Source organism: Rhamphochromis sp. 'chilingali' (assembly GCF_963969265.1).
Source record: "Rhamphochromis sp. 'chilingali' genome assembly, chromosome: 4".
Lineage (NCBI taxonomy): Eukaryota > Metazoa > Chordata > Actinopteri > Cichliformes > Cichlidae > Rhamphochromis > Rhamphochromis sp. 'chilingali'.
The window spans coordinates 22,929,934-22,990,881 of record NC_137948.1 but is presented as its reverse complement, the minus strand read 5'-3'; the positions used below and the strand labels follow the sequence as shown (position 1 = coordinate 22,990,881).

Genomic DNA, 60,948 nt, shown 5'->3' with positions numbered 1-60,948 from the left:
GTTTCTCAAAAAGAAATCACTGTGAGCAAGCTCCTTTGTATCCAAAGTGCATTTGAAATGTGTTTTTTCAGTGACAGATTTACTCAGTGTGAATCTCGACTGTCATGGCCATTTGGTGTGTGTGTGTATGTGTGTGTGTGTGTGTGTGTGGCCAACCATGCATATGAATTTATGAAAAAGCACTGACAACGTTTCCGACTTTATACAACAACTTTATAATTCCTCTGCTGTTGGAAACTGACAGCAACGTCCTATCTACAAGGACAAAATAACAAAACAGCTCAGCAAATAATGCAATCCAGAACAGCAACAGCAAAAATAGTGGTCGCAAAGCTTGGGCAGCCAGTGCGGAGTATGTGAGGGCAATCAAATGCAATCAAGTACAACACTGTGAATGCCTTTGACCAGAGTCTGTCCAAAATTTGCCACTTGTGTGAGTCATTGATTCTCTAAACGAGCAGGCGTTTTAGTGTGGCCAGTGCCAGCTGTGTGGTACTGTCAGTTCTTCATCTGAAAAAGTGACAGCACCACAGTATGACACAGTTTAACCTTGCTTTACTGTTTGGATCAAATTTGACCCTTTGTGATATTTGACAGCAGTAAAAATAATATAAATGGATGTCAATTAGCTTGGATTTTGATTACTTTTTCTAAAGTTATGCAAAAAGAAAAGAATACATTTGTTACATCCATGTACAGGTACGGCACTTTTTTTTGTACATGGAGGTTGGTCAAATGTAACTTGTAACTATTCCGATTTTAGATCCACTGTTGTGGTTCTAATCAAGGGAGATTTGGGTGTTAGGGAATCTTTTCAAACGGAACTTGCAATATCTGTGTTTACTTTTTTGGCGACGGAGTTCAACGAGGACCTTGACACAGTCCTGCCATACTATCTCTGCTCCCACCGCATTTGCCAAAGCTCCCACAAAGACTGTCACCTGCTCGTCTTTGAAATAATAAAACAGTAATACAGCACATTAGTGATCATATGTGGTGCACATGAGAAATGAAGGTCACACAGAGGTCAGAGGGTGCCTTGACACCGACACGAGATCTGCACTCGAAAGCACAAAAATAACCAAATTTAAATCAATTTATTCTGAGCTGACTGACATTAAACAAACTAAGAGTAAAACACAGATCAAAAGATTATCAAGGCACTTGTCCTGACATTTCAGTGAGTGTGGGAAACACATGTGCAAATTCCACACATGCAATGTTTCGTACCACTGCTTTGACTGAGGTTTTCACATTTAATGTTAATAAGTTTTGAGGCCAAAAATTTAGTGATAATAGTTGTTTTTTTTAAAAAACGGATTAGTAGTTCAGAATTTGATATAAACACTTACTGTATTAGCCTGTCAAAACTGATCTGGACCACACTATCAAGGCATGAATAACCGGAGTAATATTAGGGTTCATCTGAGTTCCTTGTTGCCAACTTACCAATGCAACACCAATATTAACTCCCTTTTGCCTCAGTTTAGAGCTCCACAAACCATTACAGAAACAATGAACAATTTCATTGATATAGTCTTGACTCCGTTAGGTAGCGTTCTCAATCTGCTTCTTGGGAAGCAGCAAAAGGTTTATGAAAACATGTGCCCGCTGGCTTCAAAAATTATTCCGATGAAAGTAGGGAGACTGAACCCAAAGCCGTCTGGAAAAATCAAAACAACAAGATGAAAGACACTATACAGCTTTGTAGAGATGAGGGGAGTTGCTTGATTATTCTCTTTCATACACAAGTACTCATGTCATCCACTGTTGATTTAACAATATTGATTACAACCGCTTGAAATGTGGTGTTGATTTCAAGGCTACTTGTCAGCTGTCTCTGTTATTTTGTACACCCCCCATGGAGTCACACAGAGGTATATTCAGAGTGATTCATACACAAAAAGCCAACACTGCCTATTAAAAATACTGAACTCAAAATGTGTGACACAAGATTAAGGCACACAACAACAACAACAAAAAAAACAACAACAACAGAGTGCACAGACAAGCACACACTTACTCAAGGGCTTTGGATAAAACACATAAATAATAATAAAAAGCCTGGCAGAGGAGCTATGTTTTGAGCCTGCTCTTTAAAAAGATAAGATTTGGGGCACAGGTCATCTGGCACGCCGCTCTGCATTTTCAGGGCAGAGTGACTAAAAGCAGTTTCACCAGATTTCGATTCCATTCTTGGATCAACATAAATTCCCACGCCCATGATCACAGAAGTCTGGTGCTGATAAATCGTAAGCAAGTGAGAAACGCACTGTGGAGTCAGATCATTGTGTGCTTTTTGGACCAGAAGTTCAGTCTTAAAGTAAATTCAGGAGGATTACAGAAAGCATGAAAGCCTAAAGCATACGTGATGTGTTCAGCACTTATGTTGTAGTCTGTGCTGCAGGCTCCTAGTGCACTGGGGGAGACCAGAAAGGATACATACAATTCAGTATGCTCATGATAGACGTCAAATGTAAAAAAAAAAAAAAAAAAAACTAAGTGGGGAAAGTTTTCAGAGCCCCCTGTGCTTACTCCCATCATTGCAGTTAGTGAGCTTTTAAAGTAGATTAACACTATTGTTCCAACTTTATTACACTAGGGAGGAATTTCATATTCAGAGCCCTCAACATTTCATTGACTGCAGCGCGTCATCTTGTGATACACTAACAGTACAAGACTGTACTGTCTTTGGGGAAAGGTAAACTTCACTCTGTAGAATATGTGATCTACATGCCTCATGATTGACCCTGACAGGTGTTCTGTGGTCAATTCTTTGCTGCTACACTCTCAAAAAAAAACCAACTTCAAAAGTTCTTCTCACGCCAAGTTGGCGGAGCAACCCTTGATTGAAGTTGAAGGGTGAAGTAACACTCCCTTCTTTGGGGCTTCGAGGTATTTTTTCCATTCTGTGAGACAGGTAGCCTGGCGAAGGCGACTGATTTCTAAGGTACTGTAGCTATAATTACGTTACTGCCAAAGGAGGCTGTGTGGAGTGGAAGTCGTGCCTGAAGTCTGGTCATTCACTGACAGCTTGTGCCTTACTGTCCAATTCTATTGCTCTCAATTTAAAGTCTGATAATGTGGGCAAATGGAGAAAAAAAAATGAAGCATTTAACACTCTGCTAATCAATATCTATGAATATATATATCAATATCCGCTAATATGTGAAAGAGGTTTCTCCCCCAGTTCTGCAGCTAATGTTTTTCATCCCGTTGTTTTTGTTTTCCTGCCAGCACCTCGATTTTTTTGGTTTAGTCTCTGGGCTCTCATCAGCCTCATTTCCATCTGCAGGACACAGATGTTTGCAGCTAATTGGAAACTACTGTACTACATTCACTCAGTACCAGGAACAACTCTTTAAAGCGCCATTATCAGTGTCTGGTAGATAGGAAGTTCACTAACAAATTTACCACAGTAACATTAAAAGGAGAATTGACACAGTTCTGTGTGGTGTTTACAAGTTATTTAACTCTCTATAAGTGACTATAAGTCAGTGTTTCAGATATCAGTACTTGGATTTTGTGAATAACAACCAATCAAAGCTGGCTTGCTTTCTTCATAGAAATTTCTACAAATGTGTCCTTCAAGTGAGATCCTGGCAATAAAGCGGCATGCATACTTTATGTTTTCTTATAAATTCATTATCGAATAAAGCCTTTGAGAAGCAGATGAAGCCGAAAGCAGTGAATAATAATAATATTCTTCGGGTTACTCAGACGATGGGAGATGCACCTACCTGTGTGACCTGTCACTGCTAAGCCTTTGAGCTTTCCTGTACAGCCTCATTGCATCCTCCTCATCAGAGCATTATCTAATATTGGTCCTTGAGGAGGAGACATCAAACAAATGTGGCTGATAATATTTTTATCTATTACATTCTCTGAATTGGTATTCCTCTGCAGTCACACCTTTTAGTGTCAGTTAAATTTGTAGCAAATACTGGAATTGCCCTCATAATTACATACAGTCAGTCGTGAGCTATTCTTAAGAACCGAAGCTGTGACATAGATTTCAACCAGATAGACACTCACTGTATAAAACCTCCTAAATTAAATGCACCGACTGTCTACATTACCACTACTACTTTGCTTTGTTATTACTCACACCATGCCCCATCGATCCCAAACAACAATAAAAATGATTGAGGAATGAACTGAAACTCAGCACACAAATTTCTTTTTTGTTTGTCATTTGTACATAAAAATAGCAATGGCATACTGATGCTGTCATGGTCCTGGGCCATGTGGGCCCAGTATTCTTAGTTCCTTGTATTTTTGTATTTCGTTCCTTATTTAGGCCATGTTTTCTGAGTTGCCCTGTTGTATTGTTCCCTAAGTGTTTTCCCTTCATGGCTTTTACCCCCTGTGTGCCCCTCTGTGTATCTGTGAGCCCTCGTCTCTCCTTATGTTTTATTCCATGTTTCCCCTGCCCATTATGTCTGTGTTTCCCCGTGCTCTCTCTCCTCCTGTCTGAACCTCTGTGCCTGTACATGTCATGTTCAGTTCACCCCGCCCTGTCTCGTTATGATTATCAGTATCACCTGTGTTCCCCGTGTGTGCCCACTTTCCTCGTTTACCCTCTGTGTATTTCTGTCTGAGTCTCCCTCTGTTCGGCGTCGCGTTCTCCCTCATGTTGTGTGTTATTCTCCCCGTGGTTCGGTTCCTTGTACATCTCATGCTTTAGTTTTCCCAGTTTTAGTTTATTTTGTATTGCTTCTCGTGGCCAGCAATAAAGCTGTGTTTTTGAGTTTATCCCCGTGTCTGTGAATCTGCATCTTGGGTCCTTCTCCTGCCTGCCACACAACGTATCATGACAGATGCAGCAAAAACATCAACACACTGTGGTGTTCTACTTTTTTTTTCCCCTGCTAATATATTCCAAGTTTTTACGAGCATTTAATCTTCATTAACCCCCTGTCTGTGCCCATTCTATGCGTGACTCTCCTGGAATAGTTCCCTCTCTGTCAGACCCGTTAAGCAGTTTCTTCCATAGTTATTTCCTTATAAAACGTTTTCTTGCGCTTTTTAGATGGCTATTGTTTGTTGTCCTTTGGTATTAATTTAAAATAATGGCACTGTGAAGACCTCTGTGGACACTAAAGAGCGGTACTTCAGCTTAATTTCATTTGACTTGACATGCAGCAGACTAAACTAGTGATTAATTTATGATTTGGATCCAGTGCATCCTCTTTCATTTTTTTTTAAAGTTTTTTTTGACCATCGTTTCCTCTTCTCTTCCCCTCTGTTGTTTTGTTTCTCTTGGCCGGCGACAGGGAGCACAGGTCTAAAGGTGAAAATGAACAACAATAGGTAAATATTTTGAAACAGAAAAACAGTCTGTTGTGTGTCCACTCTAAGGTGTTTTGGAACCCTACCACTCTACAGTGTTGAGTACGCATACAAGGTCAAAATGTGGTGCTGAACTTTCTGTGATTCTCACCTAAAAACAACAACAAAACAAAAGACCCCCCCCCCCCCACCCACATTTTAGATTCTATTTTTTTTTAAATTTTGCTGCAAATGTAGAGGGACACATGCAAATATAGTGTGACAGGTCCTTACCTAGGGTGGCCCTGACCGGTCAAATACACTGCAACTTAAGAAAACACCAGCGAACAGAAAAACACTGCAAAAGCACAAAAACCACAATGGAAGTCAAACAAACCACAACAGAAGCAATAAAATAAAAATAAAATCTCACAAAACACAATGGAAGAATTGGAAAACACAATGGAAGACAAAATAACGTGTTTCACTATGGGAATCGCCTTGGCATGACCAACTACAGAAGCTCCAATGACACCACGTCTGTCTATGACAGACCTGTCGAGCCGTGCTCAGGGCTCCGCCCCCTCATTCTACCATGGCCGACCAGCCCTCCTAACTATTTCCAAGCAGATTTCTTTCTGTGCCTAAGCAAGGAGGGAACTGTTGGTGAAACACCTCACTCTGTTATCAAAGAACCAGGGATTACGTTAAGTAACCCAACATTCTTTTTCTAACTTCGCTCGTTGTTTCACTATGGGAGATATGGCCCACTCCTGGATTGCGCTAGCTCCCGAAGCTACGCTCCTGTACTACTCCAGGGTCTCAGGTCGAACTTGAGGCAACAGAATCCAGCACTGCCTGAGCCAGGTGCAACATCAACATATGACTGTGCAACATCCAGCCGATAAAACCGGACAAACGTGTGTGGTATAGCCCAGCTTGCTGCCGCACATATATCCTTAGAGACAAAAGCTGGGTTAGGCCTCAGACGTGCTTTAGTGAGTCCCAGGGCCAGCTGTAGACAAGAAGGGTGAATAGACAGAACCTGTAATTCACTAACTCGCTTGGCTGTGGTTAGAGCCAACAGCAGAGCAGTTTTAAGAGAGAGAAACTTCAACCCCACTGCCCCGATAGGCTCAAAGGGGTGGTGGGAGAGGGCATCTAAAACGACTGACAGATCACATAAAGGGACCAGTGGTCTACAGACTGGGAGCGTTTGACGCGCCCCCCTCATGAAGTGACATAACAGAGGGTGCTGACCGGCAGGTTTATCACCAAACCCCACGTGACAGGCTGAAATAGCTGCTAAATAGACCTTTATGGTGGAAAAAGCTCTCCCTTTGTCTGGCAAGTCCTGAAGAAAACACAACAGCTCCACCAATGAACACTGGAAAGGGATTATCCGCTTTTCATTTACTGCTGTAAATGGAATGAGTGGACGAGGCTTTAGCATTCTGAATGGTTTCAATAAACTTCGAAGGCATGCCTGTAGCCTTCAAATTCCACCTTTCACGGGCCAGTCCAAGACAGCAACCTGGTCTGGATAAGGATGGTATATTTCCCCATGCGCCTGAGACAGAAGGTCCCTGGGGATGGGGAGTGGCCATGGCTCGTCCACCAGAAGCTGGATTATTTCTGCTATCCAGTGTTTGGATGGCCACAGTGGAGCTATTAAAATCAGGCTGAGGGGAGGGAAAGGATACAGTAATGTGTTTGGCCATGGATGGGCCCTCGCATCCACGCCCAGTGGCGCATCTGCGTCTGACAGGGAGAAAAACTGTGGGCAATGTGTGCTTTCTTGCGAGGCAAAGAGATCTACGGCAACCCGGCCGTATCTCTGCCAAATCTGCTCCACCACCTGTGGGTGAAGCCTCCATTCTCCGAACAGTGGAGGTCCACCCCCCTGTTCAGAATTCCTGGCATGTGAGTTGCTTGAAGGGAGATGAGCCGTGTGCTTCTCCACACAATTATTTCCCTGGCTAACCTGTGTAGCTGCCGGGAACAGGTACCGCCCTGGGAGTTGATATAAGCAACTACCATGGAGTTGTCTGTTTTCACTAAAACATGTTGCCCCTGGAGATATGGCAGAAAATGCGGCTAGGAGCACCGCGCGGGGCTATAGCACATTTATGTGATTCAGAGCCTGTCTCTGTTACCAAATGCCATATCCTGCTCTGCCCATCATAATTGCACCCCAACGTGACAGAGATGCATCTGTGGTCAGTGTCACCCTGGGTGATACTGCCCCAAGAGGTACCCCTGCTGTTTTCCAGGTTGATTGTGAAACAGAGCACCGTGAGGTGATTCACTACCACCCCGGAATCTTTGATCGCCTGCTTGCACGATCGTGAGCTTATTAGATAATCGTCTATGTAAGAGAATACTCTGATGCGGCTGTTCCTTAACGGAGACAGCGCTGCCTCCACACATTTGCTGAACACCCTCGGGGCTAAGGATAGCCCGAATGGGATAGTTTGAAACTCGTACGCTACACTCTGATAAGTGAACCTGAGATATTTCCTGTGTGGAGAATAAATGGCGATGTGAAAATATGCGTCTGAGAGGTCGATTGTAATAAACCAATCGCCTGTGTGCAATGAGCGACAAAGTGTTTTGTGTGTGAGGATTCTGAATGTGTACTTTCTCAAATGCTTGTTTAACACATGCAGATCCAGAATAGGACGGAGCGATGTTCCGTCCTTTTTCGGGATGAGGAAATAGCGGGAGTAAAAGCCCTGCTGAGCTTCTTCGCTCGGCACTGCTCTGATCGCCTGTTTGTGTTACAGGGAGGATATTTCGTCCTCCAGCACATTTGCTGAATTGCCACTGGTCACTGAAGTTAACACTCCGCTGAATCTTGGTGGTTTTACCGCAAACTGTAGTCTGTAACCATGGGAAAATGGTTGACAAGACCCAAGGATGAACTGCCCATGTGCGCCACCGCTTCAGTCGTGCTGCGAGAGGGCCCCTGAAGATGCGATAGTGTGATGTCCGGTGTTGGGCAAGTTACTTTGAAAAAGTAATTAATTATAGTTACTAGTTACTTCCTCAAAAAAGTAACTGAGTTAGTAACTGAGTTACAAGATTCTAAAAGTAATTAATTACTTGAAAAGTAACTATTGCATTACTTTAAAAAAATGTTTAACCCTCTGGGGTCCAGAGTGGGGTCAGGTGTTCTGCATTCAATGAGGTGCCACACAAATTATTTATGCCACTCCAAAAAAATAATTTCTGTCCACTATAAAGGAGAACATCACAGACCTGCAGGTCTGACAGCAGCAGGTGTATCACTCCTGTTTTCTACCTGGAGACAGCAGTCGCCTCTTTGTTCTGACACACAACACAAAACTGTCCACAATACTACACACTAACTACACAAGACAACACATTAACTACACACTCCAAACACGCTAAACGTCACAAATCTCTCACATCTCAAAACTCGCTCTCTCTCTTTTTCTGCTGTCTTTCTTTCTCTCTCTCGCCGTCACTCCTAAAACTCCCCCCTCTTCCTAAACAACCAAATGTCATGTTGCCATATCATTTTTGATTGGTTGACATGGTATATTTTTCCACCTACACGAATGGGCTGTTTTTTGTTTTTTTATTCTTTGCTCATAAGCAGAGAGTGCTTGCTAGCGCTGTCCTTAGACAGTAAACGTGACGAAACTATTGAGGAAAAAACACAGCGTAAATAGTGTTTATCATGAATGGTTTTATGTCGCCTGTCGACACAATTTAAAAACTGTTATATATCACCTTGTTACTTTGTCATCTTAAAGTGGTCGTGTGATTACCACGACTACTATATTAATAATGGATTGCATTTATATAGCGCTTTTCAAGGCACCCAAAGCGCTTTACAATTCCACTATTCATTCACTCTCACATTCACACACTGGTGGAGGCAGCTACAGTTGTAGCCACAGCTGACCTGGTGCAGACTGACAGAAGCAAGGCTGCCATATCACGCCATCGGCCACTCTGGCCATCACCGGTAGGCGATAGGTGAAGTGTCTTGCCCAAGGACACAACGACCAGGACAGAGAGCCCAGGGATCGAACCGGCAACCTTCCGGTTACAGATGCGCTTCCCAACCCCCTGAACAATGGTCGCTCAGGGGGTCGCCCAGGCCAGCCAAACAGACGCCTGTCTTCCGGAAGGAGTTTGGGCTGTCCCCCTCGGGAAGAGCGTGAGCTCCCCACGCTGGGGACAAAGACAAATGGCAGTGATTTTCTTTTGTTTTTATTTTCAAACCGGGGGTATATTCTGCCCTTGACAAACTGCCTGGCTGCTGAAATGCATGTTTTATTTCCAGTGTTGGGTAAGTTACTTTAAAATAGTAACTTAGTTACATTACTAGTTCTCTCAAAAGTAACTCAGTTACTTCAAGTTACTCGTTACTTTCAAAGTAACTAGTTACTAGGGAAAGTAACTTAGGTTTTACTCAGAATTCTCTTGTTAATGTGTTTCTTCCATAACTTTGCCAGTCTTCTAGCTTGCTTACTTGCCACAAGTGCACTGTGCCACCTACCAATAGAAAGGAAAAGATAATGTGCATATTTCCACGAGAGAAATCCCACGCCTGGACCGTCATTGACTGCTGCCATGATTCTAGCCTACGTCACAGCGTCATGTGCGCCTTTTACATCCAACACAAAAACTGCAGTCGTGGTGCTTTCGATTGTACTCAGAACTCGGAGGTGACACGGTGCCATTTGTCCACAAGTCCGTCCTCCCTGAACTGGAGGAGGAGACTGAGAGGGTGCTCCTGGTGAACTGGAAACTTCCGGAGACCCTGAACCTTGGAGTGATTTTGTTACCCCTTCTAACACCTTCCTTCTCTTTGGGGGAGAAGAGGAGAAGAGAGGGGTGACACAGAATGACGCAGGTTTGCTAGACTAGATTTACCCTTTTTAATTTTCACATTTATTTCCTATCTTATTCATAGCCTTTTCTTTTTTTCTTTAAGTCACGAGCAGTTGTCTAAGCATTTCACTGCATATCGTACTGTGTACGTGACAAATAAAATTTGAATTTGAATTTGACTGACCACTTCTTTTTTTCCCTCTCCGGGATGTGACAGCTTGTTCTTTGCAGCAGCTGCTGCGAAGGAATGCTTTCCCCAAGGTCTTTGGTTCTCTACCTTGGCCTGGCGGGCAGACTGCAGGCCTCCTGCTCCTCTCTGCATTCTGGCCCCGCTCTGTCTCCCTCTCACAGCTGCTGCTATCCGGTTGTTCAGTGATGACGCGACGAATCCTACTTCCGGGTCTAAAGTAGTCTGCGTTTAATATGGCTTTTGTGTTGTTAACATGTTTAATGTTATGTATTTTCTTCTATTTGATCTCAAAAAGCTCCTAAAACAGTCAGTGATCCCTGTTGACCTCCCTCTGCTTTTATTACCACTAATCATTTATTTAAGCTCAGTTTTTAAAACCTTAGGAAGTAACTACAGCCCAGCCCATGCAGCAGTATATGAATGACTAACCTCGTATTGTGGATGGATTATCTCAGTTGTTCTCCTGGCTGAAGTTTGGTCCTTTTACAGCATCCTGCCATGCGATTACATTTGTTCCTGACCACCGAGAACACTCACGTTAACTTTTATCGAGTGGAAAAAAAGTTATCTTGTTTATATTATGCTAACATAGCTGTGTCGCTAGCGGTCACGTAGCACATCATTATATACCAGCTAGCCCAACTTCAGTAACCCTACAAACATCACTGCTGTTTAGTTTTCTGTCTTCATTTATGCTGGAAGTGATAGCAGAGCTGTACGTTTTAATTTGTTTCCAAAACCCCGCAGTCAGGACATGCTATATTGTATTTAGATAGAAGCTAGCGAGCTAACTCCCTGCTAACTTCTAACTCCGTTAAATGTCATAAATTCCGTTTTCATGGATGCCTGGATGTTAAACTCAATTGTTACACCTGGTAGAGCAGAACGCTGATCATTTTATTAAAGATGAAATACTTTAGACAGTTTTTCAACTCTCAGTAATGCCATAGTGATCGTTTGATATATGGACCTGCAGCGGAGTTTAGACCCAGACACGGCTAGTGACGTCAGACTGAACAATCGGATTGCCACAAAGCCAGCTCTTGGCACCTGCTGGGGCTGAGGGTTAGGTTTTCTGGGTAAGCAGAGGTTGAATGCTTCTCCCTCCTGCTTTCTGCGGGTGCTTGTCTCTCTCATTCTATCCAGTGCTGGGCCAAAGAGACCCTTGGTAGGGTCACAGGCTGCATCCATGACCTCAGCCTTCTGAGCATCACCTAAGCTTGACAGGTTTAGCCACAAGGCTCTCTCACCCGAGACTGCAAGGGACATAACATGGCCACACCCTTGGACTGCTCCCCTGGAGGATCGAAGAATGAGATCATTAACCACACAGATTTAATCCCAGAGGGCTGGGTTTGGGGAACCTGAGTCAAGCTGACAGCCCATGTCTTCCAGAGCAGTGCAGCATATTTGTACATCCTTTGATAAATAGATGCCGTGAGGCGATCCATCTTGCTGGGCAAAGAAATGCTAGAAGAAGCTGAGATTGCCCTGCAGTTAGGGTGAAGGTGATACGCCACTGACAGCTGGGGGTTCGGTCATCCCCAGTTCACCCATCCCCTGGATCTCAAGCTTAGAGCAGCCCTTGGTCAGAATCTTGCTTTTAAAAGGGCTTGACCAATAGTGACTAATTTCTTTCACGAAGGCCGGGACTGCTGGCAGAAGCTGTTTCAATGGTGGCAAGGCTGGTGGGAGCCTCTTGCTGTCATACAGGTCCCGTTCTGCCCCTTTGGCATCCTGGGCGGCTGGCCATGGCATGCCTAGCTTGGTAGCAGCCCGTTTGCAGACCTCGTACAAATTGCTGTCCACCGGGGGTGCAACTTCAGCCCCACTTGGTGGCCTGGACTGCTGGGGAGGAAAGGTAGAGTCATCCTCCTCCTCATCCATGTCCTCTAGGTCGAGGAGGTCAGAGTTGGCATCGCCCTCCGTGTCCTCGCCACCCGGCTCACCCACGTTTTGATCGAGGAGGTCTTTGAACGATGGGGGCATGAGCGGGGACTCTTCTTTCATGTCCGCCCAGCTTGTGGAGGCTCGCGGATGACGGATATCACTTGTAGCAGTAGCGGCCGACAGGCAGATGTCCTGACTGTTCGTTACTGCTACTCTCAGCCTCCTTTCCAGGACTTTCTCTGGCATCAACATGCAGTGTGGGCATCCCTGAGGGTTCGCCAGTGAAGCCTGAGCATGCTTGGCACCCATACAGAAGACGCACTTTGGATGAGGTTCCCTGCCCGAGATGACCGCATGATGTGAGGCACGGGCGGGATACAGCCTCTTTGGCCTTCGGTTCCGACCATTTGGCAGGAGTAGGAGCCAAAGACATGGTTAGAGGAAAGGCGTGAGACTAGGCTACACCAGGCTCGTCGCGACACGTTAGCCTGTACGTAGCTAGGACTAGCAGCGGGGGTTAAATCCGAGCTAGTCACCACGGGAGTCAGCTCGTCGTGACACGTTAGCTGCACTCCACTAGCCAATATTGTTAGCAACTTAATGCTAACTGAACCCTTGGTCGACTACAAGCTAACGAGACACTAAAATGGTTTGTGGCCTGCTAACAAGTTAATGCTAGCCGGACACTGAAAGAACAGCTCGCCATAACGCGTTAGCCCGAGTTACACAACGTCCACCACCTCGATAACTAAAACCAGGAACCGCTGGAACGGCTCGCCTGATGCGATTGCTGTTCCACAATGTAGCTATAAGTACACTTCTTTCGTAGGACTTACTCAGCATGATCCAAACTGGAACCAGAAAAACTGTGTTTGGTGACATACTCCTACACGGGACACCTGAGAACTGTTAAGCAGCTAATCAAGTTAGCCCGGATGCGCTGAGGGAGCTCAAAGTAGTTTCTCACAGGACAAAAGCAAGAATGAGTTAGGAGGGACTGGTCGGCCATGTTAGAATGTGGGGGTGGAGCCCTGAGCGTGGCTCGACAGGTCTGTCATAGACAGACGTGGTGTCATTGGAACTTCCTTAGTTGGTCACGCCGAGGCAATTCCCATAGTGAAACACTGAGCGAAGTTAGAAAAAGAACCAAAACAAGTACTGCACTGAGGCAAAAAGAAAAGAAGCAGAGCATCGATCGGTTTTGTGAGGGGGAAAATATGTAAGGTAATGTGTGTTTTAATCACGATTCATCATTTATAACCCTGTAGATATATGTTAGCTTTGTTGATATTTGCATCAACTCTTTGTTGATGCAAATATCTATTCAGCCTATCACACTGCATATTTCATTTTATTTTCCCCATCATCAAACCAGCTACACTAGTGTTTGCTCTAACTTGTGAAGTTTGACTTTTTTCTCTTGTTTATATCATCATGGGGAGGTAACACATTTGTTTCTTCTCTGTAGGTTATCTCAGTTTGCATTGGTAGGCAGCTCCATTTGTTTGTTATTTTGGCCTTAGCTCACCCCAAGATTATTTCATACTGGTGTGTTTGTAAATCTGTTGAATAATAAATACAACATCCATTCTTTATTGAGAAGTTCTTTCTGTGGCTCTTTGGGACTTCCATCATACCCCAGATGCAACATTGGATGATGCCAGACGGGTTTTCTGAGTATTTCTAAGTATCAGTATCTAAGTATTTACAAAGGGTTTACAAAGAATGGGCTGAAAAATCTAAACTATTGATTGAGTGGCAGTTGCTGCTAGAGGTCAGAGGAGAATGGCCAGACTGCTTTGAGCTGATAAGAAGACAACAGACACTTGAATAACCACTCATTACCAACTAGAGTCTACAGAAGAGCATCTCTGAAGGAACAACACATCAAACCTTGACGGAAGTTGGCTACATCACAAGAATAGTATTGCTGCTTGCTATGTTCATCCCTTCAAGCAGGATAACCCACCATGTCACAAAGCTCAAATGATCTCAAATTGGTTTCTTGAAATTACAAGTTCTCGTTACTCATATGGCCTCTACAGTCACCAGTTCTAGAGCACCTTTGGGATGGTGATAGTAGATTCTCTGCACTGATCCAACAGATTAGCAACAATCATGCTATCATGTTAATATGGACCACAATCTCTGAGGCATGTTTGAAGGTAGTTCTGAGGCAAGGGGTCCAAGGTGGCACAAACAAGGCGCACCTAAAAAACCTGGTATTAACTGCAGTGGAGTTCAGCAAGTGATAAACCACAAATAAGAAAAAATTAGAACTTATTTTCTGCTTTTTAATATGGGACTCAGCATAAGCAGTTATCCCAATGTTCATGGTAACCAGAGCATGACCCTATTATTCTTTTGCTTTAAACGCAAGGGTTAAAGTGGGTTACTGAAGGTGCTGGAACATTGGTAGGTTAATACATGTAATAATAATATTACTAATGAATTGGTTCATTTTTCACATCCTGCAGTCTGGCTTCGCTTCCAGTGATGGTGCAGTCAGTGCTCAGTAATAAGAAAATACAGACATCCAATGACCCACTTAAACCTTTACCAAATCCCTTTTCCTTCTCATCTGTGTGATGTGCTCATGAAGCAAATGTAAATGTTTCAGTTCATGTTGTGTTCATGTTTCATCTACCCAGATAATAAGTAAAAAGAAGTGAGCATAAATTGAGTAGTCTTTTTTTAAAATGGCAAGTAATTTCAAATACTAAACCCCACTTTAACCCATTTTTGTTTTAAATAGTTGTTAGAGGGTTAGGGTCACATATGAAGAGAATTAAACCAAACTTGATACCTGCTGTATGTTTCATTAAATTTAATTCACAGAGAATATTCAGGTGATATAATGACAGTATTAAAACAGTATTAGTATTGGAGACCGTTTTACAATAACACATAATTTAATTTGACACATTTAAAAACATCGCAGCTGTTTAATCACATCAAATAAGTTGCATGAAATCGACTAGCTATGTGGATGGTATATTTATAAGACATTACCTCCAATTTTTTACTTCTGTGGATTTTTTTCAGGTGCATGTGGAACAGTAGTGTTTCCCAGTAATGAGCACATTTATTTCCCCTTTCTCTATTCGCCATAACCACAGAATAACAGATAAACCCTATTTTAAAACTGAAAGAAGGGATTTATCAGTGGTGGTAGTGGGTGGACGGTTGATATAAAAATTAGCAGCATGACTTGTTGTGACAGTAAAATGATTAAAAAGTGAGGAACTCTATTAACAGCTTGCAAAAGGGGTAAAATTATTAATCACAGATTCATAGCTCTAGAGTGCTAAATATATTCTAAACTAATAATAAGAAAATATAATAAATGGAAAAATGCACAGCTTCAGATATTGATTCAGTTGCCTTTGACTTTGGACATGCCTCTGACCTTCATCTTACTTTTGTTAGAGAATAAGAGCTATGTAACAATCACACTATCTTACATGTGCCTGTAACGTATCATAGCATAGGATGGTGCACAGGAGGCAATATCTCCCACTATTCTAGAAATGGCGTTTTTTTCCCCTTCCTCTAGCAATTTATTTTCGCCCTTGTGGTTTGTGATCGCTTTGTTGTGGCTGCCACATGGCACAGCACTAAGTGTAGTAAGAGACTATTTCCATTCATTAAATTGCAAGACAGCATGCACATACAGAGAAGGGAGGCTATGAGACACTGTATGTGTGTGGTGCATTAGTGGTTAAAAGGAAAAAGTAAAAAAATATAGGGAGTGTGGGACACTTAAAGTAATATCACACTGCCCTTTTTAAAGGTTATTGTCAAAAGATAATAGCGTTGTAGCTAAATAATCAATCAGATGAAATGTGTGCAATCTAGAAAACCATTAAATCACAAAAAAATAAAGGTTTGATGAATAAAGCAGGAAAAAAACCCCAAACATTTTGGATTTATTGTCGATATATAAGGCCGATCATGTGGTTTTGTGAATAGAAGCAACTGCATCTTTAATCGAGCCCTTTAGTGGAGTCCCTTCTTGTTTGCAGTGGTGATGGACAGATTAATAGATGAGGTTAAGCACGAGTCTCTGTTAACTATGATGTTTGCAGATGATACTATGATCTGTAGTGAGAGTAGGGAGCGGGTCTAAGATAGCCTGGAGAGGTGGGGGTATGCTTGGGAGAGACGAAGAATGAAATTCAGTAGAAGCAAGACAAAATACGTGTGTGTATGTGAGAGTGAAGCAACTAGACTGGTGAGACAGAGGTAGTTAAGGTGGATGAGTTTAAGTAACTGGCACCAGTGTTGGTCAAGTTACTTGAAAATAGTAATAAGTTACTAATTACTTCTCCAAGAAAGTAATCCAGTTACTTCACTGATTACTTATTTTCAAAAGTAATTAGTTACTTTATAACTTAGTTACTTTTTAAAAACATGATACACAACCTGAATATGTTAATAAAGTAATAGACCTTTCAGCCCAATTCTATTTTTTCTGCATCATCCATCATATAAAACTGAATCTCTTTTTAAAACTTGTTTTATTAATTTCAATCTTTTAATTTTATGCACATTGCATCAAGCAAAAATGAAATTATATGCAACAGACTTTGACTTGAAGTAATTTGTTTAACATTTAAACCTATTTTCTGAATATTCCAGAATATAAACTATAATTATTTTTTGTGTTTACACTCACTCTTTCAAATAGATGAAAGTAAAACACAGCAAAAAATAACTAAAATCAAAGATTTAGCTGCACTAAGTCCTGTCACTCTTAAATCTGTTTTCACCTGTTTAGCAGAAGTGGAGCCGTCGGAGGTTTGCCTGGTGCCAAAGCGTTCATGTCAGTGGGGGGATCCGGGGGTTTCTCTGTGAATTTTACATTCCCGTCCCAGCACTCCATATTATCCATTGTTGATCTACATGCGTCTGTTGCTGTTGCACATGCTTACGTCATTGTCACGAGACACCCTCACAAACCAAATAATGGTTTAGTAATGCAGTAATGCAGCCTGCTTATGGGAAAGTAACAGTAATCTAATTACTATTTTGCAATAGTAAAAAAGTAATCAGATTACAGCAACACAATAGTTTTAATGCGACAAAGAAGACAAAGATATATATCCAGGGAAATGTGCATGCATACAAGAACATGTATAAATTATAGTGTAAAGTTACTGAACTTCAGGATAACTTCTCTCTGTGCAAGTCAGTCCTCGTATGTAAATGATCTGTTCCATATTAATGTGAGACTTTTCTTACCTGAGTCACTTCCTCCCTGCTGCCAGTCTCCTTTGCAATTAATTTAATTCCATTTGTGTTGAAGAAATGTTTGGGTATGGGACTGGAAACACAACAGTAGGGAGAGGCATCTTCTGACAACGACGCCTTTGAAGTTGGCGGTTCCTTTAAAATAATTATGAAAAGAAAGGAATGAAAACACTGCACATGCTGCTACATCTCAAAGACAATGCTCGGTGATCCTTATTCACGCATTTGCTGGAGGGTAATCAGTCTTCCTTTAATGTTTTTTAATGATATTTCAGTCAAGCAAAATCCCTTTGGTTGAATCAGAATCTCAAACTTAATAAATACTATATCTAGCTATTGTACCCTTTAAGACAGATGACTTACTTTATTGCTTTGCAACAGCATATCTTGACTCCCAAACTCCCAGCAGTTAATGTTCAAGTAAAATAAAAGCAGGATTACAGAGGCGTACCTATTATTATGACAGTTGTGGAAATAACAGGAAAAATGTGTAGGCAATAATACAATGCACGTGCATATACACATAAAATATGTTTAGTCAGTGATTACTTCATTGGTTTCAGTTTAAGGTAGTCAAAAGTGTGTTCTTGTGCACTTACAGACACACACTACATCAATAATGTGAGAGTGTAGTGATGCATTTCTCTCTGCCTGTTCACTTTTATATCACTACACGATGAGGGGGAATTAAATTACTATAGTCTCATGCTATTCCAAAATACATATCAATGCACCAACAAAGGCACAGAACATAGATTTGTAGATTATGGTTTCATGAGCCTGTCACTGAAGGGGCTTTTCGGAACACCCACTGCATCATAGATAGGGTAGTGAGTGTTATTAAAGAGAGATGACTGCTTAGCAATGACGCTCTTCTCCCCAGTGTTTCCACTGTGTCCAAGGGGCACACAAGGACAGCGCTGACATTCATAATTAGTTTATTCAGTCTCTTGCTTTTTATCCCTCTCTATGATTATTTCTGCTTCCCAGCAAACTACTGCACAAACACAAATTAAGAACTAATGCCAGCACAGTGATACAAAATGATTTTTAACTGTCTATGGCACCGTCTCCTTGGCAGATAATGGCCACTTTGGCCATTCTTATACATTTTTTCACTAAGGCAGGTTCTTAAGATAAATAAACAGGTACAGTGCTTCTGGAGTCTGCTACAGTCTTATTCTAAAATGGATCACTTCAGAACTCTTCACACAATATGCCAGAATAACAAAAAAATGTTTGGAAAGCTTGCAAATTTCTTAAAATTAAAAACATGTACATAAGTATTCACTACCTTTGTCACACTCAAAAAAATGAAACGTTGACTTTAATTAAAATTATTTTGTCAACAGGTTCCACGAAATTGAATTATGTTAGTTTAAAGCAAAAATCTTTAGTTCATCTAATTTAAAAAAACTACTTAAGATTAACAAGACATATTTAAGACTAACTAAATCAAGTTATGTTGTATGAACATAGATGATATATTTTCAGGTTAGATAGTTTAGATTAGTTACTTCAACACATTTCTTATTTGTGGCAGTAAAATGTTAAATTTAAGTTAGATTAATTCAAATATTATATTTTCAGCCACCTTGTGCTTTATTAATTAGTTTTACATAAATCTATTTTGTCAACAGGTTCCACACAAATGAATTAAGTACATCCAACTTATTTTTTTAAATTTATTTTATTGCCAACACATTCAGTGAGCATTTGTGTAAACCCAGTCCAAAATAAAACACAACAGCTCATTAGGGTTAGTAATTAACAGTATGTAGACAGATGCAACATCAAGACTTTAAATTAAATGTCTGTATCTACCAGAAATAGAAGGAAAAAAAACGCATTGAAGATCACATAACACATTGATAAGATGACACTTGAGTTATGCACATGTGATGCTAGTAAGGTCTGTGAGTGTTTTTTTTCTTTTAGTGTCTAAAATGGATAGCAAAGTTGCTATTTGCAATGATTTCTTAGGGTCAGTCCAGTAACACAATGCCAATGAAGTGTCCTCATCATCAACAACAACAACAACAACAACAACAACTAGTCCACTGATATTAGCAATCAAAGAAAATTACATCACCATCCCAAATAAAACTTTAACAAAACATGCCAACATTATGGTCTAACAATAAAACAGCTTGTCAGCGTTCAGTTTTTTTGCAACAGCACAGCAGTAACCATTTAACACTCGCCACTGTCAACATTTATTTTACCAGTGTTTGGGCAAAAAACTTCAGATGGAAACATTTTAACATGGAAACAATTGTTCGTCTTTAAAAGTCCACAAAATATACATTCATCCTGCATTCCCAACTTGGATGATCTGATATCCTCGTGTTGGTGTTGTTCCCAGACCATCATGAAAATGTTGTTCCAGGTTCAACATTGCAAGTGACCAATCACATTGTTGTGACGTTATTCTATTCCAAGCCATTCGTGCATTTATGAAATTCCAATGTTGCAAGGACAATATCAATTCTGCTTACTGTTTATTAAAGGGTTACGGTTAGGGTTAGGGTCAGTTGATCGGCGGACAGAGGCGGTTTCACGCAGCTTAAGTACAGTTTTTTGTTTTACGCCGGTTTTTCCCGAAGTCGCAAAAGTATGACGTCACAACATTCTGATTGGTCACTTGCAATGTTGATCCTGGAACAACATTTAGTATGATGATCTGGGAACAACACCAACACGAGGATATCAGATCAACCTCCTAACTTACCCTTAATTTTAGTATGTATTGCAATTACCTTTACAATGCACACAATGTAACACAAACTGAATATGAACATATTTCCACCTCATAACAATATGCCTTGAACGCTAATATACACACCACCCTTCAACATTTCTGGTGCAGTATCATCTCTCAATTAAATCCTTTAAATCTCAATACTTTTGATTGTCTCTTAGCTTTCAGTCTTGAGGTTAACTGAGATTCAGTGCATATATCCCACTCATTAAGAGTGCACATGCAGAGGCCAGGTCTTCCAGGTCATGCAGGACACACTAGATGGTTATACCCACTGTAGGGTAATTTCCAATAAACCAAGTTCAAAAAAGAAGAGTCTATGGCTGACGCGTGTTCCTGGTTTCCAAAAGAAATGCTTCCAGTTGCATTATGATTTGAAGACTGTTTATTTATTACAAACGGAAGATGTAACAATGAACTCCTTCCTAAAAAGCATGAAAGTTCCAAAAAATAGCAGTTATCCAGAACTAGCTGTGCACACGGTCAGAAAACCGTGAGACTCCTAACCTCTCTGTCCATGCTCCTCCCCTTCCCTCTCACACAGGGTTTCATGCTACTATTGCACTTACATAATTAAAGTGAGAGGTACCCCCTTTTAGGTTCCAATCCCAAAACAGTGACTTAAAATTACTTTATGTAAACACATATATTTTCACATTTATTAATCCTGAAAAGATGACTTATGTAATGAATCTATGAATTATAAAACAAACATGAACTCAATCGTAAATAAAAATATAAAGCAGACGTCTGGCGCTTACACCCACATCGGCTGGAGGAGTGCTGGCATCAGCTCTTTCGATGGTAAAGATAGCAAGGGTAATTTGTTCCAGCTCCCTCTGAACAGCTGTAGCTTAGACACAAAAACATAGAAAAATGGCATCCAGTTTTAAAAAAAGAAAGAAAAAGGGCCAAAGCTACCCTTTAATGACGTAAACACAATATTAGGAACATGCACCCCAGTGCGCCACTATTTTAGACTACAGATTCAACGATAAATATAAATAGTTTGGGTATACAAGAAGATTTCCCAAAACATTTAAACAGGTTCCATGCAAATTACAACAACAACAACATTACAACATGCAACAACATTAGTTATTCAAAATTTGGTTTAATACAGATAAAAAACTAAACTAAAATTACCAACCAATTATTCTTTGAAGAGGATGCTTGGGTCTTCATTCAGGTAAAAAGGTAGTGCCCTGAGGACACACTCCCTCCCCTTTTCAATGGTTTCCTTCTGTAGAGAGTGGCAGAGATACAGGAAGAGAAAACAGATATACTTTAGGATGACAGAAACTCACATTATACGCAAAATGAATGACATATCCACTGCACAGATAGACATGTACACAAGACCAACTAATCATCACATGGACATGAATAGTTAACCTGTTGGGCAGGGTTTCCACCACATTATATATGTCCATAATGGAGGTAAAGACAAACTAATACATCATCTTTTTTGCATTCAAAACATAACATAAAAACATTCACTTCTGGTTTAACCTAAATCAAGGGATCAGATTTTACATATGTTTAGGTAATTTAAATTTTCCAACGTTTTGAGTACCAAACTTTGTCTTGCTTAATATAAATGTAAGTGCACTGTGCAGCTACCATACACTAGCTGTTTAAATTTGAAAATGATCTTATTAGCCATAATATTTTGCTACCAACAGAATAACGCACCTGTGTGGCTGGGGCCAAAGTTTGTCTAATTTTCTTCCCTGCAACGCCTCCTTTTTTCTTGAAGACTTTTATGAGCTGGTCAGTGTATTGGTCAAGTTGTGTAAAAAGCCTTGGAACATGTGCAGCAGTAGTAATCCTCACATATTCTGCTTCCACCTGAAAATATGTCAACAAACACAACATACTGTACTGTAAATATACATACTATATGTACACATATACAAACTAAAACTAATGTAGTAAGACCTCATTAAAGCTATAATTTTAACACAAACATTTACACAAAATGCTAATGGAGCCATTACAGCTTTTATTGTTATTTATCAAGTTCCAAAAAATATTGATCACAGCTGATCTGAAAAGAATTTCATGCCTCAGGCCCTTGAACTGCAACCTTTACCATGGTTCAGATGTGGAGACGAAATAACAGGGACATGGGATGGGTCACAAAAGAAAACTTAACTTATAAAACAGTTTTGTTTTTAAAAGTATAACAGTTCACATACCACATACAAGCTCAGCAATACCACATACACCACATCAGTATAGGAGGGAGCAGGTAAAGGCAGGATCTGAGATTTATAAAGAAAAAAAATAATTAATTCCTTAATTTCAAGAAGCAAATTATTGTTTGAATTACAACTAAATAAAATACTACTCAGAAGAAAAGCAAGAGATTGACACTGCCATGTGCTAACTTTCTATAGAAGCAATTATCACCAGGTCTGTCGACCTCCATTGTCTGTCCACTCATATGTCTTGAATAATTTTATTAAAAAAATTAAGTGTGTACTTTCACAAACTGTAATTTATAACTACATTGATATGTATAACTCCGCTAGGAAACATGCTGTATTTACAGACCATTTTTACATAATACAGATTACTGATAGAGCAGAACAATGGTGTCACAGTGGCTTTCGCCCTTGACTTTTTGGATTTTAAATGTCACTTTATGCTATCCTTGCTATCCTATTCGATATTTCCGACTCTCGGATTACAGAAAAGGAATCCCAAGAAAGCAAATGGAAAAATAACCCCTTGAAAGAATAACCCCATGAACCCCTGTAGCTAATCCCTTAATAAAACAAAAAACAATAAAAATGTTTCTTACACAGTCCACAAAATAAGCATGTCCAGGACCCAGTAAAACTAATGTAAAACAAGCACACGCAAACGATATAACATGTCTTGTAAGACAAACGCAAAATATAACCATGCTGGACATATAGATACTACACAACATAGTCAAAGAAAAAAGTGGTCTTACCTCTCAAAGAAACAGCAGCTTGGCGCCAAAACAGCCTTTTTCAGTTAAATTTGAAGTCTTGCGCATGAGCAGGCACAAGCCGTGAAACCTTCTTGTTCTGCGCGGTTTCATTACAACTGTTTTTGCATTACTGCCACCTTGTGGATATACAAGGTATATCGATCCTAATTGACTTAACTTAAATGTTATGCGATCAAGTAACACATTAGTATTATGTACGTTGAATAATAGACACAATTACGTAGACTTGATTAGAAAAACATATGTTAACTTAACAAAAACATATATTTTAAGTAAAATGAAAATAAATAATTAATATACACTGAACAATCCACCTCATTCATTTTTTTGAGTGCATGATACCCAAAACTGGGCTCAAGTGCATCATATTGATCACTGATCATCTGTCAGATGTTCATATGAGTCTACATAAGGCCCCATAGTTACAGGTCATGTTAGAGAGCAATCCAAGCCAAAAGTTCCAAGGAATTGCAGACTTCCAAGACAGGATTGTATAGAGGCAAATATCTACAGAAAGGTACAGAAAAACGTTTGCAACACTGCAGGTCCCAATGACCACAGTGGCTTCCATCATTTTTAAATGTAAGACATTTGGAACCACCAGGACTCTTCCTAGAGTTGGGTGCCCAGCTAATCTATGTGAATAGAGTGAAAGGGCCTGAGTGAGGGAGGTGACCAAGCTCATTCTGACAGAGCTCCAGCATTGCCCTGTGGAGAGAGCAGAACGTTCCAGAAAGACAACCATTTCTGCAGCACTCCACCAATCAGGCCTGTTTAGTAGAGTGGCCAGACTGAAGCCACTCCTCATTAAGAAGCCCATGACAGCCCATCTGGAGTTTGCCAAAATGCACCTGAAGGACTCATAGACCGTTACAAACAAAATTCTCTGGTCTAATGAAAGATTGAACTCTTTGCCCTGAATGCAAAGTGTCATGTCTGGAGAAAAGGCACTGCTCATTACCTGGCCAGTACCACCTATACAGTGAAGCATGGTGGTGGCAGCATCATGCTCGGGGGATCTTTTTTGGCAGCAGCAGCACTAGGATACTAGTCAGAGTCGAGGGAAAGATGAATGCAGCAATGTACAAAGACATACTTGATGATAACTTACTCCAGACCTTTCTAGATCTCAGACTGGGGTGAAAGGAGTAGTTTTAAGACCAATCTGTGATGTTCCTGAGTGGACTGAATATCTCTGGAGAGATCTGAAAACGACTCTGCACCAATGTTCCCTATCCAACCTAATGGAAGTCAAGAGGTTCTACAAAAAAGAATGGGGGAAATTGCCCCAAAATAGTTCCAAGCTTGCAGCATCATATTCGAGACTTGAGGCTGTAATAGTAAAAGGTGTTTCAACAAAGTATTGAGCACAGGCTATGAATACTTATGTATATTTTATAATGTTTTTTATTGTGTAAAAAAATAGCAAGAATTTAAAGAAAATATTTTTGTATCATGTGTAGAATTTTGATGTCATAAATGAATTCAATCAATTTTTTAAATAAGGCTGGAAGCTTGACAAAATGGGGAACAAGTGAAACTTTGTGAATACTTTCCAGATGCACTGTATTTGTATGTCCCAGCAATCCAAATGTCCATTCCATAAAAGTATTAGATTACCAGTGAATGGGCTTGTTTCCTGTGAAAGTTCATTACACTCCTCTTAAGCTTGTTCACATTACATCAGTTCTGTTTTTAGCATTTGGTGAAATCCTGGGATAGTGGTTTCATCACCACAGATTTTCTGAAAGTGCCAGTTGCTGCTATTTTGTACATCTAACAGTAACAAAGTAATCATTATGACAAACTCTAAAAAATATACAGAAAAAAACACAGTCATGCAATGCAACAAAATAGTGTCTGTTTCATCCGCATCCACCATCTCAGTCTTTCCTGTATGCAAGCCTGGCAGTGTAGAGTAAAAAGCATGGAAAACAACTTTTTCATATTGTTCTTCAAGATGATACAGGGAACTGCACACTAGGTATATGATGGCGAACTGCACAGAGGAGCTCACCCAGAGTATGATGTGACCGAGGAAAACCTCTCTAGAGTCTTCATTAGGTTTCATGTAAGAGCTTCTACTCTGTAATGGTTAGGATCTCGCATAAAAAGAAGAGAAACTCTCAGAAAATATGAAGCACCACCTCAGGCAGCTAGTATTCAAAGACCTTAAGAACTCTGGAGAAGACAGGAGATAAACAATGGACAATTGTAAATACTTAAAAAACTAAAAGTAATTTGAGGGGAGGAAAATGCTCTCAGGTTTGCTGAATGCAAAAATAAAGATGTGCATACATTGTTTTGGTAAGAAATACTCAAAGGTTACCAAAAATGCTTCTTGTGGCACATTCATTTGACTCTTTAGTAGAGGTGGGAATCACCATACACCCCACGATACGATATTATCACAATACTTAACTCACGATACGATATTATTGCGATTTTTTTTAATATATATATATATATATTTGCAATATTCTGGGTATTGCAATACGATATTTTGTGATTTATCACATATTTTTTCTACTGCAGATTTTGTCCATAAAGGTAAACTTTATCAATATTCATTTGATCTAATAATAAAGTCTCACACTCAGTCTTTCTCTCATGTCAGTCAGTTTTATTGCTGACAAAGTGAACGGTTTGTATAACAGTCTAGTAACCAACTTAACTGAACGTAACTATCTGGTACAATTATAGCTTAAAACAAAATATAATTTTACATTAAATAAAAAAGTTTTAAATTTAAATAAAATAAAACATTTCTTAAATTAAAATAAGTAAACTGTCCTGTTTGTTGCTGCCCTAAAAAGTTAAACACATTTGGACAGTGAAGCAATGTCAGCATTCTTGCTCAGAAAAAGGAGCTGATCAACATGCTCTGAAGTCAGAGTGCTCCGTTTTGCTGTGACGATGTCTCCAGCGGTTGAGAAGACTCTTTCAGCCGAGACACTAGTACCTGGGATACAAAGGTATCTTTTTGCCAGTGTGGCCAGGAAAGGATAGACTTCCTCATGGGATTTCCACCAGCTTAGTGGGTCTTCTGTGAGTGCCAGTGACGTGACCTCCTGGTATCTTTTCACCTCCTCCTCAGCTGTGGCAGATAATGATTTTGGTGGGGCTCTAACATCACCATAAGTCTGACCAAGCAAGTCTGTTAACCCACAAGACTTCCTCATCTTGGCTGGTATGAGAGGGGGTCTGGGATTTTGTTCAGTCTCGTCAGGTTTCTCATGATGTTCATGGGCTTCTGGCTCACAGATGGGCTGCTGCCTCTTTTCTTCCTGTAGAAAACCCACACACATACAGAGAGAGGGAGAAAATAAATATTTCATATCTTTTAGTATGCAGTAATATGTTAGCAAATTATAATTAATGTATTTAATTGTTAAATAGAATATTACCAATATGACAAAAATATCACCGATCTACTAATATTGTAAGTAAGTTATTTAAATTATAACACCAGAATGTTTGCTTACCTGAAGGGTTATAGCCTCAGCAACCACTCTGGCATAGGTTTCCTGTCTTTCCTCCAGTGACAGGAACGGCAGGGTTTTAAAGCGTGGGTCGAGAGCTGATGCTGTGTAGAGGGTGTTCCTCTCGACTGTGCTGGCATATCTCTTCTTAAGATCTTGACTGATACTTTGCTTGATGTTTCTGACCAGCGCTGTGTCACCAATGTTGTCTTGGGTGTCGTGCAACAGCTGTGCTAGCAGCGGTGCTACGAGAGACAGAGTAGGATTCTTTTCCTCAGACATCACAGTAGTCGCGACTTGCATTGACTTCAAGGCCCGGACAATTTCTTCAGTGTTCCCAATATCCGTCTCGTTTAGAGTAAAGATATCTGTGCTACTCTTTCTGACTTCGGGAGACAGCAGCGCTGCAAAAATCGCAGGTTGTTGTTCAAGGAAACGCTGGAGCATGTCATAAGCACTGTTCCATCTCGTGCAGACGTCGGTCTTGAGCTTGTGAGTCGGGAGCTGTAACATTTTCTGTTTTTGCTCCAGAGCGTGGTTTGCCACTGTGCTTCTATTGAAAAACCCAGTTATGCGCCGCACTCTTCCCAAGACCCTGGCTACTGCAGGCAGGTTTAAGGCTCGTTGTGATGCCAGATTGAGCGTATGGGCGAAACACTTCACATGCAGGTATCCCGCTAGCTGAGTGGCAATTGTCATATTAGAAGCATTGTCGGTGACAACCACCAGATTTTTGTCGGCAATCCCCCATTCCTGTGCTGCATTTTGCAGGAGATTTGCAATGTTCGCTCCGGTGTGACTTTCATGTAATGTTCGAGTTTGGAGAACGTAAGACAGCAGTTGCCAGTCCGCTGTGAGATAATGAGCTGTTATAGTCACATATGAATCCACAGCCCGCGAGGTCCATGCGTCGCAAGTTAATGCAACCCTTTCTGCTGTGCTCAAACTTTCCTCAACTTTACGCTTCACATCTATGTAGAGATTGGGTACGGCTGTGTCCGCGAAAAAACGTCGTGATGGTATCACATACCTGGGTTCCAGCGTCTTGATCATATAAGAAAAACCCTCGTTTTCCACAATGTTGTAAGGACGCAGGTCTTTGCAGATGAAGTACGTGATAGATTGTGTTATTTTCTTAGCTCGCTCTGAATTGGGAGATAGCTTTGCTAAGCTAAGAGTGTCCAGCGTTGGTTGATTTTTCAGTGGAGCTGATTCAGAGCTAGCTTTCCCATCCGCGGTTAATGCTATTTTTGGATGGTGCCGTGTAAGATGGGCCCTCATGTTCGTAGTATTCCCAGAGTACTTTATTTTCATACGACACACCTTGCAAATCCCGTGTGTCATATCCATCTCATTTGTTCCATCCTTGTTAAAAAATCCAAAGTACGTCCAGACATTTGATTTAAACGCAGATGGCGCTTTCCTGATCTCTTTTTCTTCCTCCATCTTTGTTTGATCTATTTTCCCATGTGCTGACCTAACCTCTGCTGACCTCACTAGAGAAAAAGCTCAACCGCACCATCTGGTGGACTGGAAGTTTTTGGAACAAAATATCGATATCTGCTGTCCCTGTATCGATACATTATTAGCAAACAAAATATCGCGATACTACGCAGTATCGATTTTTTCCCCCACCTCTACTCTTCAGGGGGTGAAACACAAGACACATTACACTTCTAATCAATAACAAGTATAAGAGACAACATTTGTAAGAAAACTGAAGATAGTTTAAAATTCATATTTGAAACAGACATCGAGGCAGTGATTGCAATGTTCTTGACGATTCAAATTTCAGGGTTTTTTTCTAACTGGGACCTGCCGATGCAGCTTTTTGCATTTTCAAATTTTCATAATAAAAGACGTGATTCAAATGTACAGTTTTTGCAAACTTCTCTCACTTAAACAACTGAAAATTAAGTGGAAAGAGGTTCAAATAATTCACTGAAAATGAATTGTGAACAAACACCTTTAACTGACAATTTTTGTTACCAAAGAAAATCAGGTGTAATAGATTAATATAATAAATCAAATTTCGGTCACTTATATCATTTTAAAGTATGTTTATAAATTCACCAGATAATCGAACATCGATTTTCTTTTTTATTTCTTCTTGATTTCTTATAATTTCTCTTAACTGCTTTGGCTGTTTGCTCATACTGAGGCTGCTAGCTTGTTGCTGGCTCTGAGCTCTGGATAGCTTTAGCTTTGCCGCTGTTAGCGTTTTAAAATATCCATGTTCAGCTGGGTAAATGTGATTTAGGCATTTGGTGGTTTTCTTCTCACAGTTTACTTTGGCAAATGTTGTCTCCAATAACATCCACACATATTAGCAAGTGTCTATGAGTATCCGTGCGATTTTTGTGCTGCTGTGATTGTTTTCATAATTGGACATATGTGAAAATGAATGGCCAATTCTGATTATTGTCCACTTAATATTTACATCTTTTAGGGTAGACAAATTCTGGCAATGCTGTTTCATTTTAGTTTAAATGTAAAGAGTTTGATATGTTTTAAGGAAAATATATAGAAATAAATATAGCAACAATATACAAGGGGTGTCAACACCTTTATACATTGTGTGGATTAAAATAATAACACCTAGGTTAGAACATATATTAAAATGAAAAGTGACATTATCTATTATTTGATGAAATTATTTGTTAGGCAAATCAGTGTTCCAAGAAAGAGTCAATGAGTTGAGAAAATAGTTTATAAAAGTGTCTTAACGCATTTCATCTTGCAAATATTGGGTAAAATAAACACATAACTAGAACCTGGAAGCTGCTCTAAGGAAGAATCAAGGAAAGCTAATTGAGAAAACCAATTTATGTAGCTGATTTAAAGTTTCATAGTGAATTTAATTACCACTCAGTGAATAATTTCCTCAAGTTCTTCTCATTTCAGACAGCCAGGCCCATAATTCTTAAAGCTGAACACAGCATCACATTTTTTTCCCCCTTCCTCTCACAAAGCTCATTATCCACTGCTTTCTCCTCCTCCCTTTGTTTCCCTCATCCTCTGGCTTACTTTACGTTTCTGGTCCACAGCTCATCTTGTTCACTGCAGCCAATTTAAAAGCAGCTTAATCCTGAGGAGAATACTGTTGCCGCTTTCAGTTACACCCCTGTGATTGATGTCTGGTAAGATCTAATCTAATGTGCAACATTTGTGTGACACACAGGTACGAAAGCCAGTGGACGCACACAAAAAAAGTACAAAGGGGGTTTACTTTGTGCCCCATGCCTACTTAGAGAATACAACTGCATGTCATGTCTGAAATACTAGCAAGTTCTTCCTTGCTGATTGCATTTGAACTCAGCTTGCAAATCTCTTGTTGTCCTCTTTTTTTTTTTTTTAAATTCGTGTTGTCTTTTATTCTTTTCTTTCCCTTTCTTTTTTTCCCCCTTTTGTGACAAAATGTTTCCAAAAGCCTTGATTGCCCAAGAAGGTGTCACTGGCGACATGGTGTATGAAAAAGCCAAGTCAACAACAGCTTCTCTACAAAAATAAGTGGGACATGTAGCCTGAGGGTATCACTTTATAAGCAAAGCTAAACTACTGGGATGTGAAATAGACAGTTGTTGCATACAACAACATACTTAACATTCAGTGAAAGTAAAGCACACAAGGTAGTCTTCTGTTAATATTAAAGAGAAAATGCAAATGTCAGACTCATGTCTTTCACATATGGCATGTATTTCTTCTTGATCTTAATAGTACAGTTCCTACCAACTAATTCCAAGATAAAAATAAAAGATTTATTTTAAACATCAAATGCAATAAATGTAAAATAAATAAATAATTATGCATGAGTTTACATAAAGAATCTCAGTCTTGGTGTTGCTCTACAGACAAAGTTTTTTATTATTTCTTCTTTTGCCCATTAATTCTGCATGTACTACTGTATGCCTCTGTGCAGGTACACGAGGTGAAGCAGTAATCCCAGACTGTGTAAACTCCTCTGGGCTTGCCTCTTCTACAGTCAACCACTGCAGAGTAAAATTTACCCATGTTTGTTTGCTACAATGTCCATCACACATCAGTGACTTGTCAATCATAAGATAGCCACAACCTAAAGTACACATTGTTCTATTTAAAATAACAAATGAAACTGGAAAATCCTGAAACCACTCTACCATGTCCCCTATCAGTGGGACATCAGAGACTTTCAACACCTGACAGACACTGTGCAGCAACAGCTTTTTTCCCCTTTTTTTCTGCACTCAGGTCTGTCAGTTGGAGTATCAAACTTTCTTTGTTCTAGATGACTTTGACAGATGTTCTTGATTGAAGAACTAGACTGTGTACTTGCAAGGTGCCATATTACATAAAGACAAAGCTGCAAAGCTGATTTGCCATTTACATAACTGTCGCATACTTAAAAAAAATGACACCACTCATTGCGTATTATCCAGTTTGTATCACATCGTGGGACCACCCTTTCTTCTTTGAAACTTCGCATTCAGTGCTCTTTGTTTATGTTTCAAGACATGCTTGACAGAAAGAGTTCTTTTCCTTCAGCTTCCAGATCCTCTCCACTCACCCGGATGATCCTTCCAAAGCCAGGGTAAACAGTCCGCTGCTTGTGACTTATCACCTTAGAGAATGAGACCTTCTTTGTTTCTCTACTGACAGCTGCCTGACTTGACAATGTTGTAATAAATGAGCTTTAACAAAATGTATCTAATATTAAATAAATATTACATATTAGTAATATAGTCATTATGTAGTTGCATTAGCTATTTAACTTTTCTTGTAGTGGCATTTTTGATATGTATAACATAGATACTATATAAAAACTATTTGCATAACTACAACTTACAACTTGAATACATTCTTAGTAGAAATGCAAAGAGATGTCTGTACCAGTTATAGCAAAGAAATGCAATTCCAACAGGACCACAACAGACGAGTACTGCAGTGAAGACACGTGGCATTGCTGATAACACCCAAAAAAGATGCTGCAGGTTTCCAGTGACAAAGGATATTACTAGACTATCAGCACATTGAAGTTAGAACTTCTAAAACTGTTATTTATTTATTTTTTAGTTCCTGCTGTTTCCATTCTTATGCCCCCACTACTCTTTTCCAACTGCAAACATCTTTTTTGTTTGCTTCTTGAAATTACGTTCACAACTATAGTCTGACTTTTATTCTGAGCTCTCAAAATGATAACTTTGTCCTTTTAGTTAGACAGAACCTTTAAAGCTAGACTTTTATAATTTTTGTTTCTATAGTAGTCAGGTTATTCATTTATTTTCCTTTGGATGGGTGACCAGCACTTGACAGTGTTTAGTCTGTTGTTATGATTTGCTTAATCACTGAGTTAAAACTCTTACGTGGAGGTTCCTTACACATTATACACACCACACTCACTCCTATATTCCCTTGTGTCAATGATTGTTTTCCTGTCGGTGTTTAAAGTAGTTTATATTCTCGTTCTGGATACGTTTTTTTTTATGTTGCCGTCCTGTTTTGTTCATAAATAAAGTTATATGAAAAAACCCCAAGTGTGTAGTCTGGGAATGAAGAGGTCATCAATTTTAAATTTAGTTGTTAACAATTTTTACATTTTCAATATGGACGTGGATCAAGTTTGGAACCTTAAATAGGTTAAAAAATGTAATCACCTTGACATTTACATTACACAACTATAACTATAATATGCTTTATTGTTATGCCTGTGATTGCTCGATTGCTAGTTTCAGTCTCCCTTTTTTTTTACGGTTTTTTTTTATCTGGAGGTACATGTGAATCTTTCTGAGTTAATAGGATCTTTGAACAAAATTTACAGTAATGGATTACATTTACTTAAAGTTGGTTTGAGTTTGTTTGGAATTTGTTTTGTCATCTATCACCCTCACTGCTGTTTTATCAATGTAAATCCTGTTAAGTGAATGTGCATAGAGAGCCCTGAATGATCATTTAATCCTACAGTAAGTGTTCCTAGATGATGCTGTGAGCCTCAGTGTGAATGTTAAATAAAGTCTCAATGCTAACTAAAATCAGGCTCTGTGTCAAGTATCTATGTCGCAAGACGGGTTTTCCACACACTCCCCAGAAAATGTGTATTTGGGCAGATGCTGGGAGTGTGTGCATGAATAATACACAGCATTTCTAATGACTTCTGCGCTCTTGGCTGGAGAGCTGTTTGTGCTGCAGTGGGCGGTCTTGTGTCAACCAGTTCAATGTACTGAATTCTAAAAGCTTTGCAATATTGTTTGACTGCTCAATGGAAAATCAGAGGACAGAGGAATGAAGTATTTGCACTTGAAGGAGACTTTGTGGCCACAGACTGTCTTAGTGAAGTGTCAAACAATATTGCAGAGCTGAAAAAAAAAACAATGGGGAAAAAAAGGGAAAAGCATTTTCCATTATCTTTGGGCATTACACTTTAAAAACTCCTACAGAGTCACAAAGCCAGGTGTTAGATTTGTATTGTTGATTGTCATTTATGCTTAGAAATATTTACTTATATATGCTTAGAGTTTTGTAATTAGTTGTAGATTGGTAGAGGTTTTGATCCTTGATAGTCTGCAAACTTTGTGTGTATTAGACAGCACTTTGGGAGCATGAGAGGTCATACCGTGTCTTATTGTTTTATGGTAGGATTAACGTAGTTGCGTCTGTTCTAGTCTAAGTGCTCTTTGTTTAGATGAACTGCAGGACTTCCTCACCGTGTTATCTAGGATGAACCATCTAGGGGGAGGGGGAGGCTACCCTCTTCCTGACCAAGGATGTTTGACCCTTTGATCAGCAGTCCACACACACACACACACACACACACACACACACACACACACACACACACACACACACAGGCAAGGTACTCTTTGTGTGTATGTAGACGTCATATGTTAATGAACTTATGCATATTCATGTAACCTCAATAAAAGGACAGTGGTACGGGAGAACGGACGAGAGCAACTGGGGTCAAGCGAAGGAACGGTGCCTGTCCGGTTCTCTCCCGTGCACGAGAAACATGAAGAAGCTTGCCTACTTGTGTCTTGCTTTGCAGTGTAATTATATTGCCTTCAACGTTCCAGCGGATGGGTTCAAGCTACAAACCTATCATTAATTGGTCCTTCGAGAGCCGGAGCCCTGGAATCGCATTCACCGAGGGGAGGAGGGACACGCTGAAAGACTGACGTCAGCCAGGAAGTTCCTGTGGATTCGCTGTCTGTCTTTTCTCCTCGATGAATGGCGATCGGCGGGATTCGATGCTGATATTACACGCTAAGCAACACCAAGTAAGTTTACAGAGGCCGACTCTATAACCGTGTCGTTGTGCAGTCTCCGCCACTTTGTGAGGCGTTGAGAAGTTCGCTGCTTTGTGGAGCGAAACCCGGGTTCCTTGCTACTGTGTGCAGCAAGAGGTTCCTTACCGCTTTGTGGGGTAAGAGGTTCCTTACCGCTTTGTGGGGTAAGAGGTTCCTCGCTACTTTGTGCAGCGAGAGGTGAGTTCTCCGCCACTTTGTGAGGCGTTGAGAGGTTCCGCGGGGTCCAGATTGTGCTGGACAGTAGGCCTATTTTGTGTTGTTGTCATTGTCGTCGTCGTTGTTGTTGTTGTTGTTGTTGTGTGAGTGTGTGCGGAGCAGAACATGTGGTCTGTGACACCGACTGCTGTTGTTATCATGGGTTTCTAAGCAACCAAGAGTGAGTCGGAGAGAGACAGACGTTTGTGCTGGACTTTGCTCCTGGCAGCACAAAGTATTTATGTAAAAAAGAGAGAGAGCGATGGCTCCTTAGCTGCGCGGGTTCACGCGAGCGCGGTCACGCGGACCTGAGCCGCGCGGTTAATCGCAGGCTTATAAATGGAAGAGATTCAAATGTTAGAAGTTTTCAGAAAACACACCAGCCTTGAAGAGCGTGTGGAGAAGGCCAGTCCACAGCACTTAAGATATGCTCTGGTGAATGGCTTTCCCCCCACCCCTTGCTGACACAATGTTTATTCTTTAGCTTGCCCTGATCGACAACAGCCTGTGTGCCAGACCATAGATTTAATTTAGGTGGATAGTTGTTAAAAGTAATCTACATTAAGCTTGTGGTTGCTCAAATTCAGTACAATGACATATGAGGTGAAGTGTTATAGATAAATATTTAAGCTAATGAAGTGCATAGAGGCACTTGACCTGTGTGAAAGACTGTCGTCTTATTATGAGCCATTGTTGAGATATACAGCACACCTGTGAAAACAACTAATATGCTGAACCCTATATGAAACATCTAAAAGTACATGATGGAGAAGCTGTATTGAATATGAAAGTGTAAGACTTTGCCGCTGTGGGAAGAGCATGCAACTACTGTGTGATGTTGCGTTGCGTTTTTTTCTTTTTCTTCTGAGCTGATGAGCAAGCTACACATTATCAGATCAAGAGCTGTCTGAGAACTACTCAAAGAGAGGGAAACAGAGCTAGGATAACTGTGATAACTGGAGTGTGCAGCGTTTCCATGAGCAGTTTTCCTGCATCTTGACTTGTGTGTAGAGTGTTCATAACATCAGCATCATGTTTTTGTTTATTTGTTTGTTGGGTTGAAAAATAGTTAAATAAACTGGTGATCATATTTACGGATCACCATGGCACATATCATCAGCCATGTGATTTATTTTTGCAGATGACAAAGTGAGTGTGAATGTGTCTGACGTCACAGTGTTTTTGTGCACTGTGCAAAAGTAATTGCCTTTGTGAGTGAGAGCGGTGATTCTGCAGGTCACCAGCTATTGTAACGAAAAAAAAGAAAAAAAAAAAGAGTGAAAAAGAAAAATCATAGGAAAAAGGTTTTGTGTTGATCAGCCAAAAACAACTACAATTTCATTTTCTGCTTTTAAGAAAAGACTGTTCACAAAAACACACACAGAGAGAGAGAGATGTGTGTTGATTAAGCAGTGATGATAATAATGAAATGTCTTAGTTTGTCACTTTCAGGTGAAAAGCAGACCTGAATCAATTTTCCACATGCAGCAGTCGGAAGAAAGTTATAGTTTAACATCATTGGAAACATGCAGGCCAAGTTTCTGGCTGACTTATTTACAGCGCCATGTGTCTCTCAACCTCACAAGCAAGCAAGCTCTCACCCCTCCCTGAAGACAAGGAATGCAGCTCCAAAGCAATAACATGATAAAGAGACAGCAGCAAGTCCTGAGCAAAGAGTCCCAACAAGCAGCAGCAATGTGGATAAACAGCAGCAGAAGAAGAAAGCAAACCCATCATCCTGACTGATCGGATGGATGGCACTGTGTTTACAACAGGCTGTGACTTCACTGTGCATGTGAAGAAAACGTTTGAGGAGAACTGAACAGTTGGAGTTTGACATTTGCCACCTGTGGAGTAAAATGGCAAGAAGAGACAGTGGAACACAGGACAAAGCTGAAGGAGAACTGCCGGCTGTTTGGACTGTTGAAGTGGGAGAGGACAAAAGAGTGAGAGGACAACAGAGTGAGAAGACTAGGTGAGAACACAGAGGAATGCTGTTATTTAATGTGGGAAATCAAAATTTGGGTTAGCAAACCTGGGGAAAAGAAAACTGACTGCTTAAGTTGGAAAATTGAGAAGGAGTCTGGATATATGCAAATATAAAAAACATATACATCATATACAAAATCACACACACAAGCAGAACATGCATTAACCCTACTAACACAAACACAAGAGAGCTCATGAAGATTAGACAACATCTTCAGCATGTGAGTCTGTTTATCATCTTGTCCAAGTCACTTAGTGTGATGCAAAGACCAGTGGACTCATAGCACATTAGTTAAGAAATGATTAAATAATAGCAGAGAAATGTGTAGGAAAGGCACAAACACCCATGCAATGAAAATTAGCTTGTTATCTTTCATCAGTGTTAAAATAGTGTCAATTTAGCAGACACTTGTTATTAAATACTGAATTTATCCAATGCAAAAAATTGACTCTCCAGGTTGCAGGACAACAGTTTAACTTTTGTGGGAAAAAAGATCCTGGTTTGACCAACCAGTGATCAGACAATAAATTTAGTTGTTAAAATGGTAAATTGGGAGAAGCTTCCTGCTTGATTGAGGCAGCACATGTAATTTACTGTATGAGGGAAATTGTCTTTTGTGATACTATTTTGAACATGCTTTTCTGTCGTCCTGTCAACTTAGTGGGTTAATAGCTGATATGCAAATTAGTTGATCGGTTTTAGATTAATGAAAGGTGATTGAATTCTAGCACGAGTGAATGAGATGTGTTGGAGTTTGTTGTGTGTTGAGTGGAGACTCTAAAACACTGAGTTTCCTGTTTTGATGTGCGAGTGAATCCTGTATTTAGATACACAACTCTGAATACGTCAGAACAAACTTCTTTTGTGAAGTGCATGACAGCATGTCACATGTTTTATGATGAAGGGAAAAAAGGAAAACTGAATAAAATAGATCTGTGGCCTAAATGAGTGAAGAGCACAGACCTGGTGATTAAACTCATAAGTTAAAGAAGACATTAGGCTTATGTTGTGAGTTGTGCAGCTGATGGTTGGTTTGGAGTGAATCTAGCTGATGATTCTTCTCCTGTTGTGAAGTTGATGAGGAGTTTGTGTCATGACTTAGCAAGGCCTTTTTATTTTGATACTTTCACAGTGCACTGAAAGTTTGGTTTGATAATCTCTGTTATTTTTCATTTTTATTTTTTGAACAGGCACTGATTTTGTTTGTCTATTTCTTTTCTTTAAGCAGATCTGCACGTCGGGAATTAAAAGTGCTATACGACCTGTCGAGAAAGCTGTTACAAGTGAGTTTTCTCCACATTGAAATGGGCTCAGGAGAAAGCTACTTATTGGGACAATATTAAATGAGAGTCCCTGTCCTAAAAAGGATTCAGCGATGTAATCCTATCTAAACTTCTTTTTCTTTTTGAAATGACGTCATTTTGCTGAGAGTGGAAACTAAATGCGACGATAGGTTCCACTATCAGCAAAGAAAGAAAGAATGAATGAATGAATGAATGGAAATAGAATAAAAACAAACTGACTGACTGGTAAAAGCTGACAGGACTTGACCACGACTCAAGTTTAACCTCCACCTAGACAGGACAAAAGGGTGGATGATTTTATGTGTTTTTGTTACAGGAGCAGAAAGATGACAGCAACATTCGAGGGTGCATGATGATTTAATCTTTTAAATGCCATTTTCTCTGTCTGTGAATTTACTATGTGTGTGTTATTCACTACCTTGTGTTGCTTACAGAGGTAATGGTGACAAAGTATGCAATACGCCTGCGCAAGCGCTAACATTTGCATTTTCTTTTCTACAGCATTGCAGTTTTTCATGTGTTTGATCATGTGATTTATAAGAGGATTAGTTAATGTTTTTTTTACTATAGGATTTCTGGGTTTATATGTGTATGACATTCTTTCTACAGCTAGGGATGGCTAACTTTATGGTGTTTTTATGGCACCTCTGGAATGTGGATGGCCGACGCCTGCCCACCAGGATAATCAATGTGTGTTGCTAATGTTTGTTTTTTGAGACTGCATGTACAAGATTCAGCAGAAGCGGACAAGTGACATGAGACAAACAAATAAGAGATGCGGTGTTATGGAATAGTTAATATGGGCTCATTTGCTGGCCACTCTTGAGCCCATAAATAATATATGAGTGGAGTGACTTTGCTTACGAGAAGTCACTGATTACATTACTGTTGACTGAGTACATGGGATGATCCATGTCTGAGGCAAATTATGGTAATAATTGTAGTTTACTGATTTGAGAAAACCTGCACATGACACTTGTCTTGCTAGTGCTGAATGCTTATTACTTTTATGATATAATTGTTTACAGGTATGACGTTTGATTTCACTTCCAGATTTTGCTTTCCAGGCCATGATGGTGTGTATGCAGGCTCCTGGCAGAGCCAGGTGTTATGCAAAACACACTAACATTTTTATTGCAGGATTATAGGTCCAGGGTGGTGCTGCTCCAGGGGAGGAGATGCCCTGATGTTGCCTGGGATATGATCTAGCTAATCTTTTTCTTTAAGACAGGAATCCAGGTTTGGTGAGTTGACGCATGGGTGTGTCCATGCGTCAAGAGGAGGGGTCCAAGGATTAACATTAAACAATGTTTTTTATTATTGTTGCAGTGATTTGTGTGATTAGCCGTTTTATTTACAAATATTAAACCTATGCAAGTGGTGCACCCATGTTCAGATGAGGCTTTGATGGCCTATAAGTGAAGTTCACTGAACTAAAGAATGTGGTTTGATGATTGTTGACATACTCTCCAAATAGTTTGTCTTCCTAGCAAGGAAATACAGGTGCAGCAGTAATCTCCTGAGAAATCTTCAGAGGCCCAGTGAGAAGCGCATAGCTGACAGGACCAGGCAGTGGTTGAGGTCAAAGGTCAAGCTGGTTGGGGCCCATCATGAGATCAGACCTTGGAGCCACAGCAAGGACCATTTTAACTGCCTGCAAAATAGCGAGAGACCCTCCTGGATTTATCAGAGCCACTGCAAGAGGTCGAGGGCCCAGGAAACCCCGGCACCCTCAAGACAGCACAATAGAGAAATCTCACACTTGGTTGTTTCAGTGGTGAGGGGGGAGTGCTGATTGAGCCCCCGTAGGGTAAGCTCGCACTTCAACCTCCAGCCTCTGATCAACTCTAGGGCAACCAAGTGCGAGGCGTGACGGACCTGTGTGCGACCAGGACCCTCTTGGTTACCTTGACTACGACGCTCATCCTTATAGGACCCCAGCTGGTGCCGGAAACAGCTGAACCAGGAGGAAGGCAGAGGAGATGGACACATGACAACTCTCACCTAAGAGAGACAGATCCAGCAGGCCCAAAATCAGGACTATGCATTACGAGAAGGAGTGCCTGAGAGGATCGTCCACAGGATGGGAGCTGAGGCCAGGAGAGAGACTTCAGGAGGATCAGAGATCATCTTCAGCACAGCAGACATCACACAGAGAGCTGTGCTACTGAGCTTCCAGGAGATCAAGAGGAGACTTCCCACAGCAAGATTTTAAATAAAATGAAAGATTCAATATTGACGCTGAGAAAGACAATTAAGGTGTACGACGTGCTCTGCCTTAAATCTTCAGCAGCGTTGGGATATGAAAACTCGAGGGATGAGGGCTCCATCGACAGCGCAGAAGGAGTTCGAGGATGACATCATGATTCTGTGAAAAGCACAGGAACCAGAAGCTATGGTGGTGATGACAGCAATTTCCTATGAACATCATCTAATGCTGTGCCACTGTACTGTGCATACGATGACACTCTGAAGGCTGCTGGGATCATAACAGCAGTAAGATGACGGAACCCAGCACCCTTTCCACAGAGAGCTTTTTCTGCAGAGCGTGGACAATGGCAGAGTCATAAATATCCCCCTCACAAGACGAAGGTCTGAAGTCAGGTGATGGGGGCTGGTAAGAGGCCATAAAACTGGAGTGCTGAGAGGTCTGCAGCTTGGAAATAGCTGAGACCCATGTTGACGAATAACAAAACCAACTGGTATGTTTGAATGTTTATTCTACATACATTTGGACTCTGGTCCTATGGACAGTGATGGAAACAACTGGAAGAGACATTCATGACGCCCTGCAGAGCTTAAACCACTCTGCAGAGAGACATGTGATGTGCACACCCGGAGGAAGCATCACCAAGCTGGGATGTTTTTGAAAATGTTATCTTCTTATTTTCACTATTAAATTAACAATTTCTTTGTTTGCTCATAGGATGCAGTTTGCCATGAGATGAGATCAATGAGGAATGGGATAACTGCTAATACATTTGTTGAACTGTGTACCTTTTCAGTAATTTAGGGTGATTTGACGTATGCTGAGTATAAAAATGTTTGCATTGAAACTGTCAGACATGAGGTATTCATACCTGGGAACTTTTCAAGCATAAAGGTCAAAAAGGGGGGAAATGTTAGATTTGTATTGTTGATTGTCATTTATGCTTAGAAATATTTACTTATATATGCTTAGAGTTTTGTAATTAGTTGTAGATTGGTAGAGGTTTTGATCCTTGATAGTCTGCAAACTTTGTGTGTATTAGACAGCACTTTGGGAGCATGAGAGGTCATACCGTGTCTTATTGTTTTATGGTAGGATTAACGTAGTTGCGTCTGTTCTAGTCTAAGTGCTCTTTGTTTAGATGAACTGCAGGACTTCCTCACCGTGTTATCTAGGATGAACCATCTAGGGTGAGGGGGAGGCTACCCTCTTCCTGACCAAGGATGTTTGACCCTTTGATCAGCAGTCCACACACACACACACACACACACACACACACACACACACACACACACACACACACACACACACACACACAGGCAAGGTACTCTTTGTGTGTATGTAGACGTCATATGTTAATGAACTTATGCATATTCATGTAACCTCAATAAAAGAACAGTGGTACGGGAGAACGGACGAGAGCAACTGGGGTCAAGTGAAGGAACGGTGCCTGTCCGGTTCTCTCCCGTGCACGAGAAACATGAAGAAGCTTGCCTACTTGTGTCTTGCTTTGCAGTGTAATTATATTGCCTTCAACGTTCCAGCGGATGGGTTCAAGCTACAAACCTATCACCAGGTTGACAGCATTCAAATCTAAAGACCTTTGTAATGGTAGATTTGAGTTTTTGTTAAAAGTGAGGTCTTTGGCGGCGTGGCCAATTTTGATGTTTCATAATGGTGTTTAAGTTCATAAGTGCAGGTTTATAACATGATGCATTATCATGTTGGAAGCAGCCATTAGACCATTAGTACACTGTGGTAATAAAGGATGGATGGATGTCATCAGCAAAGGAAGGCTGTGGTGCTTAAACGATGCTCAGTTGGTTAAAAGTGTGTAAGGAAAATATCCCCTACAAAATTACATGTTACATGCTGCTGTACAGCTGAGATTCATCAAACCACAGAACATTTTCCTGTTCTTCTGTTGTCCAATTTTGTTGAGCTAGTGCCAAATGCAACCTCAGTTTCAGGTTCAGTGAGTGCCTCCATAGTGTAGCTGCAATTTTATGCACAGATGTGCCATCCTGGAGGAGCTGGACCACCTGTGTAACCTGAGTAGGCTGCAGGTACCATCCCTTTTCCTGGGTAGTAGTTTCACTATTAACCTGACCCTTTTTGCCTGGATTGTCACACAGATTTCCTGTGGCCAAATTGTTCGAGGTGTTTGCAGCAACAGAAGGATTCAATATGATTCTTAGTTTAGGTTTTAGTTTAATTGCTAAATGTTCTTTTGTTTGTTTGTTTGTTTGTTAGTTTTGGTTCTAAAGGAGCGGCCGTTTTCTATTTAAGAGACGTGATTATAAAACTAAATTCCATCATTCTATAATTCGTGTTATTCAACCACACTGTCTATCATTTAAATAAAGCTACTACCATTTCATTTCATATTAGAACATTAAACATATATTAAATTATATTGAATGTAAATTTTATCACGTTATATATAAATTTATTTTTCAAATAGAATGACACAATGAGACCAAAATAATAACAATACTGTTGTGTAATTTTATTTTAATTGTAGTACAGTGGTGCATAACTGTATTGTTTGGTAATTTAATTTTATTCCAGGGCAAATACCTTTTATTTTAACATAAAGCATCTGTTAAAATGCAAATGAAAAACATATAATAATGCAAGTCCACTATTTACATGGAGTATTTAAAATAAATGTGAAGTGATATTTACAGCATGTGTGAAGCACTTTGTAATTAATATTGTTGTTTTTATGATCCCAAAATATTTTAAGCACAAACATATCCAAATATCTAATAAAACACAATGTCCTTTTGAAGGCTGCATTTGTAACCATGAATATTAACAGTGACAAGAGCAGTGGGGTATGCTACATTATTAACATTCATATCTTTGACAATCTGGGTTCCGACATAGATGAGCTTTTATGAAAAAATGTATTTATTTATTTATCTATCTATTTTTGTCTTGCTTTGAGACAAGAGAATCTAATCAGTGATGAGATAAATGATCACAAAATCCTGTTATTGTGTTTGTACAGGATGCAACTGCAACCCAGCTACAACTATATCATATGAAAAGGCAATATATGTAGTAACAGAAGAAGATTTTCTCATAAACGTGTACGATAGAATGGAGCAAAATTTATCTGGTTTGAATTTAATGGGCAGCCACGATGTTTCTGCATGTTTTGGCCAATCTGATTATAATATCCTCTTCACAGGGATTGCTGCTTTTTCTGAATGTATGCCAAGAGGACTAATATCTCTAACTGACTCCACATGAGTAAAATGAAGGTGAGATGAGCTGTGCAGGCTCTGGTGTTTCTGATTGAATCTTATGGGGAGATAACCACATTTGCCCATTTCTTCAGCTCTCCCACTATAAAGAAGTAGTGCAATGCCTCCCTATATCTTTTATGTGAATTCTTATGAGTGCTGGGGGTGGAAATCTATAGCATCTTTAGACTCTCATGAAAAATTTGAGTGTTATAAGAATGCCTAGAGATTTCAATGGAGAGAAATAATCATGCTTGGTCCATGGCAGACACCCACAGGTATATGAACACTGAAAAAAAATCGCAGTCGCTCATAATGCTAAGAACCGTTACTTCACAGTAAGAGGGTCCCCGGGTCAAAACCTAGGCATGTTTCTTTCTGGGGCTCTAATTTGTCCCTCCACCAAAAATATGTTGGGTTAATTCTGCTGCAGTACATTGGCTTTCAGCTGTTGCTAATACAAAAGATTAAGCACAAAGACTGAATTTTACTAATAAATGATATCTTATCAGATAGTTAATATTCATGAGTCATCAGTAAGTATTTTCACTTTCGCAGTTAGTTCAAGTGAAACTAATTAGCTCACTGGCTCCCAAACCTAGCTGACCCAACCAAAGTTTCACAAGATTAACAATTTAAATGATCTCAAGATCCCTTGGTCCAAACTGTAATTTTCTATTTAAAAGGGAAATAAGTAAAAACTGTGTCCTGATACATATATTTGCATATTTGTGAAATGGTGGATAATTTGATAGAAGTAACCTGACAAGTGTATAAGTTATCTCTTTCGTACCTCTCTTAACAACTCATTACAAGGCAAAAAAAAATATATATATATATGTTGGATGGATGTCTTTTTTTTTTTTTTTTTTTTAAAGTTGTATGTATGTATGCAATTATTTAGCCATATGTTGCCAAGCAATGAAGCAAACCTGACGCATGTTTAAGTCTGTATTTGATACTTTGGTCTAAACTGTCTTTGAGAACTTCAGTATTTCACATTGTGCCTTAATGTAACAGAAATAATGTTGCATAAAGGATCACCAAATGATTTAGAGTAATGGATTGAAATAATGGTCGGGAGCTCATGGTTGAATGCCAGCCTCTCTTGGAAGCCTTTCTAAAGACTAATAACAGAGTAGCTGGAAGCACTTCACTGCTGACCTCTCTTCCTTTGTTGTGTTTACAGTGAATAGAAAAGTGACTACGAACAGAACCATGCTTCTTTATGTTGGTACTACATTTTTAATAGAAAGATTCTGCTAGATACAGCTGTCTAACTGCAACAGAACTGATTAGGGCAGGAGCCAACAGTAACAAGAGTTCTGTTATCTGTTTCTTATCTTGTTTCTACCAGTTCAAACCCAGACACAAACCTCCGTCACAAAGGTAACAGCAAAATGTGTTGCTTTTCATCACTCTTCATCACTTATATGAGCAATGATAGTGCTAATCTTGCTAGGATGATTTGTTTTACAAATGATTGGATGTTGCTATATGCCGTGTTTATCTGATGTGACAGTCTTCAAACACTAGCAAGCTTTCTTCTTAGTTGTTAGGTTTTGTATTGTTGATTGTTATTAAATGACTGACAAATTACAATCACTACAGTAAACTGAGCTGAAACTGACCTCCCGCTTTTAAAAATGCCAACACTCCACTGATACCAAACACTAAAACCATGGAGCAACTACACTAATGCACTCTGCTTCAAGTATGTAATGCAGTCCAATAATAATGCTCATAAAGTGCATGCTATATTTGTGAAGCATGTAAGTTCAGAATCTTCATCTTATATCAGAGAGCCTTACAATTACCATGAAAAAGTAGTGTTCAGTACTTTTTCATGGTAATTTTAAGGCTGGATGTTCCTTTGTTAGTGCACTGGAATGGACTGTACTGTAAATATCATATTCATGTTCGGCATTATATGGAAATACATAACTATTCATTATAATTAACTCTATATGATGCTAACTTGTGTACTGACAACAGCTAATTTACCACTTCTTATTATATAAGGTAATAGGAATAATTTTTGACATTAATCTTTAACATTTTACAACCAATGATATATCTAAAATAGTAGAGCAAAAGCTAAAATATTCCAACTGTCACGGTTCTGGGTCCGTTGGACCCAGTATTTTGAGTTCATTATGTTTTGGTACTTTTGCATCATGGATTTTCCTTTATGTTTCTCTGGTACTTGGTGTTTCAGTTATCTTGGTGTTTTTCTATATTATGATTTATGATCTGATACTGTTGTGATTATGATTATCATTTAGTAGCCTTTGGTCAGTGTCAAGTCTGTCTCTGTCTAGTCTGTGTCTTAGTAAAGTGTGTTTTGTTTCCTGTTTTACTTTGAAGGTTCTTGTTCCTGTCTGATGTTAGTATGTGCAGCTTTGTTCCCCCTGTCTCGTTAGCCCTGATCTCTCCCAGCTGTGTCTCCCTCCTGTTGCCGATTTCCCCGTTACTACCCTGTGTATATAAGCCCTGTGTTTTCCCATGCTCAGTGTCGCGTCGTACCATCAGTTTATGCCTGTGTGTTCTTGGTCTCAGTGTTCCGTCCTCACTTTATGTTTGTTTTCCTGCCAGCAATAAAGCTGAGGTTTTTTGAGTTACATTCCATTTTCCGAGTCCTGCATTTGGATCCTCATCTCTGCCTGCCCGCACACAGAGCCTTGACACCAACTGATAAACAACTAAAAGCACGTAAACACTGTAATTAAAAGCATTTTAATTTAAATTAACCAGTCTTTTAGTAGCTGTTTTATATTGTCAACTGAACTTAAGGTTAGAAGAATTTTCTCTTTATTTTTGTTGTGCCATTTGTCCGAAATTTTACTGGTAATTTGACCAGTAATGGTATGGTACTGCATACAAGTAAGCTGGTTGTCACAACTACATGCATTTTTTTTTCCAAATATATGTGAGTAAGACGGAACAACAGAACACCCAACTGGTACCTGCAGATCAATTTGTTGCTGCTGGGTGTTGCTATTCTAGATTTGCAATAATTGGCCATATCTCCTAAATATTGCAATACTGTTTATAATAATAATGGATTGGATTTATATAGCGCTTTTCAAGGCACCCAAAGCGCTTTACAATTCCATTATTCATTCACTCTCACATTCACACACTGGTGGAGGCAAGCTACAGTTGTAGCCACAGCTGCCCTGGGGCAGACTGACATAAAGTATGGATGTCGTTGAAGGACTTGAGTGGTGTTTTTTGTTCTTGGTCTTTCTACACGTGTCTGTGCTCTGTGTGAAGATGTGTACATTTTTGTTGAAAAGGAGTAGTTGGGTTTTGCTCCTGGCATTCTATATCTGCCTAAGTACTGGGTACTTAGGTACTTACATAATTAAATGTATGGCTTATGTAGAATCCATTGGAATTTTTCCAATTGGGCAAAACTGGTCGGTTATGGTGTAACCTTGGTTCTCTTAGTGAGAAACTATCTCTCCACACCGTTACGTATTCCATATGTACGGGGTACGACCCCCCCTTGGTCGTGGCATGTGGATATTTCTTTAAGACACTCCGGCACGCCCGGCTACACCCCACAGTTTACGTATAAAACAGCTGTGCGGACATGACACCGGTTATAGTTTGATCGGAAAGCGTCTCCGAGCGGCATGACGGTGGAGAGGCCTAGCCTGCGTAAGTGGAGGGCTGAGCAAGGCGATGATCCGAAGGTCTACCCCCAGCACCGTCACCACGTGCTTGTCTGTAGACAGAGGAGCCTCAAGAGTGAACTTGCAATGAGACATTCGAGGTCAGACACAAAGTCCCCGTGCTGGCCATCTAAGTCCGTGAAACAAAGGCGGGCAGTGGGCAGCAGCAGCAACAGGAGCAGCAGCGGCGGCTGCTTAAGCTGCGGTCAGAGCCGAGAAGCCACCCCACTCGATCAACAACAGGAGCCCTGCTGGCCGTGTGAACCGCACACTGTGGGCAACACGCCAGACAGAAATGGCTACACTAGGCTGGAGAATGCCACTCGCCGCAGCGAGGTGCGACTGGCGTGTACGCCAGCGAACGCGGGCAAAACGCCAGGGCAACACAGCCTACCAAGCCACTCGAGCACAGCAGCTGGCTATCGCTGTGACAGAAGCCCACGATATGCGGATGACCCCAGAAGGGAAGGCGGAGCCGCCAGCTGGAGAAGTGAAGCCACAACAGAGCCCTGCCTGGCACTAGGCAGTGACACAGTGCCAGGGAGAAAGAGCCTGTCGAAGCATCTCGGCCACTCAGTGGATTGGCCGAGGTAGGACGAGGCCCAGGGCCTGTCCCAGGAGTAGAGCAGCTGACCTGCACCACCCATGATAGGGGAGGTGCTGGTGGCTCAAAGCGCGGGCAATACGCCAGGGGAACACAGCCAGGAGCTGCAGCAGCTGATATGCCAGAGAGAACCCAGCTAAAAAAGGCTGGAGAATGCTCACTCGCTGAAGCGAGGCCCAACTGGCGCGTAAGCAGGCGAATGCGGGCAACACGCCAGGGGGAGACAGCCCGGAGCTGCAGTGCAGCCAGGGACGTGACTCGCCGGGAGTGGCAGCTCACTGAGCGGGCCCCTCTGGCCACGTGGACCCGCAGCATTTGGGCCAGACAGTGAGCCAGAGCCGCAGGCCGGAGAACTGTCAACCGCAAGGTCCGACTGGCGTATGAAGCCGGCGAAGCATGGGCAACAGGCCAGGGGAACACAGCCTGCAGCAGTGCTGGCCACTAGGCCCAACTCAAAGGATGTCACGAGGAAGGAGGACAGCTGAGCCTAGGCGCAGAGTCCTCCCTGCCTCAACTGAACACGGCCTCATAGCGAGTAGACAGACAGTTCCATCAGGTAACCCTGGTCGGCTGACCGGCGCCAAGCGACATAAGCATCAACCTTCTGACAATCAAACCTCCACCAGCCCAGGCCTCAAGAAGGCGGGCCCATGGGAGGGAACGCTGTGGGAGGGCCCAGAATCAGGCGACCCACACATGGGTCCACCCGTCTGGCCCCACTCCAGTGGTAGCCAGAGGGGATGGAAGCTTCTTCAACATCCACCTCACAATAATCAACCCCCACCAGCCCAGGCCTAACAGAGGCGGGGCCATGGGAGGGAATGATGTGGGAGGGCCCCAGTACCAGGGAAGCCAAACATGGGTACACCCGTCCGGACCCAACTCCAGTGGCAGCCGGAGGGGACAGAAGCTTCTTCAACATCCACCTCACGATAACCAACCTCCACCAGCCCAGGCCATGGGAGGGAATGATGTGGGAGGGCCCCAGTACCAGGGAAGCCAAACATGGGTACACCCGTCCGGACCCAACTCCAGTGGCAGCCGGAGGGGACAGAAGCTTCTTCAACATCCACCTCACGATAACCAACCTCCACCGGCCCAGGCCATAGGAGGGAACGCTGCAGCCATCATCCTCATATAGCCTGAGAGGCACAGGTTTGGGGCGGACCCCCTTGCCCAGCCCTTCTGCAGCTGTCATGTTAAGCTCCATCCCATAGAGGGAGCGACAAAATGGCCACCAGCAGAGCATAAGTAACCCTCACATCCCTGTAGGGTACGCCGCCCTGCCCAGGGAGGGCCTGAAGGGGCAACCAGGGACTGGAGGGGGGGCAAAGGCAACTACTCCCGCCATGCACGGCATCATCCAACTACGGGCAGGGGAACATAAACGCCAGGAGGCGGGGCACACACGGCCTGCAACCAGGCCAACCAGGCAGCAGTGGCACCTTAGGCAGTAGGCGCCAAGGCTGCGTGATAGCAACAACCTTGAGGTCCACCCGGCATGCTCCAATCAAGAGCTGAGGGGACCCATCTCGCCGAACACTGTACCCAGGGACCAGCAGGGGGCAGACCAGGGACAGGTTGGCAACACCAGAGGAGAGGATGGAAGCTTCTTCGACATCCGCCACCCGACAGTCAACCTCCACAAGCCCAGGCCTCACAGAGGCGGAGCCATGAGAGGGACGCTGTGGGAGGGGCCAGCAGTAAATCAGCAACAGGTGTGGGGGAGGACCCAGCCCATGGCCTGCCTAACTGGAGTCACAGCAGGGGCAGCCATGTTCCCCATAGGAGCGTGCTCTCTCATTTTTGGAGGCAGGAGAACGGAGAGGGGCGGGCCATTTAATGCTTTCAAAAACCAAGCACAATCTGCCTAGTTCGTGCTGGCAACAAGCAGTGCATGCAAGCATCAGCTACTTCAGCCAGCACAGCAATTTCTAGGCTGCTTTCATGTTAGTTATATATTTGCCCTTTTTCACCCAGGCACAGCCACACTGCTCGTGCCTATCGTAAAAAGGCAAAAATGTCATACACAGACATGTTTGGGACATGTGGGCTGCCATACTTCTGCTACCAAGCAAGGGGCCGGGGCCACACGCTAACCAGGAAGTGCTAACAGGTAGCCGGTGCTAGCCGCAACCTGAATTCTTTCACCTTTCACTGTTTATTAGCCCCTGCGTAACAGTGCTGACAGGTAAAAGCATATGCTTGGAACTCTGACACATTTCCCCAATGTAGCCGAGCTACGAGCGGAGCCCTGCTGGCCGTGTTAACCCGCGAGCTGCAGGCGACACACCAGACAGGCTAAACGGCTGAAATGCTACTCGCAGGCCGGCTAACGATTAGCTGGCACGAACCGTAGCATAATTCCCCACTGTTTATTCCCCACAGTGTTAAGCAGGCCAACAGCGAACGCTTGGAATGCTGAAGCCGTATCCCCTCTGTGTTAACGCACATAGCAGCCGAGCTGCACAGTGCCAAGGCGACAGCGTATGCTTGAACGCTGAAGCCGTGTCCCTGCTGTGTTTCCTCACTGCAGCCGAGCTACTCGCTAGCCGGCAGCCGCACAGCGTGGTCCGCACAGCGTGGTCCGACCAGCGCATAAGCCTGTTTTTTTTCGAGGCGATATGCCGGGGAAGGGGGACCAACCAAGGGGAAGCAAGGGCCAGCTAGGGGGAACAAAGCTAAGGGATACCAGGGGAATACCGGGGAACACCAGGGCATACAGGGGGAATACCGGGGCTACCAGGGGAGAGGCAGCGCCCACGGAGGATGCTGAAACACGCTCCTGATGGACGCACATTCATACAGCACTCTCAAGGCACTCACACACGCACACACATACACAACACAAGTGGAGATCAAACTATAACCGGTGTCACGTCCGCACAGCTGTTTTATATGTAAGCTGTGTGGCGTAGCCGGGCGTGCCGGAGTGTCTTAAAGAAATATCCACACGCCACGACCAATCGGGGTCGTACCCCGTACATATGGAATATGTAACGGTGTGGAGTGATAGTCTCGATATGCTAGAGAACGCTTAGTATCTTGCAGTTTCAAGATCCCTTCTTTCCAATTTAAACAAAAATGTATCATATATGACATGAATATTTGAATAATGAAATATTGATACTTAACATTTGGTTAGTGGTTTGGCAAAAAAAAGGCCATGTGAATATAAAAAACGTGCTTTAAACAGCTCGGATGTAAGTGGAACATGCCTCCTGCTTCTGTATATTTTTTATGTTGCTCTAAAATACAGATTCAGATTTTGTTTTCAAGAAACTGAAGAACACGAGCTCTTATTATGTGAGATGTTCCTCCTTGAAGGTATGTTTGCTGGCATAAGTCCAGCTCCCTTTCACCAGCTTTGTTCGTCTCTTCCAGTGTCTCTGAGGTGTGTGGGTGATTACCATTTAGTGCTATCAGTGTTTGCAAAGTATTTTGTTTGTTTGAGATGCTTGTCAGACTGTCAGATGTGTAAAATGTAATTTCTTTTTTGGGGGAATTTTAGGCGTTTACTTCATCTAGAAATGCTCATGTAAAACAACAAGTTAAAACTCATACTTCATCTCAAAAATAAGAAACATTTAGTTCTCTTCACAAAGAGAGATGAATCAGAAGATTATATGTGCAGCAATAGAAAACAATTTATTTTAAACATTTAAAAAAGTAACATTTAGGCATTTTGAGTGGCTAAATTCAAATTATTAAGCCATTTGTTAACAGTTGTGGAGGAGAGTTTACCCATTTATTGGCTATACCAGGTCTATTCAGGCATTATTGAAGTAACATCTCCTTTTGTTTGTAGAGCACAAAAGATGTTAGGATTTACTTTATGACGCAAGATATTTTTTCAGGGTAGGGTTTTGGTGTAGTTGGTATATTATGTTTCAATTCCCCCAAAAATAAGTTTTATCAGACAGGCAAACGCAATTTTTTTTTATCCAAAATGAATTACAGTCTTGTCAAGGCCTAGTTATTCTAAAACCCGGAAAATTAGTCTTACTATTTATTTTCTCTTAGTCTGAAAGTGACGGCCTTGTTTGGTCCAAGACCATCACAAACAACAGTACTTTGCAAAGGGAAAATTGCTATTTTATATTTGAAAAGTGTTAATCAATAATGTCTTGATGCATGCTCAATCATCCAGGTAAGTAGCTCCCCAAATGTTGATTCTATTCATCTGGACGATCCGTTTTCAGTGGGAGAAACGTTTCGTCACTAATCAAATCAAATCAAATCACTTTTATTGTCACATCATCATAATCATAATCAAAGTGACTTCTTCAGTCTCAGCTGACTGAAGGTTTCCCCAATCTTATAAACAGTACATTTACACAATGAAACTAGCTCCACTGAAGGAACGATGGGCTGGGAGGTCATTTCCTTGACCATTAATATGCAAATTCTTATAACCATTGATTAACAACCACTGATCAATGGCCATGAGTACCATTCGCAGTGAGTTGGGGAATGGCTGCAATCACAGCATTGTAAGATGGTGACAAATGTACCCTTAGGCCCCCTCATCGGTTCAGAGATGGTCTTTCCCTTTTCACGTAAATGGCCTCCTTGACTCTGCGCTCAAACCAGCGTTCCTCCCAGTCCAGGATGTATAGACTGCAGAGTCCTGGCCTGACGAGGTGGCTCGTCTGTGTTGTGACATCCGCTTCGCTAGAGGTTATTTTGTTTCCCTGATGTATAAATCCTGGCAATCAGCGTACACTATGTTACTCTGTGTCGGGGGACCTGATGCTCGAGGTGGACCAATTTTTGGCGTAGCTTGTTTTGGGCTTGAAAAGCCACAGAGACACAGTGTTTAGAATAAGTGTGTCTCAACTGTTTCGATACTCCTGACACATATGGGATCATTACGGGTTTTCGTTTAGTCAGCGGTTGTCCTTCTCTCCTGGATCTGTCAGGGCTCTGTGTGCAGGCGGATGGAGAGGAGGATCCAAATACGAGACTCGGACACTGAATACAACTCAAAACCTCAGCTTTATTGCTGGCACAAAAACAAAACATGAAGTGAACACTGAATACTGAGAACAGAACCACACAGGCATAATCTGATGGTACGACGCGACACTGAGCACAGGAAAACACAGGGTTAATATACACAGGAGGGAGACACAGCTGGGAGAGATTAGGGCTAACGAGACGGGGGAGCGAAGCCTTCAGGGCCTTCAATGATACTCATGGCCATTGATCAGTGGGCTTTGATCAGTGGTTGTTGATCAATGGTCATGAGAATTTGCATATTAATGGTCAAGGAAATGACCTGCCAGCCCATTGTTCATTGTTCCTTCAGTGGGCTGGTTTCAGTCATTATGCAAATGTACTGTTCATAAGATTGGAGAAACTTGCAGTCAGACGAGGCTGAAGAAGTCACTTGGATGAGTGATGAAACGTTTCCCCCACTGAAAACGCTACGTCCAAATGCACAGAATCAACATTTGGGGTGTTATTTAATAAATCTATTTTTTACTGTAGTATGACACTCTTGTACTTAAATGTAGATGTTGTAGGAAAGTGCTCTGGGTTGCCTTTTCTTTTTTATCTTGGCTGTTTAGGTAAAGTGTCTAAGTGGCTTTTTTTAATTGTTTTTACTTTTAGCCATTAATTTGCCTATAATGCTGTTTCCTACATCAAATGACTTTGAAACATTGTCCTTTATTTTAAAAGTGTCACAAAGTATTTCACTGAACAGAAAAAATTACAACACAAATTACTCACATGCAAAATGTCAACATATAGCACAGCTGCTTGAGCTACCTATATTTATTCTGTTCCTTCTTATCTATTTTACTTTATCTGTAATTTAAATGTGGACATTGGAGCAAACAAAACAAAAAGTGGAGAAAAAACTAAAGATGAGGAGTGCTCACCTGCAGTGTGCACTCCTGTTTTATTTATGAAGGCTCTGCCAGGCACAATGGAGACAAATTACCTTTTAACAATGTGAAATAGAATTTTGTTTACAAGGCTACGCTTCTCCTTGCTTTTTCAAATGAGATTTTTCGCAGCCTCCTTATTTGTATCTCACAGCATTATCGTCTCAATCTTTCAAAACCAATCAGTCTCAAGAAAACAACAGAAAAAAGAAGGATGAATCGCTGCTTTTCATAAAACAAGCCATTAGGTGTATTTATGAATGCGCACCACATCAGCCACAGACATCCCCCTCCTTCACCCTCCCTCCAAACCACCCCTCAGTTAAGTCATTTTAGTGACATGTATTTAAAGCCCAGAAGGTTCTATAGCATGGTAGAGTACCCTCTTTGAAAAGCTGTACTTGGAGAGATTTGGAAAATGTTTACACTATCTGAAAAGAGACAGGCAGCAATGAGAGCACACTCAACTAAAACACAACCATATCAGTGCATCGCAGAGCTCGTGTGAACAACCATAAGCCTTGAATCCATTTCACAGATTATCAACATTTGATACTAAGGTTAACCAAGCAAAGCATTTAGTCTTTGTTTGATAAATATAACCAGGGATTTTGGCAGGCAAAATCAGCATCTGTTAAATCCGCTCGTTCTAGCTAACTTTATGTATTGGTCTTTTGTTTGAATTGTTTTCTTTTATTTCTTTTCCCACGAACAACTGTTCTTCTATATTTTCTTTATAGTTTTTTTTATTTTAATAGTTTTTTTTCTTAAGATTTATAACTGGCGAGGTTAAAACATATTATTTTAAAGTTACAATTGTTGCACACAGCTGTAACTTTACACACAACTCCACAGCACAGAGAAAAGAGAACAAATAGTCATTAGAACTTTTAACTGTAAAGAAATATGTAATTACAATAGCAAATTCACCATTACCACCTAACCTATACAAGCTACCAAAAAATGCTGCTACTACTTCAAATCCTTACCTAATGATACACCTCACTTGTTGGTAACTGAAGTGTAATTGTTTGAATGTTTTTCTTTCTAACTATGACCATAATATACTACTTACCTAATATCTATTTTGTGCCCCTCCCCCCTCCAAAAAAACAAAAACCCAAACAAGCAAAGAAAAAAAAACCCCTCCAACAAAAAAACATTGAAATAAGACACTAAAAATGCATATTTTCAAGATCTTGATCATTAGTAAAAACACAGAGAGACCACTGTAGGCTATCTCAAACAGGCTGATAGTGATGAGCTGATTTAAAATGGCAAATTGATTTGTTATTGTCAGTTTGCAGTACTCAGTTTACATGAACTGATTAATGTTTCATGCCATGCTGGGAAAAGGCACCACACGTTTCTGTTCATTAATTGCAATAGATTTTTAAGCCCTTGAATAAAGTAGACAATTGGTATTCTGATTGTGTGGGTTGCATTTAGTTCTGAGTCACTTCATGAACTATCGGATCTTGGCAGATTTGAAATCCCTTGAAAAAACGAAGTATGTGGTGGCTTTAGACATCCTGGAAAAAAAAGTGTGTAGCTTTCCCAGAAGTTTTTGCTCAATCACTTCCATAAAAATAGTAACAGTTTTGAAACTGGGCTTGTGTTTGGCACATATATATTTATTAGTATGTACACTTGAATCATCGTGATGGCTACCTCCTTTCCCTTTACAAGTGCTATATGGCTTGTCTTTTATTTAAGTGGTTCCTGCAGTTTTTAAATTAAATAATTTATTTTTTGTTCTGCTTATGTTTAGTATGTTACCATGTATTACTAGAATGGGCAGTGCTATTTCCTATTTAGCCATTGGCTCTTACATTTTTACACAAAAAAGGAAAGGGAACATAGCCCTACACACACACACACACACACACACACACACACACACACACACACACACACACACACACACACACACACACACACACACACCCTGACAAAAAATTGATTTTCTACAACGCAGCTGGCTTGTCAAAACAGGCAGCCTTAACTACAGAAATGCTATCTTCAGACCAACCCACCTCGTTGCTTTGGTCTTTGTAGAAGGAATGAGTGCTGTTAAAATTTTACAACTGAGAGATGGAGCAATGTATTGTACATTTTTCATAATTTAACAAAAAGCTTCTTGATGATAGGTGTCCAGAAAAAATAGGCCAACATGTATTCCTCTGCTCTCTGTGTCTGTCAGCAAAGACGAGATACCATGTGGTTTCTTCAGCACCACACGCTAATGTGCTCACTGTAGTGCTTCCAAACCTGCTGTGCTGGATAGAATATCAAGATGGAAGAGGCGTAAACAGTGCCCCCTCCTCCTCCGCCCACAAGCAATAGAATAGTGCTGATGGACAAAATAAAAAATAGAAAAACATGGCTTTCTTTTAGCCTGGTTTGAGTCAGCAGGGACAAGAGGTGACAGAGGTAAATTGGGGTCATCAAATACAAAAGAGAATATAGCATTTTGCTTTGAGTGATTGATATGTTGTTGACCAAGTGATAACTCTAAAATTCCCCCTCTCTCATGTTTTTTCTCTCAAAGCCCTGATTGAACTGGTACAACTCCAAGAAGGATCTGTGGCAGTTATTCCTTACTGAATGCCAAGGCACCCTACAATATCAATGGAATTTGGCTCTAATATGGCAACAGTTATTTATAGGTACCATCTGGAGCAGGGACATTAGAGAATCTGTTTATATTTAACCATGCCAGCAGACATGACTGATCATTAAGCTGATATGGAGTAAAATTAAAAAGTTTAGTTGCTTTTGTAGAATCCTTTTTAGGAAACATAGTGACTAAAGATGGCCAGTGAAGGAAATGTAGATGTAAAACTCTAAGCATAAGAAGCAAAGTTGCCCATGAGACAATCCAGCCCAAAACAGCAGGCTGCAAAATGTTAGCAGGTAGGGCATACATGGAACACCGTAACCAAGTAGCTGGCATAGCATGCAGGAACATCTGTGTTGAATGCAACCTGGAAGTCCCAAGGTCAAAATAGGATTCGCCCCATAGGGTGGTCAAGAAAGGCCGAGCTAAGATTCCAGACACAGATGGGCAAACTGGTGATGGCTAACCAGCCAGACATAACACGGTGGGCAAGCAGAGGAAGATGGCCGTACTGATAGATGTAGCAATACTAATTGTTCTTTCATCCTTGAGAAATACCAAGGGCTGAGAGAGATTGGAGTGCTCAGGGAAGTGTGCCCAAACTGGGCGAGTGACTCCAGCAGATCCCAGAAACAACATCCGAGATCTCTGTCCAGAAGAGCGCAGTACTGGGAACAGCAAAGATACTGCGCAGAACCCTCAAGCTCCATGCCATTTCAAACTTATTTTGGATGCCATGTCAATGCAACTTAATCTTTTCAGGTTTCATTTTGGTACTTCAAATGGCACATGAGGAGGTTATGGTTAGAGTCAGCATTGAAGTTTCCAAGGCATGAAATAAAGCAAAAAGCAATAATAATAATAATAAAAACATCTAAAATGACTTGGTGTGTTAGTCATACATAATTTTATGAAACCAGGCCCTACGGCTAGCTGGATGACTCTTTTAGAGGGCATTTACAACATACAAGACGAGGTCAGTCTGATAACTCGAAAATGGTATTCACATCACAGCTCACTGCAGTCTGGTTGGGAGAAAGGAAAGAGGCTAAGTGAAGCTGGCAAAAGCAGACGCCAGTTTAAAGTATACACTTTACAGTCTCCACTCCAGTTACTAGCTGCTGCCTGCAATGCAGTACACTGAACGCCCCCCCCCCCCCAAAAAAAAAAAAAAAAAAACTGAAACACTGAACAGGTGAAGAGCATCAGTTGGAGACCAAGACCACTGACATATTCAAATCTAAATAATACAATTTGAAACTAAAAATACCCCAATTCAGATCAAGCACGTCACTGCTAACAATCTTGTTACTGGCTTGTAAACAATGGCATGGCAAGTAACTTGTTTCCAGTATGGAGCTTTTGGGGTGCAGGTCGTAAGTTTGTGAAAATGGGCGTGTGAAATGCTGAATAGAAAGGTATCAGTTATATACAGTGGCCCCTAGAGACAAAGCACGTGCAAACTCCAAAACACTTGCAAATTCCAAAACACAACGGAAGTGCTCCAGGACGCTAGGGACAGTGTTGAGCTCGATTTGCAAAACAAACATTTATTTTTAGCTCCATTCTGCTGCTGATACATACTTTAGGTTTCTGAATATTAAACTTGTTGCTGCCTTTCATAGTGTGTAACCTGAAGGCCCTGAGTACTTTCTCCCACACTGAAAACACTGGAATGATAAAATTATTTGAACATTACCTAATGCGACTGATTCAGGACACACAATTAGTTATTTTAAACTTTCCTAGCAGTCCTTCACAAACAGGGAACAGTCTGTCTATTCTCTCCATCTGTCAGCTGCTACTGGCTCTTCCTCCTCCTCTTCCTCACACACTGCTGAGTTTGTCCTGGTGGATCATCAGGGGTGCAAAGCCTCACAGATGATGTGCAGCAGTGGGTCCCTCAGTCTGTCCTCACTCTGGACACTTGCAGTTGTCACACATGGAAATCAAATGTGTGATAAGCTGCAGGATTCAAACACAAGTGTGACTTATAAACACATGTTCATACTTTTATTACACAATCAGAGAGAAAGAAACAGAGAGAGAGTGCAGGACAGACAGACAGGTTACAGTCTCAGGTGTAGACACTGCTGCAAAACAGTACAAAAGAAGGAGGATTTAGTGTTTGTGTTATTACGAAACAAGAAGAGTTCCCAGATGGTACAGTGGACACATGTGTGACTCCTGTGATTAAAGCATCTTTCTTTCAGCTTAACGAGTGAACCGTCAGCTCGTTCAAACACACGTTAAAGTCCGTTTGGCTCGACACCACCGAACAGAGGCAGCAATATAACATAACTAACATTAACAGTGCAGTGAATCCTGCTTGTGCCGTGATATTCAGGACTGCAAACCGAGCAGCATCACTGACTTTCAGCTTGTTGTGTTTGTGGATATATGACTGACTTTAATTATGCATAAAATCATCACATTCTCTGTAAGATTAAAGTCAACTACTGAACGGAGTATATTTTGAAGTAAAGGCTTTAAAACCAAGTTAGTACAAACGTCGCTAATGTCACTTAACTTTCCCGACATTTGGCCAACAGTAATGTTTTAATGTTCTTCATTATAAAAACATTTGCGCATAAATAAGTGACATAATATTCAGTACTTACTTCTGAAAGTTTACTCTTCGGCGGCTCCGCTTCCGCCGTTTTTTTCGGCAAAATTATCCACACCACTGCCGCGCTATGAAGTCTGGGATATGTTGGGCCATGAAGGCTACACCGACCGGCGATTTCACTGTCTTTCCAGCATGCACACAAACATTTTTTACAGGGACAGGTAGCATGCAGCGCCAGCATTTCAATCTGCTCTGCTTCTCAACCTCTGTGCACCTTTGCCTTGTTCGCTATGCTGCAGTTACTTAGTGGGAGGGAATGGAAACAAGGCACACTTCCCTCCTCTCAACCACCAAAGAGTGCAGTGAGTTTTTATTTTGTCTTTCTTCAGCCTGTGTCTTTATCCTACCCTCTAGTACTGCATAAACAGATAAATGACTATATAAGAGATCAATTCAGCAACTTCTAAAAGACAGCTGCCAGTGGGGTTTGAAAACAAAGCATGAAACATTACTTTTCAATCTGCTTTAACAGCAAAGTTTCTCTATTTCTCACCCATTCTATACTTTTATAAAGAGGATGAATACTTGCTTTTCACACTATATAGTATATCAAGAATTTAATCCCGGGTCAGTCCACTAACAAGACTAAAATGACAATTGAAATAAAAGTTTCTAAAGTGCCTGTGAAAATGTTATATATTGTGTTTTGATGGACATTCACCCTTTCTGTTCAAATGGAAGTCCATTGTTTTATATAAATATATTCTTCCTTTAATTCAGCATATGTGGGTCAAGTCCATGAAGATAAATTAAAGTTAGATTTAAAAATCTACTTGTTTTCAGACAGTAGCACATGGTGTTGAGATTGCATTTCAGACACTTCCTCTCCACGTGGACTTTTTGTCTGCATGTGGCTACAAAGCCCATTTAAACACGACAACAAAAGCTACTTTCAGCTGCTCCCTTGTCTCACCACCGACCACAGCAGGTGGTTTCACATGTTTTGATTTGGCAAGAGTTTTATACTGGATACCCATCCTGATTCAAACCTCAAGGAGGATTTGTGTCTATGGCTAGAATCAAACCAGCAACCTTTTGCTTGCCAATAATATGTGTTAACCACTATATTATGGAGCCTCCTATTTAAATACGACTACAAACAGACTAAAAACAATTTAGAAGATACCAGAAAGCTTGTCCCTTAGATTTCAGTTTTTGCATATCCATATAAAGACATCTTGGACATATCATAAACTGGGTGATAACTAGGTGGAACTCTAAATTTAAGTTTAGGGTCTCATGCCGTGAAAAGTTCAATCAGCCAACTTTTTTTTCGTTGTTTTAAGTGAATTGTGGCTCAGTTTATATTTTCCTTGAGAATTGGTGATGCAAATGTAATACAAACTCCCCAATGTGCTATTTTTCACTTAAAAGATAGCACTGTAACAAAGAAGCTCCACATGGCAAAATCAAACGGAGTTTTTAGTGTATCAAATAACAAGTTAACATCTGGGGTCCGTATTGTCTCTGTTAAATCAGCTTATAGATTTTCATCCACAGCCCATCAACTGGTGAGCCACCATGAAAAAGGAAAAAACATAATAATCTCATGCTTCTGTAGTGGCGTGTGTCTTCAAAGTCATCTGAGGTGAACTCTTCAGTGAGCGTGAGCTGGACAAGGTATTTGGGTCTGTAATATTGCTTAAGTGATACTTTGTGAGGCAGATACTAGCTTTGTGCACCATCACACCTGCCCCTTCATGCCTAATGGCAGAAGGCACAGCTGTAGATACCAATTGCTCACCAAGACAGAACAGCTGAAACCAAAACTATTGCATTTGGACTCATTAGGCCAAAGCAGTTGTCTTCTTCTCATTGGGCTCCCATGCAACTGTTCAGCCATGGAGGCCTGATTTACATAGTGTCCATGAACATTTGATGTGATGACTTATACTCTGGAAAGAATTGAAGTGGGCTCTGATCTCACTGATCTTTGGTCATTTCGGAGGTTGGTAACTCTAATGTGCTTTCCTCTGCAGCAGAAGTAACACTGTAGCTCAGGGGTGGCCAACTCCAGTCCTTGAGAGCTACAGTCCTGCAGTTTTCAGACGCGTCCTTATTCCGACACACCTGAATCAAATGAATGGCTTGCTGTCAGGCCTTTGCCAAACTTGATGGCATGCTGAAGAAGTAATCCAACCATTTGATTAATCTGTGTTGGAGTAGGGATGCATCTAAAAGCTGCAGGACAGTAGCTCGCGAGGACTGGAGTTGGACACCTCTGCTTTAGTTTTTCTCTGGCGGTCGTGAGAGTTTCATCGCAGTGTTTGATTCAAGTTTCAGTTGACACATCAAGATGTGTCAACTGAAACCATAGTAAACGATATATCGTTTACTATGCAAAAGTCTTTAGCCCCCCCCCCCCCTCGTTTCTTCTTATTTCACTTCCAAGGACCCAGACTTTATCATTTTAAAAAAATGTTTTGAGCAATAGTTCTCCAGTATTTCTGAAGTTCTTTTGAAGTTTTCTTTGAACAGTCATAAGATTGTTTTTTGTTGTTTGCTTGTTAAACCACATAACACTGACCAATAAATCGTTTAACCATAAAACAGACATCAACCAGTATTCTGTCTGCACATAACAGGC

General features: G+C 41.0%; 1 protein-coding gene and 1 long non-coding RNA gene across 3 annotated transcripts; both read right to left on the bottom strand.

The window, feature by feature from the left end:
- Positions 1–19,532: 19,532 nt before the first annotated feature.
- LOC308395742 lies at positions 19,533–23,517 on the bottom strand. 2 transcript variants are annotated; one of them, XR_013971445.1, is made up of 5 exons: positions 23,200–23,517; positions 22,436–22,501; positions 21,930–22,085; positions 21,385–21,477; positions 19,533–21,087 (listed from the first exon to the last, which is right to left on the bottom strand). It is a non-coding gene; the product is annotated as an uncharacterized lncRNA (long non-coding RNA). The 2 variants fall into 2 exon arrangements; XR_013971446.1 differs by lacking the exon at positions 23,200–23,517 and adding an exon at positions 23,044–23,191.
- Positions 23,518–24,342: 825 nt separating this feature from the next.
- LOC308394999 (E3 SUMO-protein ligase ZBED1-like) lies at positions 24,343–27,983 on the bottom strand (the record flags this gene model as incomplete). Its single annotated transcript, XM_080879651.1, has 3 exons — positions 24,343–24,461; positions 26,183–26,507; positions 26,706–27,983. 3 exons carry the CDS (start codon positions 27,981–27,983, stop codon positions 24,343–24,345), a joined length of 1,722 nt encoding a protein of 573 aa, XP_080735777.1.
- Between the last annotated feature and the right edge of the window lie 32,965 nt (positions 27,984–60,948).